The sequence below is a fragment of the Cornus florida genome, unplaced genomic scaffold, assembly GCF_030987335.1.
Source record: "Cornus florida cultivar Cherokee Brave unplaced genomic scaffold, ASM3098733v1 CherokeeBrave_3.0.0_Hap2_Chr11, whole genome shotgun sequence".
NCBI classification, from domain to species: Eukaryota; Viridiplantae; Streptophyta; class Magnoliopsida; order Cornales; family Cornaceae; genus Cornus; species Cornus florida.
In genome coordinates, this window is record NW_026775581.1 from 136,829,964 (window position 1) to 136,900,722 (window position 70,759).

A 70,759-nucleotide genomic window follows, 5' to 3' on the forward strand; every position below is an offset into this window, starting at 1 on the left:
GTAACAGATATTGCAGAAATATCACAGAAATAATTCAAAGCATACATATGATTAATTTGATGTATAACATACATGAATGATTTAGTTTTTAATTTCCTTAAAACCCTAGAGCATATCTAGGTGCACAGAACACGGCTCAAAGGGAAAGAGGAAGATAGAACTTGCCTGAATAGGTTTGCAAACAAACCCTTGTTGCCGTTGGTCTCAGTTTTTCCGACATCCACTGAAACTTGTCTAACCTCCTAGAACCTCTGCTCCTTCCTTCTCCTTGGTTAAACCTTGGAACCCCAGTCGAAATTCTCACAAACTGCTCTGTTCTCACCAAAACTCCCTCTGTAACTCTCTCTATTTGGTAGACTTTTCTGTGTAAAAGTTACGACAATATGTAATCCTAGGTTTAACATATACTGAGTTATTTATAATTGCAAGATTAAAACCCTAATCCACAGAGCCCTAACTTCGTCGGCCCACAAAGTAACCCAGTTTAGATACATATCAGATGCTTACGAGACGGCTCCAAAAACCCTAACTAAAACGTATCTAAAACCCTAGTTAATGGAAATTACATAATTACCCTGTTCAAAAATTAAATACTTAATAAACAATTAATTTAAACCCATTAATTAATTCAAATAAGGAAGCAACGAATCACTTAAAACACATAAAACAAATAAAACAAGTAATTAAAATAAACCAACAAATAAAGAATTACACCCTTAATTAAAATAAACAATAATAAATCAATTAAATCAAATTATCCAATTAAGTCAATTAATGCAAATAATGTTAAATAATTCAACTAAGACAATTAAACAAAAATAATAAACGCAAATAAATAATTAACAAATAAATCAATTAATACACACAAATAAACATTTATTCATAAAATTAATAAATAAAATAAAAATGCACATAAAATAACATTTAAATTCCAATTTTATCCCTTTTTAAAGTAGGGGTATTACACTAGGTGAGGGTTTTGGTTGCGGTTTAGGGTTTGAACTTAGGGGAAGGGAAGGCTGAGCAGTAGAGGGTGGAGTTGACAGTACTCGGACATCGTCAGAAAGCTTAAGAGACGGCGACATGGTTTTGAATCCAAAACTGTAAAGGCAAGTTCTTTTCTTCCTCATTCGTTGGCCTGTGTTCTGTGCACCTAGATATACTCTAGGGTTTTAATGGATCAATAATTGAATTAAGCATGTTTTTATATGTCAATTTAACCTTATCTTTGCCTTGAATAAATTCGGTGATGGGTTTTTGAAAGTTCATTACAGTAGTTGTTTTTCCTAAGCATGATTTGTCTGTGGAACTTGTAGTTTTTGTTTTTGATTTTAATTGTTGTAAACACTCCATGGGGATTATACTGGACATAGTTAGGATCCTTGGGAACAGTCTAAAACTAAATAGAACGGGTGGGAAGCGGCCGGCGTTGAAGAAGAAAGTCGCAGAAGTCACAGACAGACAGAAGGCTCTCAAGAGGGAGAGAGCCGGCTCTAGAAAGGAGAGAGCCGGCTCCCCTTCAGCAAGAGCCGGCTCCTAGGGAATTGGAGCCGGCTCCAATAGGGGAAGAGCCGGCTCTTCCATTCTAAGAACCGGCTCCAATTTGTTTTACGTCCAGAAGGTGTTTTCTAGGGCTCTGTTTGGTGTTTTGAGCACTGTTTGAGCTTTTGAGTGATTCTAATGAACTGTAGGGACTTAACAGAGGATCTAAGTAGTTAATTCTAAGTGTTATTAAACTTATTGTTGCATAGTTTAAGTCTCTAAGACAAAGGATGTAGTAGTGTAAAAATATACAACGGTGTATGCTACTAACAGAAGAAAGGAACTAAATGGCTTGATTAAATTTTAGAAATTTAATGAGACTTCACGGAGGGATTAAATAGTTAATTTTTGGGTGTTATTAAGACCCTAAATTGATTTAAGGTTAATTCTAAATTAACGGATCAAACTGTATAACACTTATGTACATTGTATACAGTTAGTGGATAGATGAAGTTTTAATTACTTAAGCTTATTTTTAGGCATTCCAGTGGGATTTAATATATTATAGGGTCATTGATGTGTTAGATGTGATCTATGCAGGCTCTGGATGTTAGTTGTTGATTTATTAAATCATCTCCTGCAACTATATGGTTAATTGTTTGGATTTAAATTGCTGAAACACTTAAAAATCTTCTGTAATTATTTGGATATTGGTTTTGGATTTTAAATTATTGTACTATTATTTATAGCCTGTAATTTACATGGTTTTGGATTTAAGTTATTGGAATACTAAATACTATTCTGCAATGATATGGATGGTTGGTTTTGGACTATAAGTTACGTGCTTATTATTTATGCCTTGTAATTTACCTGGAATTATGTATTGGAACATAATTGCTGAATTCTTATACTTAATTCGGTCAATTATTTAGAATCATATATTGGATTATAATTGCTGAATTCTTATATTAAATTTGGCCAATTATTTGGAATTATGTATTGGATTTTAATTGCTGAATTCTCACATTAAAATTCTGTCAATTATCTGGGTTTGGTTTTGCATTGTAAATTACTTGCTTATCATTTGAATGTTGTAATTTACATAGATATGGAGGATTGTATGCATCGATATGGGACGGTGGCATACTAGGTATGGTTTAGCTCAAAATGCTAATTCCTACCTTATGGATTTTAATTGGTGAACAGCTTTGTCTGTTCTATCAATTATATGAATTTTGTGGATTGTATGTACCGATATGAGACGGTGACATACTAGGGACAGACTGATTCAAAATACTCAGTCCTACCTATTTTGGGAAGAAGGGTACGAATTATAAAAACATAATTCTCCTTATATTTAAGTCTGTGCAGTTGAATAAACTGAACAACTTACTGGATCTCTTATATAAGTCTGTACAGCTGAATAAGCTGAACGATTTATTGGAGTTCCTATGGATGGATTTGAATGGACTTTAAATATATGGTTATGGTACCACGAGATGAGCTTGAGTCTCAGACTCGTTGGTTAGGACGCGTATATGCAGTGGATGCGTAGCTAGCTATAGTAGGTTGAGGTGTACCCAGTTAGGTTTAGGTACTCATGCCCACCTTTGGGTGCGTTTTCGCATGTTACCTTCTATTCAGGTTGAGACCCCTATTGTAGTTCAGTGAATGTCCCATAGTGTGGATATATATATGTATGGACTAGATAGATATGGTGAGGTATCTATGGTGTATCTGCGTATCGGGTCACTGTATGGATTGTAGTTAGATTAGAACTTGCTTGTGGGCCTGACCCACTCTTCTATTATTCTTTACAGGTGTTCGTTAGTTCCAGGCTGCAGAGCTTGATCGTGCTGAGCAGATACAGTTGTTCACTCCACCGATGACATAGGAGTATATTTTGTGTGTAGACTTGGGTTTTGTTTCCCGTCTTTTGAGTTCAGTAGGTTATTTTAGGGGTCCACTAGATGGATTCCCGAGTTGTATTGGAGAACGATATGTGTTCGTGGTGAATCAGTTGTATCTGAAATATCTTATTTATCAATGGAGTTATTTTTCTGAGGTTTTCAAATATTGGATTACTCTTTTAGTTTTCATTTCAGCAAATTTTATTTATCTCTTTTGATATAATTATTCTGTATTCGATTATTGCTAATTGTTTTGATATCCTCGGGTAATCGGGCGTGGGCCTGGCCAACCCGCATCCGGAAATCTGGGGGTATCACACATAAGTTGTCCCTGTTGGGAAACGTGCTAGTTTTAAAATTTTTTCGAGGGATTTAAATTCATAGATCTTGATTCAAGACATAGAGACAAGTTTTATGCAAAAATAAAACATGATGTATCATTCAATTGAAAGATTGAATACTTACATCAAGGTTTGAGTAAACCTTAGATCTCTCCTCTAAAGTGAATGTTCTCACTTATTGTAGATCCCTTTTGCTAGACACATTTTCCATGGATCTCCATCTTCTTGGTAATGGTCTTACCTTTAGGAATCACTCATAAGCCTCCATGAATGACATTGGAAAACTAGACTTGTGGGAGCCTCCATTAGATGAGAACACTAACCCTAATTTTCTAGAGAGAGAAAATTTATTCCTTTTTCCTTCTTCCAAAAATCACCCCCAATAATATACATAAACCATATGTATTTATAGGTAACAAAAAGATAAAGAAAAGGAAATAACAAATCCTTCTCAATCTCTAATTCACATGACTCAAATCTAATATGATTCCAATATCAAGTTGGGCTATGAGTGAGAATCCATTGGGCCTATTATTTTATTGGATATAATGAATTAATAATTGGCCCGGTCCATGGACCCAATTCAATTAATTCATAAATTAATTTCTACTTCACTAAAAGAAATTAATTGAACTCCAATTAAATAATAAATAACCTCTAAGTCAATATCGCACTTTGACCCCTCTTTGCATAATTAGTTATCGGATAAATAAAGCTATCAATCCGACTACTTAATTAACATATTTATTTTGATACCTTTGATTATTTCTGACTCGATCACTATAAAACATTTGTTTGACAAAAATAATAATTTAAATAAATAAATATATAATAAATCATTTTGTCTAAAAACACACGAAGGCCTTCGAATTTACTTTGTGATCAACCATAATCAATACAAAATAAATACAAGTAGCAATGATGCAAATATTAAAAATATAACCCTCTAACTATTAATCACATAACTACTCAAAGTGTCGGTCTAAGGATCCCGAAGAATCCGCCGAACAAATCAAAGTAATTATTAATTAATAAAAGAGTCTATAATTTTCTCATACTTAAGAGTCAAATGCCATGACGATGATAGGGAGCAATTGCATACGACGACTCTCGTAATATATCTCAACCTGACGCGGATTCAGTTCAAGTCTTAATTAATTATGAGTCCATCCATAATTACCGACTATGAACAATTTATAATTACTATTTATATATCATGCATTGATTACCATCACTTACATATATATGAATATTTCTTGTAATCACAGGGACACTATCAATTTCATAGTGAATCGAAACATAATACATTGAATTCACCAATTATATAAATCATAAATATTTCAGATATGTCAGGAACATATGTCATTATAATTCAGAGATAATCCAGCTTTGATGCTTCAATTTGATCAGCAGTTTCAGAGAAAGGATGTCAAGAAAATGACTAAAGTCTACTTTACAGCTACACTATATTTTTTATGGTGAGAGAGGAATAATAGATTACATGACAAGAGTGTTAAAGAGGCTAAGGATTTAGCTAAGTGTATTCTTTGGGAAGTGTTGGATGTGTTGGGGGTTAATCTTCAAGACATTTGTAATTCGTTTTGATTACTATTTGTTTTATGTGTACTATAATCCAGATAGGAATTTGTTATGTTAGGGCATATAAATGAATTAGTGACATATGTTCCTGACATATCTGAAATATTTATGATTTATATAATTGGTGAATTCAATGTATTATGTTTCGATTCACTATGAAATTGATAGTGTCCCTGTGATTACAAGAAATATTTATATATATATGTAAGTGATGGCAATTAATGCATGATATATAAATAGTAATTATAAATTGTTCATAGTCGGTAATTATGGATGGACTCATAATTAATTAAGACTTGAACTGGATCCGCGTTAGGTTGAGATATATTGCGAGAGCCGTCGTATGCAATTGCTCCCTATCATCATTATGGCATTTGACTCTTAAGTATGAGAAAATTATAGACTCTTTTATTAATTAATAATTACTTTGATTTGTTCGGCGAATTCTTCGGGATCCTTAAACCGACACTTTGAGTAGTTATGTGATTAATAGTTAGAGGGTTATATTTTCAATATTTGCATCATTGCTACTTGTATTTATTTTGTATTGATTATGGTTGATCACAAAGTAAATTCGAAGGCCTTCGTGTGTTTTTAGACAAAATGATTTATTATATATTTATTTATTTAAATTATTATTTTTGTCAAACAAATGTTTTATAGTGATCGAGTCAGAAATAATCAAAGGTATCAAAATAAATATATTAATTAAGTAGTCGGATTGATGGCTTTATTTATCCGATAACTAATTATGCAAAGAGGGGTCAAAGTGTAATATTGACTTAGAGGTTATTTATTATTTAATTGGAGTTCAATTAATTTCTTTTAGTGGAGTAGAAATTAATTTATGAATTAATTGAATTGGGTCCATGGATCGGGCCAATTATTAATTCATTATAGCCAATAAAATAATAGGCCCAATAAATTCTCACTCATAACCCAACTTGATATTGGAATCATACTAGATTTGAGACATGTGAATTAGAGATTGAGAAGGATTTGTTATTTCCTTTTCTTTATCTTTTTGTTGCCTATAAATATACATGGTTTATGTATATTATTGGGGGTGATTTTTGGAAGAAGGAAAAAGGAATAAATTCTCTCTCTAGAAAATTAGGGTTAGTGTTCTCATCTAATAGAGGCTCCCACAAGCCTAGTTTTCCAAGGTCATTCATGGAGGCTTATGAGTGATTCCTAAAGGCAAGACCATTACCAAGAAGATGGAGATCCATAGAAAAGGTGTCTAGGAAAAGAGATCTACAATAAGTGAGAACATTCACTTTAGAGAAGAGATCTAAGGTTTACTTAAACCTTGATGTAAGTATTCAATCTTTTAATTGAATGATACATCATGTTTTATTTTTGCATAAAACTTGTCTCTATGTGATGAATCAAGATCTATGAATTTAAATCCCTCGAAAAGTTTTTAAAACTAGCACGTTTCCCAACAGTGGTATCAGAGCATGGTTTGATTTATTACTAGAGATCATATTTTTATCAAAATTCATCATTCATGGATCCAATTTTGATATGCATATATATTTATATATCAATATATTAATTCATATATCAACATACATTAATAAATAAATATTTCAGATATGTCAGGAACATATGTCACTATAATTCAGATAGAAATTTGCTATACCAGGGCATATAAATCCCAACAGTCCTAAAATACCACGACAAGCTCCACCGGGTACTCTTTCATGATATTGGCCTGTGATTCATTCAATTTTAGTTTTTGTTACTTCTTCCAATGTCATCAATTATAGAAATAATTGCAACATTATTGCAATGTAGCAATAATAAGATCACCTGGACAATGAACCAAATGGGGACTAGAAGATACTCTACTGCAAGTAACAGGCCGCCGATGGACCAGTCCGATTGTAACGAGCTGCGAGGCCAGTGAAGTGATTTGGATGGCAATAGAGTCAATATGATGGGTGGGCCTTCATAGAGTGTCATTGCAAATGCACCTGATATTGATACTATGGTGCCCATGATTTTAGCCTGGCTGCTTGAGCTTCTCAAAGCCAGTTTTTCCATCCTTCATGGCCCAAAACAAATAATTTGTTAATTGGTGGTGGTGACATGATAGAAAATGGACTCATCATTGATATAGATTTAACAATATATATAAACTATTGCATTCAAGGAACGTACAATACAATTAAAGACTCAATCTTAGGAGAGAATCATTTTCGATCCAGACATATGTTGTGTGACATTGTACTATATATTGTAGTTAAGAATAAATATAAATTCTACTGCACTTAAATGTAGTCCAGTCAAGGTTAGGTGTTTTGAATTGAAAGTGACAAAGATAAAAGAGGAAAATTTAAATGATAACAATGGCAAAGAGAAAATAGGGCAAAACCTGAAAATTATAGCAAGCATAGAATATTTAGAAGATTTGATCGTAACCTTATATATAAATGCATCAAGTCATTCAATAGAATATTTACTATTCAAAACTATTTCAATTTTATCATGGTATCAGAGCATTAACGCTCTTGCTCATTCCAGCAATCTCCAGATCATTTCATGAATCTTATTCCACAGTTCTTGGTCAAATCTTGTTGATGGAGCCGATCCCTTCTGTCAATTAAGTTTGCTCTTTGGTGCTGCAAGAGCAACGACAAAGGGAAATTCTAAAAGTAATGAGGAGATACGAGATAATAAGAATTACAAAAGCACTGAGAAACTCGTAAGCCATCGAACCAACATGTGAACATTGTGGTAAGGTTGGTCACACAATAACCAAATCCTATCTTATTCATGGGTATCCATCAGGACATCATCTTCATAAAAGAGTCTCCTGGTGCAAGCGCCAATCAAGCATCCTATTCAACAACTGAAATGCAATAGCCTGGAACCAACTCTCTTCCATTCACTCAAGAGCAGAGTCGTCAGCTTCTTACTCTTACCACCAAGCCCGCCCACATTGCTAACCAAGTAGGTATAGCAAGGTCTCTATTTCAACTCTTTCAGATACTTCTTTAAGCCTTGCATCTATTGTTGATTCCACTTTATGTAATAACGACAAAAATTTCAATTTCAATCTTAAGGTGTCAATTAGGTGTTCCCAAACACAACACTAATGTAATAACTTTTGCAAAGAGAGATGCTTTGGCCACTTTACTCAGTCATGACTTAGATATCATAGTACATTTCTTTCTCCAAAGGATCTAAGCAAGCTAAGTTACCAGCTTTAGCTTGACTGGTAAAGAAGAGATTGAAGGTTGGATTTCCAATTTGCCGTAGATAATTAAAATAAAAATGCTTGTGAAAATCGAACCCATGATGTTCAATTTACGAATTCAGTACATCCAAATTTATACTTCTGGGCCACAAGACGTTTTATTCATTGGGTCGACCTGTGCAATTTTGACACTTGGTAATTTCTATTCAGACAGAAAAGAAGTAGAAGATTTATATTTAGCGTTTCAGTCTGTCCAACCGCATTGGTTTGTTCTACATTTCTTCATCATTGTGGCCTAGTTGGTTGGTTGAGCGCCAAGCTCCCCAAAGTGTGCCCATGTTCGAGTTCCCCTTAGTTTGCCAGGATTATATGTATTGCCTTGGAACAAAGCGGCATTTTGTGTTGATGGTGACTCCCAAACTCCCTACCCATCTCTTCTTTTGCTTCCCCCCACTAAACAACATAAAATCCCACTCATATTCTTATAGCTCATCCAACAATACTGCAAGGTCAGAACAAAAAACAAAATTGGTAAAACAACCTAAGCAAATAGTTGTTGCTACTTGTTAATTACCTAAAAAAGAAAAAGAAAAAGAAAAAAAGTTGTTGCTACTTGCTACTGGTTCTTTGGATTGATTCTTACAATCCAAAAGCAATGGGATATGAGATTTGTTTCATACGTACCTTCCAAGATAGAGACTGTCATAGAGGAAAATGACGCCCATGGCAGCTGCAATGGCAATGGACAATGGCTTAAACAACGCCATATAGATGTGGCCTTTCCAGCGCAGGCCCCATGTGTGAACCAACACTACCAAAATATGAACCAGAGAGTCCCAACCACAGAGAAGAGACTTAAAATTTGAAATTACCAATATCTTGCTCTTTCTTTATAATCACTACTCTCAAATGATTGTCCAATTATTAGGTCCATATCGAGTATACAATGGCGACCAATGCTATATCTGCTCTTACTCTCCAAGCAATTTGAGTTTGTTTCTGAAAATAAAAATTCATATTGAAATGCAAATCCTGACAGGTGCAGCTATATCACCTGCTGGGAATGCTTCCTCAGTGTTAAAAATGGAAGTAGCTAATTAAGGAGCTCATCATTAATTCAAATTTAGCCATCATTCAGTAGTGTATTTTTTCGGCAACTTTCACTTATATGGTGTTGCAATAGAGCCGTCGTTTGAGTAGAAGATTGGTCCAAGCTACCAACTCCAGAGCCCTCCATCATCTCTTCTTTTGCTTTTCCCCACATCACACCATAAAATCCAATAGATATTATTATTGCTCCAACAACACTACATGTCACAAGATAAAAAGAGAAAATGACTAAGCAAATTAATAATAATACTAATTCAACTCACTAAAGCAAATACTTTTTGTAGTTCTTTGGGGTCTACTCTATGTGTACAAGTGAACAAAAGACAATATGTATCTATACGTTTTTGGGTAAATGAAATAGTTAGAGAGAGAGAGAGAGAGAAATTTGGACCTTCCAAGATGTAGTGTGTCACCTAGGAACATGACACCCATAGCAGCTGCGATAGCAATTGACAATGGCTTGAACAATGAGACGTAAACTGGGCCCTTCAAACGCAAGGCCCATGTCTGTATAACAGTGCTGATAAATGACTCGAAGAGTCCCTATACACAAAGAAAAGCATTATTTAGACATTATCAGTGGCTTTATCAATAATTTTCATGCCAAACACTATGGTTTATTAGCTTCTTACTGAGTATACAATAGCAACCAGGGATATATCAGCTTTTAGTCTCCAAGCACTGGAGTTTGGTTCTGCAACTAAAGCTACTGCTGCACACATGACAGTTGTACATAAGCTGTACAAAAATACGACGACAAGATCTACCGGGTACTCTTTCATGATATTGGCCTGTGATTCAAGTGTTATACACAATTAAATTTTAGTTTCTGTTACTTAATTCTTCCAATGTCATCAATAATAGAATATCTCAACATTCTTGCAATGAACCAATTATAAGATCACCTGGATAATGAACCACACGGGGACCAGAAGATTCTCTGCTGCAAGTAACAGGCCACCGATTGACCAGTTCGATTGTAACAAACTGTGAGGCCAATGAAGTGATTTGGATGGCGATAGAGTCAATACAATGGGTGGGCCTTCATATAGCGTCATTGCAAATGCACCTGATATTGATACTATGGTACCCACGATTTTAGCCTGGCTGCTTGAGCTTCTCAAAACCAGCTTTTCCATACTTGAGGGGCCAAAACAAAGAATTTGCTAATTGGTGGTGACATTATAGACAATGGACTCATTGTTGATATATAGAAGTGTAACAATTTAAACTACTGCATTCAAGGAACAATACAATTAAAGACTCAATAATCCTCTTCACTATGGCTAATTCTGTTTACCGGGAAGGACTCTGGTTCTGTAGTAATTTCAAATTTCAAATGCATGAAATGCAATAAAATTCTTTCGTTCTAGGTCAGTCCAATTTATGCAACAAATACCCATATTCTCTCCGAAGAAAGTGTACCGAAAGAGGAAGCCAAACAAGGCTCACTTAAATGCATCCAAGGCATACATATCCGGTGGGACATTGCATTCAAGAATAAATATAAATTTTACTGCGCTTAAATGTAGCCCAGTCAAATTCTAGGTGTTCTTAATTAACTTTATTCATTTATGTATCTATTTATTTATTTATTTATTTTGATTAGTAATTCTATTCATTTATGTAATTGTGATTGTCATGGGAACCAACTGATCATACTGCTCTAGTAATCGATATGTTTCCATAACTAATGGAATTGAAAATGATGAAGATATAAAAAATTTAAATGATGGCTATAAATCCAAAAACACAAATCAAGAAAACAAAATAAACTATGAACAACATAATTTAGATAATTGGGCAGAACCTAAAAATTATAGCAAGAATGAAGGTAAAAGCTGGTGTGAGGTTGCTCAACGCTGAAGCTAGAGTTGGAGAACTGTAGTCCACACCAGCATATCCAAATATCTCAGTTAAAGACCTGTCCCCCAAACAATAAATAAACAATTTATACATGAGATACACACCGGTTTCCTCACTAAATCTCTTACTACTTGGATTTAGGATCGGAGGAAATTTAATTCAATTTGCACTAAATTAACTCCGATCCCAGAGCTGAAGCACCGGTGCTCAATTAATTTTCTGTTTTTTTAAAAAAGTAAAGTATAAGATTTTACCCAATAATCCCAAGGAGGCAGATTTTACAAAAAAGAGAGAAGCTGAATGGAGGAAGCGTGGCAGATCTGTATAAAAGTAGAGTATATAAAGCAAATTAAATTGATGGAGTAAAATTTAGTAGACGGCCTTAAATGAATAATATATGGTGTGATCAATTGGGGATATTATATAAGTATAAAGGAAAGAACATAATATATATATATATATATATATATACCTGTGGAAGAAGAGCGAGGAAGGTAGGAGAAGTAAAGTTGCAAGCAAATAAGAGTAGACAATGAAAACGTAGCTGCTCATCCCTTTGCGTGTGGCTGCTTTGAATAATATGTTTAAGCCTACATTGATGGATTCCACTACAACCATACCTGTAAATGCCACCATATCTTTGTAACAATACCAGCCATATGCCATCTCTCTCTACCCTGCAATCGTCTTGTCGGTCTGCTTTTACTAATAAGTACAGTCGGTGGTACAGACTACTCACATTAATTTTGGAAGTAAAATTATAAAATCATACTAATGAAGGGTTTATGCATAGTGGACCCATTGACAGAGTTGTGATCCCTGTCAACTTTTTTTCTTTTTTGAAGGTTAAAACTTTAAAAAAAGATTCGGACAAAACTACTATTAATTACTCAATAAATTAGTTTTTTACATTTATTAATTAATTTTTTCCTGCATTTACTCATTTTTCTAGTTGAGTATATTTAATTTATTATTCCCTTCACATTTCTTTTTAAATTTATAGAGAAAAAACTTGTGTAGCCTTGCAATTGTGTCAATGGTGTGGCGTAACAAAAAATACTTTTTATTTTTATTTTATTAATAATGAAAGAAAAGAACTATTTTTTCTGTTCCAAAATAATTAGATAAACAGTTTTTAAAGTATTCAAATATTTTGAAACCCATAAACGTGAACAAATAAATCAACCATGGCCAGTCACTTTTTTTAGTCCGAGTTGAGTGCTGTTTGATACCTTAAAACTCTAAAAACTATTACATAATTCGATAACACTTATACTATTTTAGCCAACAATTTAACTCCTATTTACATGTAAATTACTCGGTATATGACAATTCTCATTTGAGATAGATCACCCTCTACACGTTTCTGGTGTAAAAGAGGGTGGGAAATATAAAATAAATCCATAAATAGTGAGCCGACTGAAATTAGTCAATAATTTTAGGGTCTTGGGTCCAATCGCCGAATTTTCGGTATGAAATATCTCGCAGACTCAGATTAGTCTCCTCGTCGCCGCCTTTAGAGCCACAAGTGTCAAACACGCGGAGAGAGAGGAGAAGAGAGGGATAGGTGGGTTTCTTCTCGTCATTCGGCAGAGGTGCATTTCTTCTTGTAATTGTGATACATCTGTTGGCGAGACATCAAATCTCTCAATTGTATGGAAAAGATGGGAGCGACTAATTCCGAACTGGAAGAATTGTTTGAAGGGAAGAAGCGCGTAAAGAACCCTTTCGTCCCCATTGGTATATCATCAACAGCTTTTTTCTTTACACACACACACACATATATATATGAATTGTGAGGTTCATGTCGTTTTGTTTATCGTTTGGATCCATTTGGTAATTGCGATTTAGTCATTTGTTGAATATGATGCGAATTGGTTTCAAAATTTGTTTCATTATATTTTTTGCGACCTAGATTTTCCATTCTTACGCATATTGTATCGAATTCGATACTCCTACCCCATAAAATACAAGCCTTTGATTAGAATCAGCTAGAGCAAAAGAAATGAGTGAGGACTTGTTTTGCGGGATAGAAAATTGTTACCTTGTTATTGAAATGTTTGGGGTTGGGGGGAGGATATGAATATTTTGCTGCAATTCTACGCCCAAGCGATGTCTAAATGCAAACCCAAGCCACATTGCCAATGTCTGTTAATTTTTTCTTCCTCAACCCGTAGACCCGTATTCCGTTTCGGTTGCTTTTTGGCCCTTAAGGGGTTCAGCTACAAACCTTTTGTTCTTGTTCATTTATAATGGTGGATTACTGGCCTTTGTTCTTCACATAAACTTTTTCAGCGAGCTTTCTGTCCTTTCCGTGATTATGTTACATCTGGTTTCTCAGGAATGTATTTATCCTAATTTCATTTTTGATCGTCCTTCCATTCATCTAATTGAAAGGACATCAATCTATTTTGGTTTCCCTTGCAATTACTGTGTATCACGCCAATGGATCATTTAGCATGGAGTTGCTGCCCAGGTAGACTAATTTTAGGGGTTTTGTCTTCCAAGTGTGTCTAGGTGTTGGACCTCCATGAATGACGTGGATGCATACCATATATTTTAAAGACACCATATTTTATATTGTTGTAAGGTATGATGTTACTCGTAAAAAATCCTTATGTATGATATTAATATTATTTGAAGATGCAATTTGAATGAAATTTAAATTAAATGGGATGTACTGGTGAAAGTGATGTAATGAAGAAAGTAGTTTATATCTATCTCTTCATGCACCAAGTAGAAAACCCTTCTTTTCTTACTGAGGATATTTTTAATGGTGAAACACATGTCTAAGGGTAGAGTAAATAATCCCAGAATGCAGTCCTTGGATAATGTTTGGGATGTCCCTCATACAGGTCGACCCATGGTAATATGCTAAAGACAAGTGGATCTCAGAATTACCACCTTCCTGGAGAAATGAAGGATGAATTTCACAAAGATCTTGTGTAACATATTAAGTATTGTTGAAACATCACATGGTTTTCTGGTGAAAATTTGAGGAAAAATTACCACTGTTGAGAATTGAGACGTGTGACAAGAATTCATAACAATACTCCGCAAACCGAAGAATCTATTTATTTAAAACCAATGCCCTTTTCATTTGGAAAAAATGCAGCCCTTGTAAGAACCCTTGGTGGTGATGGGTGTGAGAGTGAGACAGAGAGAGCGAGATCAATACACACAGAGACTAAGGCTTTTGGACTGCAAGTGGGTTTTCATAGGTGGCAGTTCTGGTTTTTACCCTTCTTCCATTTGAGCCTCTTATTCCAGGATTGGTACCATGTATGTTGATTAATTAGTCCACCTAGGCACCCAAACAAATAGTACAGCATTTTGTACTCTGATTAGTGCTGCCTAACATGGGTTAGGCGTTACTCGTTCAAAATAGTCCTATCCCATTAATCCTGTTCGGCACTCAAATGTGGCCTTATTGTATTACACACATTCGAGTGCATGGGTCATGTCAGAAATAGATACTTTGAACTCATCAGGAGCTTTCAAAATTTTGAACTTGACTGCATCAGGAGTGCTCTGGAAGTGCCCATTGGATTGTTTTTGACAAATCAAAGGTGATCATTTTGCTAACCGGGGGCCTTGACACAGTACTCAACTATTGGTTTACACCTTGCCAATGACAATTTCTGTATTATAAAGGAACTTAAAAAACACTTTTTGGGTTGCACACCTGCCCAAAAACTTTTCCTGGTTAAAGCATGAGCTTTATATGTACTTGGTGACTTCTTAGGTTCCATATTACACACGTTATTATATTACCTAAGGCACATGTTTCTAATGCTGACTATATGCGGCTACCCTTCTGTCGTGCTTTATTTATCACAGTTCTTATATAAAATTCAGTTCTGATTTTGAGAAACTATTTTTGAGTTTTATATTCGGTTCCTCAAGTTTAATTAAATAAGAACTTAATAAGCTTAACAGAATTGACAAGGTGAAGGCACATTATTATATGTTCAAAAATTGAAATGGCTTTGACAACCAAACAATGATAGATCATAATTGTAGTGTCTTTCTCTAGCCTCATGAGTTTTGTGTAATCCAAGTATTTCACTTCACTTTGCTTTTTCCCAACTGGTTATCTTCTCATGTTCAACGTGATGTTTATTTTCACATCTTTTGATGGTCAAGTTAGTGGTTATTCAGGGAACCACCACCATGTTTAGGTATGGGAATCTTACATGAGAGGAAATTGTAATTATTAGAATGTTAGTATTCATGACGTCTCTCCGTTCTGATAGGATGCTTCTATCAATTGTTGGATGCCTCATATCATTTATGTGAATCCTAGAATCATATAGCCTAACAACTTTGCAATAATTGCACTCTTCCAACATTACAAATGCATTCATTTCTATAACATAGTTTTCCTTCAAACAAATTGAGAACTAATCAATGGGTCAACTTTACAAGTCCTATTTTCTTTTATAACCTATGCCTTTACCTGAGGCCATATCTTGTTTTCTTTCTTTCTTTCCTTCTTCTTCTTTCTTTCTTTCTTCTTCTTTTTCTTTTATATATATATATATCCCGGAAAGAAACTCACACGCCCACATGCTCCTATGCAGACTTGAACCCTTGACCTTCTACCTTGGAAGGTGAGGAAGTACCATTGGGCTACAACCGTATGTAATTTTGTGTTGGATAGCAATCCTGGATGATAAGCTTGATCTTGCAAAATCCAGCCTATGATTCTGCTAGATCCCATGATAAGCTTTAGGATTCCAAAAATGTCCAATTGTCTCAATAACACATCTTTATTTTTAATAAACTTTTTTTTTTTTCTTAGTTGTTTACTCACACACACATGCCTCCACAGGCTTGAACCCCTGACCCCCCTTTGGGAAGCAAGGGTCTGATACCGCTAGGCCGCAAGCCCGTTGGTATTTTTTTTTTTTAATAAACTTGTTTATGTCACAAAGTGCATTCTATTAAGGACACAACCTGTTATGGCACAATCGACAAAGTTTATGTCTTAGACTTTTATCACTGATGATCTAGAGGGTAGATGGAGCTTCCAATCGACAATCCAAGTCAGGTTAACGTTATTGGTTGCACTGGTGTGGTTGTGGTGGCAGAAGTGTGCAGGTTTGTGTGGTGGCAGTCTGTTGGAAGTAGGTTAGGTATGGGCCATATGGTATTAGTGATATTGTGTGGTGCAGTTGAGGTGGTTATAGTGGTAAAGGTAGTGGTGTGTCTTATAGAATTCATATTTCCTCTTGGTGAAGATTGATGATATTAACTTTGCCATTTAAGATTCTGAATCATGCATTTGGGCTCATTTTCCTTCACTTAATTAATCTCTCTCTCTCTCTCTCTCTCTCTCTCGCGGGGTAGGTAAGCAATACAGTAATACACGCATACACTACTTAGTACTTACACACCCCACATTGCGTGGGGCTTGAATTGCCCACCTCCCATTTGGGGAGGAGAGCTCATACCACCTAGGGCAATGGCCCGGTGGTAGATGTTTCTTGTTTTGAATTCAAAGGAAAGGGACTATGCATTCCCATTAAAACTTAAGTTTATAATCTGTATTCATGTGCCACTGAGAAGACTTCTTCTTCTTCTTGTGTTGTGTTTTTTTTGTTTTTTTTGGCAAGCACAACAGAGAATACCTTGCAACCACTTTAGAATTAACAGCTGCTTATGATGGAGCTAAATCAATAAGATCACCATTATCAAAAACATGGTATAACATATATTGTTTTCCGGAATGAATTCATATTTCATTCTCCATGAGCAATATAACTGATATATATATATATATATATATATATATATATATTCTTGTTCTTCAGGTGCGCTTCTCACTGCAGGAGTGCTCACAGCAGGGCTAATTAGTTTCAGACAGGGGAATTCTCATTTGGGTCAGAAGCTGATGAGAGCTCGTGTGGTTGCCCAAGGAGCTACTGTTGCATTAATGGTTGGCACTGCTTATTACTATGGGGAAAAACTTTAATCCTGCCGGAGTTTGACTGCCACTTGGCATTTTGTCTTGCCTCTTAGTTCCTCAACAAGGCACTTCTTTGAAGTTGAGGATAATAGTATTACAATTCCATGTTAAGCATTATTTCCTGTTGCAAATCCAGTCCATGGGTTTTTTTTTTTTTATATCCATAAGTTTTCTGGAGCCAATGATGCTCTTAAAGAACCAAAAACATGAGAATTATGTGGTTCAAGAAGTTGATATAATTGATTGAATAACCATTTGCTGCATGTGCTGTTTTATATGCCATTGTGCGACGATGAAATTCAGCATAGATGCTTAGAATTTGAAGGTTCACTATCAACCCTTCGGAAAACCAAATTGGCGAGTAGTTTGTGAATATTTTATGCTCAACAATGGCTTCTACACATTGGTTTCATCTCTGTGCTTGTAGGAAATTAAAACACTGTTTCTATTTGCAATATGTGCTTGCTTCTCAAGAGGTTTGCAAAGTTTTCCTTTCCCTTTTTGGTTGTTCTGCACAGCTTGTTTTCTTCCCAATTCTAATATCAATTTGTTGTTGGCATGTTAGAAGGTGTTGTTGATCTTAACTAGATGCATGGGCAAATGATGCAAATGGTTCAGGTTTCTAAATTGCTAATGTGATGGCAATAATAAGGCAAATAAAATCCTGTGGGGGCAATTTTTCTTCCTGTCGGGACATGAAATTTTAACATAATGAATTTCCCCCCACGGGATTTTATCAAAATTACTAAAGAAGACATGAAGATAAATTATCAAAGGGCTTGTGCCCAGTAATTTTGGGACGTATGAAATTTTAGAACAGTGTTACACAATCTCGAATTAAAATTTGAAATGTGATTTGAATTTGATGTTATGATAGTTAAAAAGACACTGTCATTCTCTAATTTAATATATATCACACTATAATCTTTTTATGACTTTGTGTTTCTTATTTTAGCAAATTGAACTAAATGAATTGTGTCAATTGAAGGAAAATGAAAGAACAAATAATTACAATAGGGTTTTCTCTCTCTATTGTTAATTTGTTTTCCTCTTTACTAATCTTTTTCAATACATATACAAGTGTGTGTAATATGTATATATATATAATTTTATGCACTCTTTATGTTTTTCAACAACTCTATCTATACCTTTGTTAGGTATGTCTTTAAAATTTAATTGTAATTAAAAAATATCAAATCAAAATATAATTATAAAAGACTTTTAAGTTAATTATGTAAATTAAAGTTCTTATCATCACTCATCCATGGTAAAAATTTGTAACTAAGTAAAGATAAAATACAAAATAAAATTTGTGACGTATAGTATTTTTCGAAATTTTAGAAGACCCAAATATACTTGGATTGCGAAGTTAAAAGTAAGATAAAAAAAATTGAGCAGAACTTCTCGTGTGTTCTATAAATTATTAAATTATAATCTTTAAAATATTTAATACGGTAAACTTCTATTATTCCTCAGTAATTGAAGGTGAACATATGTGTGTGTATATATTGTTCTTGTAATCAAATTAATAAATTGATGGATGGGATTTAAAACTTTAGCATAACGAATCCAAATTACCTTTTGAACATGACAGCACAGATACGTAGGTCCTTGATCGAGAAATTATGATCGAAGATCAGTGTTTGATTTAGAAATCGCAAATCTCAAAATAGTTGTCCAAATACCGTAACTCACTACAATTACTATTTTATAACTAATAATTTCTCAATAATAAAAATAAAATACTCCGTAACATTACAAGCCACGTGTCACCCACAGACTTTGCACGTGCCTCTGGAAACTTGTCCACTATTACTCTGTATAAATATTTTCGCCAGCGTCTCTGCCCACCTTCTGTTTCAATCTTCTTCTTTATTCTCCGATCACTTCTTTGGATCCACATCATACAAAAGAAACTGTATTTATTCTTCACCGATCATCCAACGGATCTTGGGTTAGTTCTTTTATTTATTTAATTATTTAATTAAATCTTTAATTTATAATGCTTTCGATGGGGGTTTTTGAACATCTCGGGTTAGTTCATTTGTCTTAAGCAGATTTGTTTTCTATTTTTCTTTTGAATTGGAAAGACTGTTACTACATATAGTTTGAGATTAAATCATATCTGAAATATTTGATGACATTGATGTTACTGTAACGAGGATTGCGACAAATGTAATCTTATGTTTCTCGATGATTGTTTTATGTTGGATGATATTTTTATTTTCTTGCTTTTGAATCGAGAATATACCTAGTTTGCAACAGAATTTGTGAAAGTAAATATGATCTAGTACGATTATTTTTGTTTGGTGGGTTTTCAGTTGTCAGTCCTTTGTGAAGCCATATGTTAGCATTTCCCAAAAGTTTTCCATTTTGATTTTCCAGCAAAGCATATGATTATCCACATATGTTGCTAGTTTATTTGGTGTTTGTTTGCATTTATTTTAATATTATTAATGATTTCCTTATTTCAAGTTTCTCATATGTCTTTGGTTACTGTTCTCAGTGCAGTTCCTTTTTTAATTTCTGCTTCACATACTGGTTTGGTTGTTTGATATTTTGAATGCTTTCACTTTCTCTTTCTAATTAATTTGGTGATCTTCCAAGTGCCTGATTCTTCTAACATTGTGTTCATTCTTTTGATGAATGATATGTAGAAAGGTTAATGAATTGAACATAAATTTATTGCAAAGACCAATGACACACAAAGTCATTTGATAGGGAAAGAGGAAATAATACAGTGCAAAATTTTGGAGATTAGTTAAAATCAGAGCGTCTATGGATGTCGACAATCCAATAGGTTCAAAAAAAATATAAAAATTTAATAAGAAGTAATGCTTTAGTTACAATCTTGAATTGTCCTTTTAGATACGCAAATTCCTGGATTTCATTATGATGATTTTCCACCTTGTCAAAATGACCCAAGATAGTGGGATTTGGGATTTTATCTATCCCCACAGAAGGAAAAGTTTTCCCACAACATGTCTATTAAATATAACCATTTTGGTATTGTGCTTTTATCCCCACAGAAGGAAAAAAATTCCCACTGTTTCTGGAACATGTCTTTTCCATCCATTGCAACCTCACCAGGTTGCTACAAGTCATTTTTCAATCAGTTTTTCCCATGCCATTTTGAACTCCTAAATCGGTTTGGAAACTTAACTTTGGTATTGTTTTTTTTTTTTTTTTTTATAAGGAAAATTGTATAAAAGCACTCCAAAGGGGAGTGGATCTCAAGAGAAATACACAAGGCCACAAAGGACTTCTAAGCCTTCAGAGAGGCCAAAAAATCGACAATCTCCTCTAAAGATCTATAATCTCTCCTTGAAATCCAACAAAAAATAGTGGAAAGAATAGAGAATTTAAGAATGAAGATCGACATCTCCTCCCATCAAAATATCTTCTACCCTTCTCAAGCCAATTACACCACCACACACAAAGAGGCGTAGCCCTCCAAACATCCTAAATGTGAGCCCCCACAAAGCAACCTCTCCAAGCCTTAATCAACCCTCTAACGGATCTAGGCATAACCCAGAGAAACTCAAACAAGCCCATCATCAAATCCCAGCATTCTCTAGCCATGGTGCACTGAAGGAGAAGGTGATCCACTGTTTTCTCGTCACGAAGACACATATAGCAACGATTGACCACCACCTGATTTCTCCTTCTTAAGTTATCCTGGGTTAAGATCTTTCCTAAAACAGAGGTCCACGCAAAGAAGGCCACCTTAAGAGGAGCCTTTGAGTGCCAAACAGACTTCTAAGGAAAGCGAACTCTAGGTTCATCCGAGAGACACCTGAAAAAGGACCTAACCTCGAAACGCCCCTGAGAGTTGGCAACCTAAGTCCAATTATCAGAATCCCCAACCACAATCCTCTGGCGATACAACAACTCCAAGAAACGAATTGCCTCCTCAATCTCCCAGTCCTGAATCGAACGCCCCTGGTATTGTTGCAACCTGACAACAACAACAATCAAGTGTTTTTTCCATCTTCTTGGGGTCGGCTACATGAATCCTATGTTTCCATTGCTGGTATTGTTGCAACTTGCAAGATAATATTTGCTGGTGCTCTCTCTCTCTCTCTCATTTTAGTTATTAAATTTTGTCAAAGATTTTATGTTAAAAAGGATAAAATTGGGATGAACAAATGGTTGAAGTACCAATTGGAAATAAAATGAGATGAAATTGATTAATTAAAATGGTTTGGTTATGCGCAGCAAATATCAATAATTGCACTAGTGAGGAAGAGTGACATGGTTTGTAACTTGAGAGGATAATGTTAGGGAAGGGGATGACCAAAATTATTACTAATTTTTAATTTTTTTTTTTTTTTTTTTTGAGAAAGTAAAGAAAGATATCACAACATGTCAATTGCTGGGAATGTAAATACATGATAACTGCTCTCAGTTGGGAGAAGAATTTATTGAGTTGAATTGAGAAGCTATCTAGGATATTTCAGTCGGTTAATTTTACAAAAAGATGGTGTTGGTGATGGATTATTATGAATCAAGATTTTAGGTGAACATCATATTAATAAGCTCTAAGGAATTGACTTTCTTGTAACGGACCATTAATCTTGGCCTGACGCTTTCCAGATATGCACGCACATTCCCTTAGTCTGTTGGAGTTGAAAATTTCGGATTTGAGATACTTATAATGTTTTTTTCTCTGTCAAGTTATTGCACGACACCTTCTATACTTTTTGTTGACATGCTTTAATTTTTGCTCTCATGTTTGATATGAACTTTTTATGAATTTAAGAAAATGCAGCACTTAAAGTGGTTGGCATCTCCTCTTTTGTTATTTGGCAGGTTGGTGACTAGGTAATCTTTACAAATTAGAAAATGTCTTTTCCAAGCAAGAGGAGAGATATAGACGTCATGAAATTGTAAGGATTTTTAAAGCGATTCTTAATTATTATTTTTTTACTTATTGCGTTCTGATTATATTTTACTGACATGAGCTTCTATGCTGTCTCTTTCTGTTTCATTTGTCTAAAATTCTGCAGTTATTGCTACCATAAAATATTTTGGGTTGTCAAACTCTTTGGTTTTTCAGTTCGCATTACATTTTGTAGTCAGGGATCTTCTTAATGAATTTTTATTGTGCAATTTCTCATATTGGAATTACATTTTGTAGTCAGGGATCTTCTTAATATTATTATTTACCTATTGTCTTCTCATTGTAGGATGATGAGTGACTACATTGTGGAGCCAATAAATGATGGAATTAGTGAATTTAATGTGGAATTCCATGGTCCAAAAGAAAGTAATATTTCTGCCCTATGCATGCTACTACCATTGAAAATAGTACGTTGGCGATTATTACAATGGATGCTTCTCTCTCTATCTATCTCGTTGTTTTTCCTTTTTCCTTTTTTTATCTGAAACTTGAACAGTGATGCATTCTGTTGAAGAGTGTGGTTGTTATTCTTTTAGTGCAAAGTTTATGCTGTCTGATTCAAGCTATTCATTCAACTTAAAATATGTTCTTTGCTGATTGTTAACTTTGTCCATTGCCACTGGAGCGAATTTATGTACATCCTCAGCATGATACAAGCGAAATCATAGCTTTGGGTGTTTGTGGCTAGGACTATAGACTGTTGGCTTTCAACGATTTCAGATTTACATTTTAAGGTATGTTTCGTAGCTTTTGAAGACACTTTAAGGGCCCCATTTTTCTCCTTTATCTTGTTAAAGCTAACCACAAGATCCCTGTTTCCTGGTTGATTCTAGACATCAGGTCCTCTTTTTGTGTATAACATAAATTTTCAATTGCTACCACTTTTATTTCATAAAAGGGATGGATGAATAATCTGTTCATCCGTGTTCCACAATAACCTGCAAGGGCATAAAACTGGTATTTGATTGCTGAATACAATTTTTGGCTGTGAAAATGAAATTAATTGTCAAACAAAATCTACCATTGCCATTCTGTAATTAATTAGTTAATATTTTTATCTGATTTTTAAATCTTGTGGATGGAATGTATAGAGAAAAACTCTGGACGAGCTTATGTAGAAACAGTCTGTCTTTTGCTTTCCCAATGCTGCTATTCTCTTCCACAATATAGGTGTAAAATTCATTGGATGTCTGTTGGATACTTTATTCGGTGCAAATCATCTTGGAATGATTTTCTTCTTGTTTTCTGGTTCTAATTTTCCTTGCTTTATTTTGTTCCTTTTTTGTTTATTTTTTAATTTTCAATATTAAGTTTGTCTAAGATCACTTTGTAGACCCTAATAGGCTTTTTGAGAAATCTGGGTTTATTGATCATCGTTGGATGTACCTAGTTCTGATTCCACATGTTGTGCCTGCTAGAATTGCACCCACCATGAGATCTAATAATATAATTAATTAACACAGACTACGACATACACACAAGGACTTGATATTTTGCAAAAGTTTGCGCATGCCTAGAGATGAAAAGAGTTCTCTCTACTATATACGTTTTGCAAGAATATAAGACAGCTTAAACTAACACTGATTTCTGGGTAGTGAAATAATCCCTGTTTTCCCAACTCAAGGGATTCCTCTATCAATGGTAGGATTTTTTTTGTAGTTTTTTTTTTGTAATTTCAGGGGGGGCAATATGAAAATTTAATAGGTATGTAACTCAAAATAAGGAAATTTACTACTATTAATACTATAAAAAAAATTAAGATAAAAATTCAGCTGACTACACTATAGGTCCATCCCTTCACATAGAAACTTATTTGTAGAATCATAACCTGATTAACATAACAACTGAAACGATATTTAACGAGTCATGTTTGGGCATTCCATTCTTAATTTTCTACTTATTGATACCTATATTCTTTTTAAATTTATTACACGACCAGATGACTGGTGTCAGTGGCCATTACTTCATGAAATATTATTTTTCTACATGAGGGAAATTATTTTTTGCTCAAGCTTCTGGAGAGATCTGGTTACCCTTTGCCTCTCCTCTTTTTCAGTTGGAGGTTTGTGTTGAGTTTTTGTCTAGGGTTAATACACTCACGTTAGTCAGCAATTTGTCTTGTCACGATAATGTAGTCAATTTCCTTTTCTAAATTTCCCTTTTGCACCTAAGATGTGTCTGCCTAATGTCTTATGTTTTAACCTTTTTATGTTGTGAAGGTACTTACATTTGTGGCTTTTATCTCTTGTTATGTCTTATTGATGCATTTTGCTGTTGCAGGCCTGTATGAAGGTGGTGTCTGGAAAATCCGTGTGGAGCTGCCTGACGCTTACCCTTACAAGTCTCCATCCATTGGATTTCTGAATAAAATATTCCACCCAAATGTCGATGAACTGTGAGCCTACTTGCACATTCATATAGATGTTCATTTCGGCTGGTGCATTACACCAGAAATTATTGCTCGTGTAATGTTGATTAATGAAATGTGAAACAATTGATAATAAAACATTATGTTTCTTGTTATTAGAAAATTAAGTTGTGGTGACAAACCTTTTAAGTGTTCTTTCATGAGAAGAAAAGAATATGTGGCTGTTTTACATGGATTCTTCTGTTTACACCAAGGTACCCTTGTCAACCCGACAATGCATGAATACGCATATGTGAAATGCGTTTGACACACATACCCAAATCAAGTACCGATGCCCTTAGTGTGATGATGGAAGAGGATGAAGGAAAACCTTAAATTTGATAGTGGAGAAACCTTCATACCTTAATTTAGAGAGAAGGATAAGAGGACCTTTTTCTCCATAACATGCTGTTAAATTTAAATGTATCAAGTAAATCCTTAAGTAACAAATAGTCAAATACATCATAATATTGTTTACCACATAATGTTATTAAAATATAAGGATGTATCTACGTACTTGTACCCAATTATTGGGCATATTCCTAGCCTCTTAAGTTATCGTATTCTGGAATTTGGGTTGTAGGGAGATCAGGTTCCTAGACAAGCACCAAACCTGATACAAGTGCCCAAGTTAGGGTAACAAAGAAGTGTAGATGCCTTTTTCTTTCATTTTGTTATATTGCTTTGCTGATGTATCTTTAAAATTGGAGAGCTGAGCACGTATCTAGAGTCTGCTGAAGTATTATTGTTAATAAAGTTGCTATATGCTCACTTGATATTTCTTGGTCCACCGCAGGTCTGGTTCTGTATGCTTGGATGTTATTAATCAATCATGGACTCCAATGTTTGGTAAACTTTTTTAAAGACCATATGCCAAGTTCTTGTAATATATTTTTATGTGTGCAAGCAGAAACTTCCCACTCCCCCTCCTCACCCGTCCAAAAAGAAAACACAAAGTGATTTGTGCAAGAAAATTTTCCAAGAGCTCTTCACCAGTTGGCAACTTGACTCTAGTCTATTAGGAGGGAAAAACGGTCTGGGGGTTACAGATAAACATGCTTATGCATGATATTCTTACAGTTGTATGGACCAACTTGCATCGGGTCTTCACACCCAAGGAATAGGTTTTCAAGTGTCATCAATGGGAACAATTACACCACAGTTTCTGTAGCATAAAACTCATCATAATAGGGTCCAACATTAGGAGATTCAAGGGTTTCAAATCATAGACCAGCTCTTCTTTAAAGAAGAGGGAAACAAGGATAATATTAGATGAGTAAAATGATCAAACTGTTCCTCAACAGATTATGACATTACGTTGTATTGGACCCAAATATTGTTGCGTCCTTGTCTCTTACAAACAATGCCTACAAGAAATATTGACTAGTTTAAAGTGTATGTGTCTGTTTTTCGTATACTTGGTCTTCACTAGGGTGGATGAATTTCTTACCATGGCTATTCTGAGTTGCAGATCTTCTCAATGTGTTTGAGGTTTTTCTTCCACAGCTTTTGCTTTACCCAAATCCTTCAGACCCATTAAATAGTGAAGCGGCATCACTGATGCTGAAGGATCAGAAGCAATATGAACAGAAAGTGAGAGGTAAATCTTTCTTTAAAATTAAAGAGACATGCTTTTAACTAATACTGTGCAGTGAGTGAAATGCGAATGCAAATTCAAACTTTAATCTAATATTTAAATTTACTTTTTTTAGTTTTAAAACTTCAGTTGCTTAAAATTTTCTGTACCACTAATTCAACACTAAAATTTTAGTTCCTAATTTTTGTTTTAAGACTCTTCGTGTAGTATCATTTAAGGAGCGAGCGGGTCATTTCTTTTCTCCCCTAATTTACGGCCTTGAATTCAGCATTTTGCAGCTCATATTATATTTTTTGGCAAATCTTCTGCAGCTTATATTTTGTGGCCTTATCTTATGATATTGCTATGTAATTGAAACGTACATTGGAAAAGAGCCACACATAACCAATTTGGTGTTTGTCAACATCTTCATAATATCTTTTTTTCCCTTTGTGGTGCTTTGATTTGATTCTTTTTTCTTTTTATATGGAGCCTTTAGAGAATGGATTCCTGTTAGGCTTCTAGCCTGAAGTAGAAGCAGTAAGCTTTTAATAGTGACAAATGCATTTCTGAATCCCCCACACATGATGACAGAGTACTGTGAGCAATACGCGAAGAAGGAGAATATTACCGGTGCGCTGACAGAAGATAGCGAGGAGGAGATCAGTGATGATGGCATTAGTAATGGAAGTGTGTCAAGTGATGATGATGTTGCTGGACATGCAGACGCGTAAGGAAACCAATGAAATTGGGGCTTAAACATGATCATATTAATATTTTCATTCATGTGCTTCATTACTTGTACAATTATGGAAGGGGTATCTACATACTGGATACATGATAAATTTATATGTACTGAGTCTATAGTTTATGTTGCACATTGAATTAAATGAATAGAAATGATGTTAGGGACTATATGCAGGTTTATGCAATGCAGTGATTAAGGTATTCTTCATGCATTTTGCTTAATGATGTTGACTCACAAGTGCTTAATGCAAGGTGAAGGAGTCAAATCTAACTTCTCCTCCCTAGTCAATGTGAAATGTCACAATCACCCCCTCTTAGGACTAACCGTCATCCTTGGCCTGGCCCTCGTGAGCTAATGTACGTTTTTTCATTTTTGACTGTCACGACCCGCCATCTTGTGTAGATATTATCCATCTTTCATGCTCTCCTATTGAGAAATGTAAACTATCAAGCCTAGCTCTTACCATACATGACCTTCACAGGCTTGGTCTAATCATGATCTCAAATCCGGAACAATACAGAATGGACCCGTTGAATTTTGTTGGTCTTATCAAGAGGGAGAGGCCCATGATGGCACGAGGAGATGAGATGTGGATATAAAAAGAGTGCACTAAAGTCGTGCACCAAATAATCAATCCACCAATAGTGAGGAAGAAATAAGAAGTCGTCATGCACTAACTCATGAATACGCACATTTGGTGGTATGTAGACCCCCATTGCAACAAGAGGCCATATTAATAGTCAAAGAAAAAAATTATGAAACTCTAGACCTAGTAGGTTGTTTTTCATTCTTGCTTTTTGCTGTCACTTTTAATCTTAGTCATAAAAAACTCCAATATGCGAATGTTAGGGACTTGTGTATCAAGTCTTCCGCAAAATGGAACTGCTAATAATAAATAAATTCAACTACTGTTGAGATTTGATTTATGCTACAAGGACCTGAATTCGAAATAATAAAAAGAATAAATAAGAATCACACCTCATGAAAAATAAGTTACTGATTTCTTGGTTCTATTTTATTAGCGATACTCTTCCGAACCCAGTGCTAATTCTGAAATGTATCTAACAAATGAAATGAAATGATTTCACATTACAAATTCAAATTGATGACATGACACTTAGCTCGCTTTATTGTATTATTTGTTGGACGATCCAAACCTACTAACATCTTTACCACCTTCCACTCAACCCCTTTTATCACCTTGAGAGGTCACGTTTGGTGCCTTTTAAGTTGCACTAACCATCTAAATTTTAATCAAGTGAAATCGAGAAATTTGACTCTTGTGTATCGTCTTTTTTCTTCTTTGAGTTATCATCTCAACTAACCCTAATAATGACCTCTGGTAAAAAACACTCATCTTAATGGGGAATGATTCTCTCTGTTCACAGCTATGCTTTTAAGCTTAAATAATTAAAGAAAGAAGAGACACACTAGCAGTAGTTGTGGTGGTTGGAATGTAGATCCAATTTTCAAATACCTAATGACATGTCATTACTTTTCTTATATACAATTAATATGTTATTGTCACCCAAAGTCCTCACCTAATTTGCCTTTAGCCTCAAACAGAATACATGTTTTTAATCCTTCAAAGGCACCTTCTAATAACCACTAAAGACATGTGACGTTAAACTAAAATAATGCAATTCAAACTGGATTGAGGATACAAGTTTAGCAAATAAATATAAAATAACTTCTTTTTTTTTTTTTTTTCTTCTTTTGCCCCGGCAAAAATCTCTTACACGCTCGTGTCCCTATGAGTAGGACCGGCTCGAGCCTTAGGCTACCCTCTTCATTCATTCCAATTTTATATTAGGCCTCAAATATTTATATCCTAAAATAACTCCTTTTCTTTTACTTTATTTTTCTTTTCTCCCTCCTCCCTCCTCCAAAGATTTACATCATTATATGGCTTTTTTTCCTTCCCTTTTTCTATTTCTATTCATGTTTTACAATAAATCCTAACCAATATAGAAATTTAATATTAGGCCCAAAATTTTGTATCATAAATATTTTGTTTCCCTCTTTCTTTCTCTCTCATTCACGTTTTTTATACTAGCACTAAAAATATTTTTGGGTAAGTTAAACCAATAATAAAATATTAAATATACGTTGTTTGGAAAAATGGCGAAAACTTTCCATATATATATATATATATTTATTATCTTCTTCTTTTCAACAATTACAAGTTTATAATTGTTATGAACGTATTTGTTTTCTAAATCAGGTTTAAAGGTTCTTTTTCTTTAATTATTTTTAATTTTATTTTTATAAAATTAGGTTCAATGATTATTTTTCTTAAATTATTTTTTAATTTTATTAACTTTTGTTATTATAAATTTGTGTGCATAGTTTGTATATTTTATTTTTGAGTTGTGATTAATTTTATTTATATGATTAAAAATGTCACTTTTTATTTTTTGCCTAAAATTTCAAATTAGATTGGGCCGCCTTGTCCATGAGAACTTGAACTTGAAAGACAAAATAATACGACTTTGGACATGGCTAAATTGGTTGCTACAGTTTGGAGAGCCACCAAAGTGGCACATTCAATCACCATGTTATCGCCAAAACATTAGGAGGACTTTTGTAAAGAAGGATGAGATAACACTAGAAAGAAAAAGAAAAAGAAAAAGAAAAAAAAAGAAGGGCCTGTTAGGTTTAATTTATTTAAATTCTCAAGAAACTTGAAAACAAAATTTGTACTTAAAGTTACTATAAATGATTATTCTCTAGAAAACAAATCCTCTTATTTTAGGAAAATAAGATTTGAAAAATTGTCAAACAAATAAAATTTTTGTACTTCAAAAATAAAAATAAAAAACAATCATTAATATGAAATTTTAAAATAATAACGACAAAGACTTTCATCTCAAATTGTGAAAGTGGAGAGTTCGAATCTCTTCGAGGTTTCTCTAGGGGTAACAATTTGTGTTCGCGGGGTCGTAATCATGTCATGTCGATATAAGAGTATTTTACTAAATAGCTAAACCCGAATACGACCCGTTTAATAATCGCATTAGTAACTTTTAACACTAACTCGACCTGTTTAGTAAACGGGTTACACGTGTAACCCGTTTAATGACCTGTTTAATAAAATCAAATATTTTATTATTTAAATTATTAATAATATTCGATCAAACATTAAATACTAGAAAAATATAAGTTTCAATCCAATCAAATTATTAAATAATCTCTAATCTACAAAAAATAACTTATAAGATGCAAGTCTAGATAGTTATTTTTGAACTTAAATATAAATTTGTTTATGACACGTATAGTTAAATGGGTTACATAAGTTGAACCCTCAACCCAAACACGACACGATTAACTAAATGGGTTAATCGTGTCAATCTGTTTACGACCTGAACCTGTTTAAGGTCAATCTAAACTCGTTTTAATTCGTATTATGTTCGAGTCGTATTGACAAGTCTTATCAAAATTTGTCACCCATAAGTTCTTCTAACCTCACCACGATCAAATGAAATAAAATAAAATAAAATAGTGAATATGAAAATATCTAAGACAAATTCAAGACATGTCACTCTTTCATATATAATATAGAAATATACAGTAGTAGGAAATATTCAAAATATAAATGAGAGATATTGACATTTTTGTTTTATCATATTTTCCTTTTTGTTTGGTCTTAAAGATTGGTTGTGTGAAAGGCTTTGGTCTCACATGGAGTCCCTTAGACTTTCTGGGCAATCTATGGGATAAGGCATTTTGTCCCTAATGGTTGACCATGATTTCCACGCGCTTCTCTTGGGCGCGTGACTAATTCCGAGTTGTTTCTTTTTGGCATCCTTTACCTTGCACTTTGGGAACTCCTCCTGACCGGTGTCAGGCCCCACTCTTTGGCTTCTACAGTTCTACCAGTCTAGAGAGAGAGAAAACAGAGAGGAGAGAATCTCTTTCAACATTTTCACTTCCCCCCTCTCTCGTACACACACATACAGTATACATACATACATACTACAATTAGGCATAAGTAACATATATAGAGAGATCCCCATTTTACTTTCCTCTTTTCTCTTATATTATTAGGGTTTTGGTGCTGCAAGAAGAGGGTCCAAATCAGGAGCTTTTATTAAAAACATTGATGGTGGATTCTTCAGTATCAAAGGTAGGTAAACCCTAAACCTTAACTTTCCTAAGCCATCTGACTCATCTTGTGTTATTATTGCTCAATCAGTGATTTGGGTTTTCATCTAAAAGCAATATATAATAGTATTGTTTATCAAAATCTGAAAGTTGTGAGGATTTCATCCATACCCTAGATGCTTTTACGGTTTTGTATCAATGAGAGACTAAAAAGTGTTTGCGTTTGGTTTGTTCGTCATAAAAATGAGTTGGGTCTAATCTACGAGCAAGAAGGGCATGGTTTTTGAGTGTATACAAATGATCTGTTCTTTGTCAGAAGTCAGAGAGAAACGATGGTTTTCTGAGCACACCCACTTGAAAATGTCTTGGATTCAACATCAAATCAGGGAGAGAGATGGTGTTTTGACATACCCACCTCCTATTTCTCCTTCCTTCTCATCTCCATATGGTCCTACTTTTCATAAAGAATCAACCCCTTCATCATCATCTGGCACTAGAATTAGTCCTGCTGTTCTTTTTATTATAGTGATTTTAGCTGTTCTATTTTTCATAGCTGGCCTTCTCCACCTTCTTGTTAGATTTCTCATCAAACACCCATCTTCTTCACCATCCTCCCAATCTAATAGATACCCTGATGTCTCTAGCTCAGAGGCTCTTCAGAGACAACTACAACAACTATTCCATCTTCATGACTCTGGTCTGGATCAAGCTTTTATAGATGCTTTACCTGTTTTTATGTACAAAGAGATTGTGGGTCGTAAAGATCCGTTCGAATGTGCTGTTTGTCTGTGTGAATTTTCCGAGTCAGACAAGCTGAGATTGCTTCCAATGTGTAGTCATGCCTTTCATATCAATTGTATAGATACTTGGCTACTATCAAACTCAACATGTCCTCTTTGTAGAGGGACCCTCTTCACTCCTGGGTATTCTGTTGAAAATCCAATTTTTGATTTTGATGATCCAAGAGAAGACGACGGTTTTCATGGTAGTAGAGAAAATGGGTTCATCGCGAGTCAGAAGACGGTAGAGATTGAGGAAACTGTTGTGGACAAGGGGGTTTTCCCTGTGAGGCTTGGTAAGTTCAGGAAATTGAATAATGGGGCAGGGGAGACAGGAGGAGAAGAGACCAGTAGCAGTAATTTAGATGCAAGAAGGTGTTACTCAATGGGTTCATATCAGTATGTTGTTGGTGGTACAAACCTCAGGGTGGCCTTGAATATTGGTGATGTAAATCTTGTGAAAGGGGCTGGACACAATGAAAATCCTTTAGTTGATGGAGACGCGGAGGGGAAGAAGATTAATATCGGATCAAAAACTGATAGCTATTCTGTTTCCAAGATATGGCTCTGGTCTAAGAAGGGAAAATTTGCTAGTTCTTCAAACAACCAAATGAATAATCTTTCTCTTGATGCGGACCTGCCATGGATGGCAAAAACACAAGGTGTCTAGAGGTATTTTGTTTTTGTTTTCTTAAATGATTATTAATCAATTAACAAATCTTGTTAGTATTCGAAATCACTTCTTCTTCTTCTTTTCTTTCAATTTTTGGGATGCTGATTCAGGAATTGTGATGATATTTTCTGCCATATTAGATGTGTACTTTATATTCCTATTCAAACTTTCATTCTCAGTCTTTTCCTTAAATTCTTTCCTCTTTTTGTTCATAAGCATTTTCTTGATCCAGGGACAAACTTCTATATTATATTGGCTACTCTGGCGCATCCTATCACTCGCGGCCACCAGATTACTCAAAATATGTATTAGGGATAAATTTGAAGACTTGTTTGTTTTAGGGGTCGCACTAAGCAAAACAAGGGGGCCGAATTAGAGGTGCCAGGCTTGTATTTCATGAAACACAAAATGGGTTGAAAAGTAGTGTCTAAAGCCCTAGCAAGTGTCTTGGACATGTTTTCTTCAAACACAAAATATTAGTATATATAAATCCCTGCAATTTCATCTACACTGAATGTGTTAGCATAGACAAACAAACTTCCCTACTGATTTGAAGCAATAATGTCAACATACTTGTGAGAACCCTGTTCCTTATTGATTATGTCACATCTCCTTTTTCTCTGAAAGAGTTCTGGGGTCCAAATATTTGAATATATTGTGCAATTTGTTTCCATTTATATTCTTGGGATTTGTTTGTGTTTGTGTATATATGCATATAACATGTTTACAGTCGAAGCCCAACTTCTTTTGCTTTTATTTTTGTACTTTTTTGTAAACCTTTTGTTTAATCTTTTTGGGGTAGTGTGAGAATAATATTTTGGGTTGGGACAGTGTGGTGATGGGATCCATGAAAGTAGTGTGATGAACTTTTCTTTCTTATAATGAGAGTTCTTTGATTCAAAACTTGGCCCTAATGGTGCTGGTGTGGGTCATGGTTTGTCCTTTTCATGTGATTTTGTCGAAAATTCAAAATCAACACCTATTAAGCTATTATCATTATTTCTTTTTAAAAAAATTAATAAATAGCGATGAACTTATGGCCACTAGTTGTGCAAGATCAGTATCATGTTTGAATTAAGCCAAGTTTCAATTGAGTTGGTATGGCTTTGGAAAAGCCAGATAACATAAAAGGGTTTTCCGATTTCCATGAACTTGAGCTCGTTCGAACGCAGTCATTCTCTCCCTATGTATTCTAAAGGATACATTGAATGCCTTAATGCATCCTCTGTGCGGTCATTCTCTCCCTATGTATTCTAAAGGATACATTGAATGCCTAAATGCATCCTCTGTTTGTCCATGCAATGTTGATTAGGCCTATGTATTCTAAAGGATACATTGAATGCCTAAATGCATCCTCTGTTTGTCCATGCAATGTTGATTAGGGGATAAGTTTGTAACTGAAATTTTGAAAATTCTCGACATTGTTAGCACAATTGATGAGTTACCAAAGCCGTAAAATCTTCCTTTCTGGAGTTGCGCATGCCAAGATAGTTTCGTTTAGATTTCATCAACAGCTAATAAGCTGTTTCTAGTGTTACCCCTTTTTTCTCCTTTTCTTTTATGAGAGCTTTTTCTTAAGTATTTGGCTTTACCTCTAATTTCAACTTAATTTTGCTGTCTCTGTTTCATAAAGGACATTGCCAAGTTCTGATTGAGTAGGTACCGAAATGATTTTAAACTTTTTTGTAGAGGCTGTTGCAAGTAAATGTAGCAGTTTCTTCTTTTTTTTGAAAGATAAAGCAAACACATACACACACTTTTATTGCCCACGTCGAGGCTCGAATCCCTCCCCCTCTTCTTTGAAGATGGAGAGGTTATATCATTAGGCCAAAGGCCCTTTTGGTAGCAGTTTCTTCTTTTTCAATGGTTTTTACCAACAAATATGAGTTTGAGAGTTCCAGCTCTCTCTTTTATGTGCAATATTTGCTCAAACTTTGAAAAGAAAATTTTTTTTTTTTTTTTTTGGTCGAAATAGCATTGATTAGTATTTGTAATATGAGAAATTGTTTTGACTATAAAGGCACCGACAAATATAGGGTAATGGGTTGTCTTTGGAATAAGAAATCCTATCAATGAAAGATCTAACAAGGAACACCATGAGAAATGATAAGATCTGATCGCATTATAAAAATAAGAAAATGAGAAAATGTCTTGGATACTAATTAAGGAGAATGTATATATATATATATGTAAGTCTTGCAGCACATGTGATTACAATGGGCCACATACGATAGCAGTTTAAAAGGGGTCCACATCACAGCTAATTGACTGCTAAACTACCTTCGTTGATAGAAATGTATGAAGTACATTTGTCTCTTGTACATGGTTCACGATTTGGGGGCGCGTGTGTCGGTTAAATGGGTCAATCATGTCCAAATTGATGTAATTAAATAAACTGAATTCATAATTAAATAGCAGGTGTTGGAGGGGTTGTTGAATTGCTACGAGAGTCTGTATTCCATAAGCTTTGCTTTAACTTAAAAAAATAAAATAAATAAAGCTCTGAAAAAAAACTAAAAAAAAAAAAAAAACTCTTTAGCCTGTGAAGACGTTCACAGTTAAACTTCAGCACTTAAAATATACCTTTTAATATTTTTAAGCACCGAGTAGTTAATTTTTAGTTGAGTCGTGTTACACATTTTGAATTAAAATTTTAGAAAAATAAAATAACAACAATTATACTATAACAATTACACTATATTTCTCTCTCTATCTTTAATTTGTTTTTTTCTGCTAATATTTTTCATTATGTATACAAGTGTGTATATATATATATATATATATATATATATATATATATATATATATATATATATTATTTTATGCACTCTCTATACTCTTCAACTATTCTATATCTTTGTTGAGTATATCATTAAAATTTAAAATAATAAAAAAAAAATTAATTAAAATATAATTATAAAAAGCTTTAAGTAAATTATGGTCTTATTCACAAAAAAGAGATCAATCATTTATGATAAAATTTCAGATTTTATTTCAAATTATTTGAAGATTTAATATAAAGAGTCTCCACGGTTCAAATGATTAAGTTATATTAGGATTTTCTCTTTTTCTATATTAATTTTTTTTGTTAATTTTTTTTATTTTGTTGGTACTCAAACCCACATGTCTTCATGAAAGTTCGAACTCTTAACCACTCCTTAAGAGGTAGGACTTGGTACCTTTTGTTTTTTCTTCATTTTGTTAACTAAAATAGAAACATAGAATAGGAAAATGGTATAGTATGGTTTAATCATTACGATTACTTTTATATATATATATATATATATAATATTAGCTTGGTTTAATCATTTTGCTATTATTATATAATGGAGAAAAAGGTTTTTTCTAAAGGTAGGAAAAAAACAAAAACAAAAAACAAAATATGCTCCCTCTTGGTCGGGTTCGACGCCCTTTCACTGTTGAGAGGAAGATATATAGTGGGAATAATATGGTCCCTCCGTTCCTTTTCCTTTTCCTTTTCCTTTTCCTTTCGACTTTTCTTTTTTGTTCCTTTCTTTCCTTTTTATTCCCCCAACAACAAGTACAAGAAAATTAATCCCGAGTGCTTCGTTGTTGGCTTCCTTCGAACTCTCGTTTCGAAGAGTGAGATTGGGTGTGGGTTTCTTACCTTATAGGGAATTTTAAATAGTACGGGTTAATTTGAAAGATAATTTAAAAAAAAAAAAAAAAAAAAATAGACTTTTCTCAAAATATCTCTCTATCTTGTGTTCTTCGTTACTTGGTAAATGTTGACACTATTTTTGATAAATTTTGTATTAATGACATGGCAACTAATTTGGATAAAAATTGACACGTGAAAAAGGTTAAAGAAGCTACCTTCAGTGACAAAGGAGATTGAAACATTTGAATTATTTAATGGATAGGGATTATAATTTTAGTATTTATCTTTTAATTGATGTAAGTTAAATATTTATATTTATCTTTAGGATTAGTTTATTTTATACTTATAGTTAGTTGGGTTATGATAGGATTATATTTTATTTGAAATTAGTAATTAATTATTTGATAGAGTTTGATGCAAGTAAAATACTTGCATCCAGGAGTTTGTTTTATGTAATTTTCTATAAATAATGCTATAGGCATGCTTTGTAAGAGGTCCAGCACCCTCATAATCAATTTATTATTTTGTTTGCTTTCTCAAGCACTTTCCTCAAATAGCATCATTGTTAAATCTATCTCTCTCCTTCTCCATTTCAGTCTCGTTCTATTTCTTTCCCTATATCTCCTTCTCCATTTCAGTCTCGTTCTATATCTTTCCCTATCTCTTTCTCCCTATCTCTTCTCTTTATCATTTTCTATATCTATTTCTCTCCCCTTTCTATTCTCTCATTATTTACTATAAATTATTCACTATAAAGTCCTTTTAACTAAGGCATTATTGAATTCAAAAGAGGAGATTTTTTGTTCCCTTTTTTCCTCACAATCGCCTGAAAGTCAACTTACTCAAAAGGACTAAAGTTGACAATTTACACTTGAACCATCTAGTTGGTTCTGGCACGCCCGCATTACATCAATTTAAGATCGGATCTTGGGAGTCGATTTTAGCGTCAACATTTTTGACACGCCCGGTGGAACCCCAGTAGGTGAGTGATTTATAGTAAAAAATATGCAGTCGGCTTCTCAGCCGATGTACCAATATTCTAATCAGTCATACCAATTGCTAGATAATTATCGGCATGTTCCAACAACAGTCGATTATCAGCATATTCTAACAGTCGCCGATTATCGGCAGACGTCAACAGTTGCTGATTATCGGCATGTTCTAGCAACTGATTATCGGTATGTTCCAACAGTTGATTATCAGCATTTTCCAGCAGTCGATTATCGGCAGACGCCAACAGTTGCTGATTATCGACATGTTCCAGCAACTGATTATCGGCATATTCCAACAGTTGATTATCAGCATGTTTCAGTAGTCGATTATTAGCAAACGCCAAAAGCAGCCGATTATCGGCATATTTTAGCAGCCGATTATCAACATGTTCCAGCAGCTGATTATCGGTAAATGGTAAATCAACAAGTGGGAGAAATAAGATACCAACTAAATCTCCAAATGGGAGAATTTAAAGAGGCACTTGCCGGTTATCGGCAGGTGATAAATCAACAAATGGGAGAATTTAAAAAGGCACTTGCCGATTATCGGCAGGTGGTAAATCAACAAATGGGAGAATTTAATGAGGTATTTGACGATTATCGACAGAAGAATTAGGAGATTAAAGCAATGATGGCTCAGGTTTTAGCCCTAATCCAGGCCGAGGTAGTTCAGCAAGGTCCACCAGCACTACCAGCGGCTACTGGGGGGCATGTAATTGCAAACCCCCAACAAAAGTTAGTTGATTCATACCCTCTACTTCAGCCTACCGATTATAGTGAGGTCATGCTTACTGATCAATGGACTTTTGGGCATGATGTAGTCTTACCGATTGAGCTGAATGCAAAATCGACTGTAATAAAATCGGCTGTAATGAAATCGGCTGAAAAGAAATCAGTTAAGAAAACTCCTTCTTGGCACAATGTCATAGAGATAATAGGTAGGTCGGCAAGAATGACACTTCACAATAATTTAATCCCTGTCGATCATGATCATGATTTGCTAATGGAGTTAGAAAATGCATGGGGGGCAAGTCCTTCCTGGGTTTATGGGCAGGCGATATCGGTAAACTTTACGAGAATCTAGGATGAAGTTTAAATCGGCAGATTTGGCTAAATAAAGATCATCTTAGGGGTGATTCAAAAGAAATAAAACTTCGGAGCTCGTTAATTTGTAATCTTATTCCAAGTGATTAGCGCAGCCTTTGTTCAAAATTTCCTTCCTTCCAATGTACCTTAAATTTCAAATAACTTATCGGCTTGGGCGGCCGACAGCCGATAAAACATTTGAAATTGGGGGGCATTGTTGACACCATTTTTGGTAAATTTTGTATTAATGACATGGCAACCAATTTGGGTAAGAATTGACACGTGGAAAAGGTTAAAGAAACTACATTCAGAGGCAAATGAGCAAAGGAGATTGAAGCATTTGAATTATTTAATGGATAGGAATTATAATTTTAGTATTTATCTTTTAATTGATGTAAGTTAAATATTTATATTTATCTTTAGGATTAGTTTATTTTATACTTATAGTTAGTTGGGTTATCAATAGGATTAGATTTTATTTGAAATTAGTAATTAGTTATTTGATAGAGTTTGATGCAAGTAAAATACTTGCATATAGGAGTTTGTTTTATGTAGTTTTCTATAAATAATGCTATAGGCATGCTTTGTAAGAGGTCTAGCACCCTCAGAATCAATTTATTATTTTGTTTGCTTTCTCAAGCACTTTCCTCAAATAGCATCATTGCTATATCTATCTTTCTCCTTCTCCATTTCGTTTTATTTCTCTCTCTCTCTCTCTGTATCTCTTTCTCCTTATCTCTTCTCCCTATCACTTTCTATATCTATTTCTCTCCCCTTTCTATTCTCTCATTATTTACAATAAATTATTCACTATAAAGTCCTTTTAACTAAGGCATTATTGAACTCAAAAGAGGAGTTTTTCTGTTCCCTTTTTTCCTCGCAATCACCTGAAAGTCAACTTACTCAAAGGGACTAAAGTTGATAATTTACACTTGAATCATATAGTTGGTTCTGGCACACCCGCATTACATCAATTTAAGATCGGATCTTAGGAGCCGATTTTAGCGTCAACAGTAAGATGAAACGGCAGAGGGAAGATAGGAAGTAAGAAATTAATTTTCTTTATTTAGTAGAGATGAGACAAAATGGGAATTGAAAAAAGAATGAATGAGTCATTCTTTCTATTTAACAAATTTTTATTCCTCCAATAAGAGTAGTGATACTCACACCGAACACTTGCAGTGAATTGTCTGACTGAAATTTTTTTAATTGGTTATTTATACCAAATACAACGAAGTGGAAGGCTCCACTTCCTTATTTGTTGTAAGATTCTTGCACCGAATAGTTGCAGTGAATTATTAGACTTACTCTTTTAATTGGCCAATTATGCAATAAATAAGGAAGTTGAGCCTTTCACTTTATTGTATTTGGTATAAATAGCCAATTAAAAATTATTCAGAAGCCAGTAGTCCATTACCTCAACGCTAACTTGCCAATAGGTTTAGAAGGCTAGGCAGGCAAGTAAATAGAAAGAACCTACTCCCTGGCTTGCGCTCTCAACAAAGAGAAGTTCAAGCGCAAGTGAGAATGAAAAAAAGGAGCAAAACGGCGATCTTCGATCGAGAAGGTCAACCCATTCAATCGAACATCCATTCTATGTAATAAATATGGACGCAAAAGAAACAAGACCTTTATGAAAATTTTAAATTATAATATTCACCTTCAAAGTTATTAGATTTATCCATAGAGATGGAGCTCTCTCTTCCTTTCATTCCTAACAAAGTAAGAGGGAAGGACTACCCGTTCCATAGGATGGATGATCCATTCATTCTTCTCTACCTTGTATCAAATTTTCTTCCCTTTTTATCAGACGATGATAGCTTATGAAATGAAATTACACTGAAAATAACCTTAACAATTTAAAGAACAAAATTTAAAACAGAAAATATAAAAGACATTTGGATCCCATTAGGATATGATAGTATATTGCTATTTTTTTTTTTTTTTTTTCCTAATTATCCAAACGAGCCCTAAACGTCTCATGACCTTGAGCAAGGAAATCATGAAAACTATTCTGGCCCAACCAAAAACCCATCCATATTTCACTATTTGAGGACCCACAATCTCTTTAGCATCTTCGATCAATGGCACCCACAAAAAGAAATGGACATCTGGTGCATAAGTACTGGGGACAAACCCTAGTGAAAGTGATGTTCCATTTCATTTCCCACAGCTGAAACAAAGAGGTGATATCATATCAATATGGGTTCCCCGTCAGACCAACCTACCACAAGGAAAAACTCATATTATTATTATGTGCTGGAGTATTTACTAGTGGTGTTTGGATGCCCTACCAAAAAAAAAAGAAAAGGAGAAGACAACACATTAAAAGAGCACTCATAACACAAATGGGATTCTCTATATCTCCAACAGTGTAACAGATTATTCTATTACTGTATACACATATACATTTATATATATATTCTATTCCTGTCAAAATATCTTTTGAGTTTTTCCTTTGCATGGAAGAACATTCCACACTTGCTAATGCCTATCACGTCCCTAGCCCAAAAAAAAGAAAGGTCTCGGGCATGAACTTCATGACTAAAATTAAAGTGGAAAACATAATGACAAAGCATGCATTAAATTTGAGAAAAGAAAAATATTAGAAAAGAAGAATATTTAAGTTTGAAAGATGTTGATGTATCTGTATGAAATCATGTAATAGTTTATCCTTTATGAAAATACCGTAGTGCATATTAGTCTGCCCAAAATTTAACCAAGTTTGAATGAGTGGAGAGGCACAAACCCAATTTCCCATTAACGAAGTTTCTGAATTGGGCCGACAATTGTGGCCCATAAACGTAGGGTGGAAGGCTTCAATTTTAGAAAAGAACATTCCACACTTGCTAATGCCTATCATGTCCCTAGCCCAAAAAAAACGAAAGGTCTCGGGCATGAACTTCATGACTAAAATTAAAGTGGAAAACATAATGACAAAGTATGCATTAAATTTGAGAAAAGAAAAATATTAGAAAAGGAATATTTAAGTTTGAAAGATGTTGATGTATACGTATGGAATCATGTAATAATTTATCCTTTATGAAAATACCTAAGTGCATATTGGTCTGTCCAAAATTTAACCAAGTTTGAATGAGTGGAGAGGCACAAACCCAATTTCCCATTAACGAAGTTTCTGAATTGGGCCGACAATTGTGGCCCATAAACGTAGGGTGGAAGGCTTCAATTATAGATAGGGGTGGCAATTCATGTTCATGGGTCGTAATTGTGTAATGTCGATCTAAGGATATTCTACTAAACAGCTCAATCTGAACACGACATGTTTAATAAATGTGTTAGGAACCCTCAACACTAACTTGACCTGTTTATTAAACAGGTTACACGTGTAACCCGTTTAATGACCAATTTAAAAAATTAAATATTTTATTATTCAAATTATTAATAATACTCGATCAAACATTAAATACTAAAAAAAATTAAGTTTCAATCCAACCAAATTACTAAATAATCTCTAATTTACCAAAGAATAAATTATAGGATACAAGTTTTAATAGTTATTTTGGAACTTAAATAGGAATTTACTTATGACACGTATAGTTAAACGAATTACACGGCTTGAACCCCTCAACCTAAACACGACACGATTAACTAAACGGGTTAATAATGTCAACCCGTTTATGATCCATATTTATTTATGTCAATCAAAACTCGTTTAACTTGTGTCGTATTTGAATCGTGTTGACCGTATCAAACTTTGCCACCCCTAATTTTAGAACAGGAAGGAGTAGATTTTTGCTTGGCCGTCTGACACAGTGTGGAGGGGTCAAGCCTGGTGAGGTATGATGATGGGGAGGCCTGATATGGAAATGCAGACCCTAGTGGAATTGGGCTCCCTCAATTTTTTTTCCCCAAACCAAGCTGGGGCAGAATTTCAATACTCGCATGGACCATGGTCAAGAGCTCATTAAATACATTGAGACAGGCATTTTCCAAAAGCTTTGATCTATCAAATTTACAATGATTCGAGTACATAATTTTAAATAATTACTATCTCCGTTCTATTTTAAATGGCACCTTCAAAACTGTGATTAACATCCGTCCCATTTTAAAATAGGACAAAAGAAGTACTAAAATTTAGGTTGAGTGTAAGAAATATTCTTATTAGATTCAAAAGGTGCAAAAAAACTCCTCATTATTATTTGTTTGGTGGACAAAACTTGCAAATTACCCCTTAATCATCCATTTTGGCCAATCTTTTTACGAAAATTCCAAAATTGCCCTCCTATATCTTGGCATCAGTGGCGATGGTGTAGGAGGCTCCATGACTGCAACAGGCCTGAATTCTCAAACCAACTATATTTCTCATTTTCTGTACTCGTGTTCTTGCATGTTTCTGTTCCTCCCAGTTTTGTCCAACCCAATTAAACGACGACGATATGTCTCCTTCGACGAGTCGTCTTTTTCTTATTCATATAATCCACAAAAACTCCGAAATCAAACTATTCGCATATCAAATCAGCTCCTCTTCCCCTTGCACCACTCACATTACCCTTCTGTCTGAATTCAAAGGCAAGTCTATTCTGTTCTATATGTAATGTGAGGTATAACACTCACAATCCAAGTATTAATTCCTACTTAATTTATAAATATTTCATTGATCGACTTAAATTAATTAATAGCTGCTGCTTTTAATTGTTAATTTCTTCTTTTATATAATTTGGGTTTTAATTGAATGGTAATTATTGAATATATAGGATGCATTTGCTGTTGGTGACTTTGGAATTCTTGAAGTAATAACATTTGCTCTTATTCACCCATCATCACGGGTGGCTTGTTTGTCTACACAATGTTGGCGGGTTGACAATGGCGCCGAGTTCGCACCACACAGAATGAGATTAATGAACTCAAGAAGCAAGTCAGGCCTGTTGCAGTCACGGAGCCTCCTACACCATCGCCACTGGATGCCAATTTATCTCACCAAAACAAACGGTAAGGGATTTTGTGCACATAAAAAAAAAAACCATAAATTTTTTTTTTTTATTATTATTATTTTTTACCTTTCGAATCTAAAAGGCTAAAGAGAAGCATTTATTACACTTTACTTGAAATATCTTACTACCTCTATTCTATCCAAGTGGCGTTTAATTTGTTACAGAAGTATAATTTAACGCTATATCAATTTGTGAACCGAAAACTTTTTACAATATCCCTAATTTGGCGCCCTTTATGCCACCCGTTACATTACATATTTACATCAGCCGAAGTCCACGCACTTTCTCCCGTTTCCCGCGAAAATCTCAACGGTCGAAAACCAAGCCCTAAACCAGAAGCCTTCCTTCCCTCTCACACCTCAACCTCCTCCCCTTCTGCAATTCTCTTTCTTCATCGAATCATCATCATGATTATCTTGTTTTTTCAGCCTTACATATCTTGTTTTTTCAGCCTTACTTTTTTTTTTTTTTTTTTGTATAATTAATCTGACCCACTTTTCTATCTCTCTCTACACTCTCTCTAAGCGGAATCCGATTAATCCATCGGAATCCGCCATGGAAGATGAATAGCATATTCACGAAGCCGTCGTCCCAATTCCGCCCCAGCTGGCGACCATCTTCGCAGCCCCAATCTATATCCTCTATCTTTCAATGGCGATACCAAATCCTCGACCCCAACGAAGACATCGTCACCAAATGGAACTACACCTTCCTCATTGCCTCCCTCATCGCTCTCTTCATAGACCCTCTCTACTTCTTCCTCCCATATGTAGGCGGAACAGCTTGCATGACCACTCACACCGGTCTCAGTGTCGGCATCACTTTTCTCCGAACCCTAACAGATCTCTTTTACCTGCTCCACATGATCATCAAGTTTCGCACCGCCTTCGTCGCCCCCAGTTCTAAAGTTTTTGGCAAGGGCGAGCTCGTCATGAATCCCCGTGAGATCGCCATCCGCTACTTGAAATCGGATTTCATCATCGATCTGGCTGCTACCCTTCCTTTGCCTCAGGCAACTTCTCTTCTCTTCTCTTATGTTCTACACAATTTTCCTTTATCAATTACTACTACTATTTACTTTCTCTGTTGGGAATTGATAAATTCAAAACCCTAAATTATATACCAAAAAATCGATGATACTTGAGAAAATTTGTAGTACATTGCAATGTTAATATGTACTACTAAAAAAAGATAATTGTGGACTTCTATTTTTCTATCTGGAAATCTAGGAGGCTTTTAAATGTTTAAAACGAATTTTTATCCTGATGAACTTTTTTTTTTTTTTTTCATTCCCTATAATTTTTGGACAATTTAGGATGTGATTGACTGAGGATAAGAATTTTTAAATTTAGGGAATTCTGCAAGTCAATTTTGTTGTTTTCTTTTGTGCACAAAATCAGCACCAAGGACTGTCCGCCATAAGTAAGGATTCTATCTCCTATATGACATGAGGGAATGGATTTAGCTTCATGTCGGTTTGGTAATTGATGAAATTGGGAATGCTTTGTTATTTGTGCAAACAGGGAATAAAATCAGTATGTAAATTACTTATGCATTGTCATTATATACTCAATGTTTTCATCATCTAGTATGTGATTGTGAATTATCAGGGAATAATAAGTTGAGTATGATGTTGCTTTTCAGTTTTCATCTTTGTTTGCTTCATGGTTCAGATTTCAACTTCTTCCATCCTCTTGTGCTGCAGATTGTCATTTGGGTTGTAATACCAGCAACTAAAGATTCCAGCTCTGATCATACCAACAACACTCTTGCTCTTATTGTTCTCATTCAATATGTCCCTAGATTATTTCTCATTTTCCCTCTAAATCAGCAGATTGTTAAGTCTACTGGTGTTGTTGCTAAGACCGCTTGGGCTGGAGCTGCATACAATCTCCTTCTCTACATGCTGGCCAGTCATGTAAAATATCCCTTCCACTATTTTATGGGTCACATGATTGCCTTTTTTTCTACTTTTAGTTGCATGATTGTGCAAAATTTGTAATATTGTGAATGGGGCACTTCTGAGCACCAGTTTTTTTTTTTTTTCATCATCTAATGTTGCTGCAGGTGCTAGGAGCTTCATGGTATCTCTCATCTATAGCACGGCAGCACTCTTGCTGGAGAATGGAGTGTGCAAAGGAGAAGACAAAGAACCCCCCCTGCATTCTGAGTTTTCTGGATTGCAGCAGTTTGACACAAAGTAAACGGGAAAATTGGCTGAAGTCCACAAAAGTAGTTGAGCACTGTGATGCCAAAAATGGTGATACTTTTAAGTTTGGAATGTTTGCAGATGCTTTTACTAGCGAAGTTGCTTCATCTCATTTCATTGAGAAGTATCTTTATTGCCTTTGGTGGGGTTTAAGAAATTTAAGGTAGGATTTCTCCCATTCTGGAATTTTTTTTTTTCCTAGTTGGTACTCACACACACTTGTCTCTTTTGAGACTTGAACCCCTTACCTCCCTTTGGGAGGTAAGAGGCTGATACTGCTAGGCCACTGGCCTGTTGGTGGGATTTCTCCCATTCTGGATTTTTTTTTCCCTTGTCTTAGTTCACAGTTACTCTATGTTAGGCCACAGCTCAGGCTATTACATGCAACATATTACCAGAGGGTCCCTTGTAGAAATATTGGTCTAGTTTCTAGGTTGGACTGTATCAGTTTTACTCTATTCTATGTGAAGATGTGCTATATTTTTATTCATATGTGGTAACACGGGCATATATGCTGTCCAAGTTAAATCTTTATAAGGCATTGTCAGAAGTACCTTGACAATGAAATGATGTCAATGACATAGTTTCCGTTATCAGTATAGTTATGGCTTTCATGGGACAGTTGGCCCTTGGGAAGTGCATAATTAATTATTTTTTGTTGAGTGTTCAGTTGATCTGCATTGGTCTGTTTTATCCTAAAGATCTGTAAAATGTCATACGCATAACAAATTGTGTTGCTTGCTATTTCGATGAAGAGCGATGTCCTTTGCAGTCCAAACTTGAGACTCAAAATGTTCTCCATCTGTTTCATTGTTATAGAATAGCTACATAAACTAAGATCACATGCTTTGACCATTTTAGATGCAGCCACACATTCCTTTTTAGTGTACTATAACATATGGGATAAAGGCTAGGATGATGATGATGATGATGGTATCATATTAGATGTATTATTCTCTTATCTATTGCTTATTGATGAATAATGTTGTTTGATAATTGGTGGTTATGTTCGAAATTCTTCATCTGGTATTCATGCTAAAAGAAACTTTATAACCTGTCTGGCAGTTCATATGGACAGAATATAAATACAAGCACTTATCTTGGAGAGACAGTATTTTGCATTTGCATATGCATTGTGGGTTTGATTCTATTCGCACAGTTGATAGGCCAGATGCAGGTAATATTTCCAGCCTCCATTTGAATTATCATCATCATTATCTGTTTAGGTTGATAGTGCTGGTGTGATAGTAGATATTTTGAAATGATATGCAACTGATAATTTTTTGCCTCTAGAACACTTCTCAATATGACATATATCCTTGCATGTCCACAGTCTGCCTATTTGGATACTAGCATTGTCTAAAAAGCCTGCCAGCAGTTGACCTTGAAAATTGTTATTAATCTAAAGTGAAACTGTGCGTAAAATTTGTGAGAAATCACTTTTTTTTTTTTTTTTTTCTGAATAATGGAAAGAACAAAAATTAGAAGGAAATTGTGAGTTTGATTTGCCATTTGATCTAGAAGTAAACTGATGTGGTAACTATGCTTAGCCAGAGAAGAAATAAAATATTGTGAAAGCGTAAAACTAAGACTGTGGGACCACACCGGTCAAGAAGACTTTATGTTTTAGAGGGAAGTGTTCATGATAGCTAACTGAGTTGTTTATTCTAAAGTAAAATGGTACTGCCACCAATTTGGAAAGCAACGTTGTTAAAGAGCAAGCACCAGCAATTGACCCTGAAAAAATTCATTTAGTTATGTGAAACTAGGTGCAAGTTTGTGAGAAATTACTTCCTTTCTGAAAAAAAAAAAAAAAAAAAAAAAGAGAGAGAGATTATAATATTACAAGAAAATTGAAAACTTTGAGCAAAAGTTAGAAGTGATTCAGTAGCTATTTTTCTTAGAGAATAAATATATATTATGGAAGCCTAAAAGTACCTACTCCACTCACAAACACTGAATGATCCAAAGGAAAGTGTCCATGATATATAATGAAAGTGTCAAAGATTTATTAGGTTAACTGATGCTATGGCCTTGGATAGAGTGGAATTGTAAAAGAAGATTCATGTAGGCAACTGGGAAAATGGCTTTCTTGAATTGAGTTAAGTTGTACTATGGTGAATGGAAAAACTTTGTGTCTTTTTTTGTTGTAGTCAACTAACATGATCAAATCTAAGAGATCTAATTACAGGTTCGAATATGGATGTAACTAGCTACATAAACAGTCAAGAATTATGTCTTTTGAGCATAAATAAAGACATGGTATTGCATTTTCTTTAGTTTGCTTTTGAAGATTTCATTTGATATTGCATGCGAGGATTTAGAAATTGATAATAACATTGTAATGGTCAATACATTATGACGTTAATTGATAAATGCGAAAGAACTCATTCATTGGAGGTTATTACTGTATCATACATTTCAATATATCTCTGATATATAAATAAAAGTATTAACAATGAATTCAACCAAAAAAGAGAATTTTTGCAAATAGTTAGCAAAGGATTCATTGATTATCTCTTTCAAATTTATGATGGGTTAGTACGTGACAACACTATTCATAGCCTTTGAAAATCTTATCAATAGTTTCAAATGCTGATACTGATTTTGCCCCCTTTCTATCTGAAGAAATATTTGCAATCTATGTCGTTGAGAATTGAACAATGGAGGATCAAGCGAAGAGACACCGAGGAATGGATGAAGCACCGTCAATTACCTCTGGAATTGCAAGAACGTGTTCGGCGTTTTGTTCAATATAAGTGGTTCGCCACAAGAGGAGTTGATGAAGAATCTATTTTGCAGTCCTTACCCTTGGATCTCCGTCGTGAAATTCAAAGGCATCTATGTCTAAAGCTTGTTCGCCGTGTACGTTTCTTTGGGTATACTTATGTTTGATATGCTTATAGATATACATTAAGGATATGCTTACGGCCTATAGAACTTAAATTTGAGTATATTTTTTGTGGTTTTACTTTTTAGTACTGTTAGTTGTGTGAAATGCAATTGGCAGACATGTACGTCTACTAAAATGATTAGACTTCCATGTAAATAAATTTATTGGACTACCAGAAACCTAATTTTGAGGTCTCCCTCCCCTCCCTTCTTAATTTCATGTTCTTTGTTTGCATTACCTTATGTTTCCTTTTACTTTTTGGACATTAGAATTTTAAGTTAGTATCAAGTGTTTTAAAGTAGTGATCTAAGTAAGTGTAACACTAATTTATTCTTTATCTGTGAGAATTATAGAGATGATCACCGCCTAGGGCTGTAGCCTAGTTGTATTTCCTCTACCTCCCAAAGTGGAAGGTGAGGGTTTCAAGTTCCCATTAGAGCAAATGGGTGCATGAGTTTCTTGCCAAGTCTAACAAAAAAGTGATGAATATGTTCTAGCTATACTTGGGGATATTTGTAGTTGGTTGATGAAAAAGCTCTCTGTTTTGCTCCTTTCAGTGTTGAATCTACCGAGGGCGTCACGTTATTAACTAATTATAGGATTCTGACAGGCATCTAGAATCAATAGTAGTATTATAATTATTCACGAAAATAAAAACTCAAATAAATTTTTAGAGAAATATCAAGAATCTATTGAGGATATGGAAGATATTTTACACAATAGTAAAATCTTTAATAAATAATAAATTACGTATCAGCCTCAGGTCCTTGTTGATCATCCGCGGGACAGCTGTTCTAAGATATATCTGAAAGTATCAGATTTGGACATATAGAGTTTTTCTTTTATTTTTGATTTTTTTTTTTTTTAGATGTTATGAAGCAGTTTTCTTTCTGCATTTTGAGTTGCACTTCATTCCTGTTTGTAGATGTCAGAAAACAGTTTTATTTTTTATTTCTCATTTGAAATTCATGTTCTCCCACTCTATAGGTCCCATTCTTCTCACAAATGGATGAACAGCTTCTTGATGCCATATGTGAACGCCTTGTCTCATCCTTGAGTACACAAGGCACCTACATTGTTCGAGAAGGTGATCCAGTAAATGAGATGCTGTTTATTATTAGGGGACAACTGGAAAGTTCCACAACCAATGGAGGAAGGTCTGGATTCTTCAATTCCATTATCCTCGAACCTGGTGACTTCTGTGGCGAGGAATTACTGACATGGGCCTTGATGCCTAATTCAAGTCTAAACCTGCCTTCTTCAACTCGAACTGTCAGAACGCTTTCTGAAGTTGAAGGTTTCGCCCTTCAAGCTGAAGACCTCAAATTTTTTGCGAATCAGTTTAAGCGTCTGCACAGCAAGAAGCTCCAGCATGCATTCAGGTACTATTCTCACCAGTGGAGGACATGGGGTGCTTGCTTTATTCAAGCTGCATGGAGAAGGTACAGAAAGAGAAAGCTGGTAAAGGAGTTGGCTCTACACGAGCATCCCTACATGCCAATCTCTGATGGGGAAAGTGACTACAGTGATGAGGCAACTGATGGAAATTACTATGATGGGAGTGGTGAGAGTTCATCGATGGATAATGCAACTCGTTTTCAGCATCTTGGAGCTACAATTTTGGCTTCAAAGTTCGCTGCAAATACAAGAAGAGGGTTAAAGCAGAAGTTTCACGGGGCTGATGCTGGTTCTTCCAGCCTAAAGTTGCCCAAGTTCTTTAAGCCGGATGAGCCCGATTTCTCTGTAGAAGGAGAAGATGTTTAATTTGTACAGGAGATAAACAATCAGAAAAAAAGGAAGAAAGGAGGCTAATGAAGGTGAGTTGGGACCTAATGAGAGGTGAGTGGGTCTCTCCTTGTATGAAAGTTTATGTAAATTTACTAGTAGAGTAAAAAATGATAATCAATGTGAATTCTTTTATCTCGTTTTAATGTTATTTTTGATAAATCAAATGTTGTTTTTCCCTTTTAATAATAATACCATACAACAGATCGCTGATAACATAAACTGTGGCATGACAGTTTATCATCTGTGGATGAACTCGGACCTCTCTTCTAGAAGATAGGATCCAAACATGTTCTTCTGACATTAGTGGTGGACCTGAGCAAGGGGAAGATATGACGATTATAGTGATTGGGTTGGTGCATTAATTTGGGTAGCATTGGATCATAAAAGGGGATTCTGGCATTGGGTTCTGATTTCTTTAAAGAATTAAATTAAGCAAGTGATTATTGATAGTATATTGTTCAGTTGCTTTGGGAAAAGAGAGACATTAAAACTGATTTTGATAGTGGGTCTTGGTGGGTTTGACGAATCAGACAAGTGGATAATCTTCAATTTCTTGTTTTGAACTTTTGGTAGCAGATTAGATCACAAATCTGTGGCTTTGAAATTGGGTTCTGAACAGGAGGTTTGTATTTATGAGTCGCCCTGATTGGTTGAAGAAATCGTCAACCAGCCAAAAAAAAAAAAAAAAAATTATGACAAAAGGAAAAAAAAAAAAAAAAATCATTACGTGTTGGGTGTCCTTAACCAATGGGGACGACTGTTAAGCTACAATTGTTAGTCCCATTATTATAATAATAATTATTATTTTCGGAAAGGTCAATACACATTATTAAAAGGGATTTTATAATTTATGTATTGGTTGGGTCTTTAAGGGTTTCGTTTTCGAATCGCACTTCTGATTTAAATGGTGTGTGTATTATGAAGTCGATACATGTACTTTTAAAAAAAATATTTTGTTGGTTGGTAAATTATCAAATACTCTAATAATTATTTAAATTTATATACTCAATAATTATTTTTGTAATCACTAGTAATTATTTTTGTAATCACTAGTCAAATTGTTTTCATTTTCACTACGTTTTTGGAGTCAAGTTTCTCATAATTTTTCACATGAAATTTTTTAAAATAGCATTACTAACTCAATTCATATCGAAATATGTAGTACTAACGAAAAAGTTACTCGTATTAATTAAGCACGTCTATAATTTTTGGTTTTCGAGTAATAAAAATATCAAGGATATATGTATATTATGGGCTATGACCAGCTCCATTGGTGCTGCTTTTAGCGTATTTGGCCCAAAATTTGGAGACCACTTGCTCTAATGGGCTATCGATTTTGTGGACCACAAAATTTGGGCCGCCAAGCAGGTCGCTAAAAAGGGCGACCCTGAAAGCGATTATGGCACACTTTCTGTGGGCTCACTTTTGTTTTCTTTTATTTTTTAAATTCAGGCCAACACGGTACCAATCCAGAACACTGTTCCTAAGGGCATATTTGGCTGAAATAATAGCTAAAATTTAGATTTTTGGCTTCTTTGGTCTCTCTTTTTTTTTTTTTTTTTTCCCTCAAAATAATTGAACCAAAGAGCCTTTAAGACACTGTTTGGCTGACACAAACAGTGCCTTAAAAGGCTTTTTTGGGCAAAAAAAAATAAAAATTTTTAAAATTTTTAAAAAAATTATTTTTTTTTCCTTTTTAAAATTTTCCATGTTCCTATTGACATTATAGTCGTTTTAGGTACTATTTGGCTGATCGAAACAGTGCCTTAACGGCTATATTGGCTAACCAAACAATTTTATTTTTATTTGTTTTCCCTAACAAATTAAAATTTATTTTAAAAATGATTTTTTAATTAAAAAAAAAAAATCAGTCTTTGTTTTCCGTATAAATTAATAAATCAAATGATATTAGATATTGTATTTTTTTTTTTTGTTAAAAATATTAGATATTGTATTGTTTACAAGATTTCATACATATTGGCTAAATAATTTAATCAACAAACAATTTAATTATTTGTTTCAAAATAAAATATTATACAATAAATATAGCCGTTAGGGAAAAGTTAAAAAATAAATTTTATTAAAAATTTTAAAAATATTTTAATATTAATATTTTTGGTGAATAAAAATGCACCATTAGAGTACATGCGATAACTAAACTTTGGAAACTCTAAAACGCTGACGTGTTATAGGAAATGCTGACGTGGCATGTAAAAAATACTGATGTGGCAAATTCGGAGAGCCTTTGGAGATGCTTTCAAATCATAAAACTCCTCTATTGTCTCCAAAAGCGACAAATAACCCCCTCAATTAACAAAAAACCTCATGAACTAATAAAAACTATCATATTGTCACTTTTTACTGACAAAACCGTTAACTTATTACAAATTGACAAAAATGACCTTTAGAGTATAATATTAATTTAAAATTTAAATGTGATTTTTTTAAATGACAATTATGTCCTACCACAAAAATCAAAATTTCCATTAATAGATTTTTTTTTCACACCTTTTCGTCCAAGTGATATAAAACTTATATATAATATATATATATATATATATATGGGAAAACTTATCCCTTGAGACATATATACCCATAAAATATAATACTATGTGGTTTATATAAGGGTTATTTGAGTCATTTAAATGATAGTATATATATATAAATATATAATCTCTTGTTTCTGCATCGTATAGCACCGCTACCATCCCCACCCTATTTCCACCACCACCTACAAAATTGAAGGCACAACCACCACGATCGGTGGTGCCAACACCTCCATAATTATGTATTTCAGATAATAAACCACCACCAACATGTACCGCTACCACCAACCACCACTAGTTTAAGACGGCAAACTAACGAAATCGGGGTAAAACGACAACCTTCATGTCGAAGATCTCGCCGTTGCCGGTGTTCTGGCTAAGTGACGCCTCTAGCAACACCGTCAACTCTGCCTCACAAATCATTCGGCCTTTTCTTTGCATAGGAAACAGCCATCGATGCCGACAAATCTCAAATTAGGGTTCTAATAGGCATGTTTAGAGAGATAGAAGAATATTTGAAGCATAGATATATCAGCCGTTGCTGGCATTGTTGTTCTCCATATTCTTTTTCCAGTACCTCTGCTGCCTTGTTAATTTTGCCTCCGACTATGACCGAATCCAGCGAAGTCAATCGGTTCTGCTATAGGGATTGTATGTGACTCGTGGTTGATGATTGATTTTGAATAAATAGGTAATTGGTGGTGGTAATGGTGGTGGAACCGTCACCATCAGTGTCTGAATTCCCATTCTACAATTGTGTCCACTCCAACAAATCATGAATCGTCAATTTCTCAGCATCTGAATCCAAACCCTCTCCTTCTCTATCTAATTTTTCTATTTTTGCTTTAAAATAATGATCAAACACTAGCATTTTTTTTGTCAATTATTGACCAAGCATTGTAGTTGTTTTGTGTTATGTGCCATGAGAGTGGGAAAAGGATGACGATGAAGAAGAATAAAGAAGGATTTGGTGGATGTTCAGTGCTGCAACATATTTGACTAAGACACGTGCAAACTAAAAGTGTTACTAGGGCAGTTTAGTCATTATGTAATTAAAAGGGCAATATGATCAGACTAGTATGCACGTGACTCTCACATGCTTTTCTCCAGTTAGTTTTAGATGGCCACTTAACATAATGGGGTGATGTGATAGTTTTTAAAAAAGATTAGGGGATAATGTGATATTTTCTTTAGTTGAGAGAATTAGTCAATAGATTTTGTAAGGGGGGTTTTATGATTTTAACTTGGAGTATAAGTTGAGCAGGTTAGCCCAGCCTAACCTGAAATTTTTTTGGTTGGGCTTGCATTTTTAAAAGTGTGGGTTGGGATTGGGTTGAAAATTCTCAACCTGGGCCCAATTTGGGTTGGTCTCGGGTTAGAACTGTTCTAACCCAATCTCAACCGGACACTCCCAAAAAAAAAAAAACCCACCACCACGTGCCGCTATTTTCCTCCTCCACCTCTGCTGCCGCTGTCTTCCTTCTCCACTTCTGCCTCCACTGCCATTGTTTATCTTCAATTTGGGTTGTTTGGCTGTGATGGTGTGGTTGGGAATGGGTGATGGAAAAAAAAATGTTGTAGACAAAGGGTGTTATTTGGTTGTGATATTTTTTTTAATAAATTGATTAATGGTGAAGAGTATTAAATGATGCAGATAAGTGGTTATGTTATTTGGCTTTAATTGTGTGTTTAGGGGGTGGTGGTGAAAATAATAATAATAATAATAATAATTTGGTCAATTATTTTTGAAACTCAAATTGAAGATTTCAAATCTTTTTATTTATTTTTTTATTTGGGAGAGAAGAAAGAGGGGCCGAATGTTTTTAGGGTTTGATGAGAACCTTTAGATGCAATACTGGACGGTTAAGATTAAGCTATATATATATTTTTTAAGTATCAATTGTGGTGAATATGTGTACTACAGGTAGGAGAAAGAGATTAAGCTACCGAATCTACAAAATATTTACTTTCGGGTTCGTGGGCAAAGCATGTTTTGAACCTTTTCTTTAAATTTTTTTTTTATTGTACTTATGTCATCTTATTATGTTTTTATTATATTTCAATGGTAAGTAATACACTCTACCTTTTCAATACTAAAAAATATCAGTACTGCATACATATTCTGCCTTTGCAATGATATTTAAAATTAAAAAAAAAAATCAAATATGGAAAAAGAGGAGGAAAAAATAAAGGGTTGACCTGTATACCCCACCCGTGAATATTCGGATTGGGTCTCACGTGTTGACACAGGCTTGGATTAAATCGGGTTGGCCCAACCCAACACAAAATCGGGTTGAGGTTGGGTTTGGATTGGGCTTGGCTGGGCAGGCCTTACACCCCTAATTTTAACCGATATATATTATACATTCAAGGGACATACAAGTATACAACGAAACACCATTGGAACGCTCTCTGATTCTCCTTCAGTGTTAGTATTATACTCTAATTTTCTTTTATTACAGCAGATATTGGTGTGTGCGCCTGCGTATATGTATATATATAGTCATCAATCATTCCTTTGTGGTTTGCACTAGCTAGGGTTTGGGTTTTGAAAACTTAGGGTGTAATAAGAGAGTAAAGTCGGTTAGGGTTTACTGTGGAGATTTATGTTTGTTCTCTCATTCTCTATAACGAAATGCATAGTTGATTGTTTAGTTGTTTGGTGATCAGTGCAGGTACCGTTGAGAGCTGGGAAGATGGAGAAGGAACCTAAGGTAGCCTCTGAAGATCCAAAGGTAGATTTATTCGAAGATGACGACGAGTTTGAAGAGTTTGAGATTAATGAAGGTATCTTTTTGGTCTCTCTTTCTTTGAGTTTGGGGATTTAATTTACTGAACATTGTGCTCTACGGTGGACATTATCATTGATTGAGGTCATATAGTTTTCCGGTGTTTATGCGTTAGTATCTATGTGGTTGATTCAATGTTTGTTCCGAATAAAGAAGCTAATTGTGTTATACTTGATGTTTTACTCTGACTTGTCAAAAAAAAAAAAAAAAATTACTTGATGTTTTACTCTGTCCTTTACAAGGAATTCATATGATTCTTACCTAATTGCTATCCGGAATAGTGATTTTGGGGTTTTCCCCTTTTAGCATTGAAGATTTATTGACAAAATATATCTGGTTGTGTGACTGCAAGACGTATATCCATGGACCTGTTCTGTATGAAATTAATTACCCTATCACTGATTTTCGTTCAATGAAATGTTTGGAACAATATGATATTTTTGCACTAGTGTGTTTGCCTTTTTTTTTTTTTTTTTTTTTTAACCTTGTGTGTTTGCCTGTTTTGGGGAGGAAGAGTGAGGTGTGGTGGAACAAGAAGGTTGAGACCAAATTTCAGGGAGCCATGAATCTTGATAATGACAATAACACATTCTTTTATGTAACTGGTTAATTTGTGGTATCGTATTTCTCTAGGCATTTTATAAGGGTCAAGTGCAAAAAACACCCCTATAGTATGCTTATAGTGCATATTGCACCCCTCCCGTGCAAAAAACACCCCTAAACTATGACATTTGTGCAAATAGGTTCTATTTATAAAAATTGGACTAAAATGCTCTTAGCAACACATTTTATAATATATATAAAAAATACATATTTTGTGAAATGACTAAAAAGGGTTTGGCCCTTCTTCTTCATCATCTTGGTGGTTGTCAAGACCCACTCCGGTGATGACGTGCCTAGTTCAAGTGTCCATTAAAACCGGCGAGCTACGACGGTGAGCTTCCATTTCATTGAGATATAGTCCGGTGAGCTATGAGACTGTTCCGGTGGGCTAGGAGAATTGTTGGCTCTAGTTCAGCTTCATACAGCAGCTTGGTCACTACCGTTGGGTAGTTGATGCTCAGTCTCTGAACAATGGCTTCCTGAGGACGGCGAGATCCATCTCCGGCTGGCTTCCTTCTATTCAGATTTCAGACCAACTTGCAGCGACGAACCAAGAGACCGAGAAGCTCAAGGCAGACCCAGTAGGCGTCATCATTGTGTGTGCTTTATCAAGCACCAAGCACTATCCTTCCAATATACAAAAACTAACCGCAAATTAATCAACTAACCTTCTCACAATAAAGTGTATATCTATGCATATATAATGGTAAGTGGGAAAAAAAAAAAAAAAAAAAACTTACAAAACGGTGGAACATATCCACAGCTTATTCAACAGTATTCATAGTCACGAATGCAAACCCACAACTCCGATCAGTTTCCCTATTGTAAATAACCTAGAAGAAAAAAAAAAAAAACATCACCACCACCACCACATACCCAAATATCAAAAATTCCTTCAAGTCCCAAAATCATCACAAAAAAAAAAAAAAAAAAAAAATCCCAAATATAAAAAATCCCTTCAAAACCCAAAAAGGACAAATTTTCACAATCAAATGCAAAGATCATTACCTCTGCAATCTCAACAACACCCACCTGATTGAAAATCTCAGCCAATTTCTCACCATCAACATCATATGGCAAGTTCCCAACAAAGACCTTACCTCTTTAGGTGGCTCCACAAACTCTTCTTCTCCGCCGCTCTCTGTGGCGTCCCCAACCGCCTCCACCACCGCCCCTGCTTCATCTTCGCTTCCGCCTTTCCCAATCGCCACTCTCACCCACATCACTGTTTTCCCAGCTGACCTCTGCTTCTTCTTCAATGACTGCTGTTTTGTCATCTTGAGCCCAGCCGGAGGTTTCGGCGACGAAGGCAACCACATTTGGGAACCGGGTCATCTGTACGAGAGAGAAAGATGAAGGTAGTGAAGGGGAGTGAGCGGAAGCAAGAGAAAACACACACAAGAAGAAGGAGGAGGAGGTTTGGTAGGGGTATTTTTGGAAGAGTAAAAGGGTAAAATGGGTATCATATTAATTGAGGGGTGTTTTCGCACAAATTGAAAAGAATAGGGGTGTTGTTTGCACACCTTTTTAAATAGGGGCTAAAAGTGCTATGAAATGTATAATTCAAGGGTGTTTTTTGCACTTACCCCCATTTTATAATTAGAGGCATTTCTTTCTTTTATGTGTTATTTGTACAAAGGATGAAAAAGTAGATGGAAAGATCCAGAGGAGGTGACACCTTTCATATTGTTTGGTAAGAGGTAAGAGGGAAGGGAAAGATATCTTTATATTTTTTTACTACTTTACCCTCGTTTTATAATTTTGCAAAAATGAGGAAAAGTAATGATGTCACTTTATATATAATATATACTTATCCGTCTCTTCCATCCTCTATTCCATTTAATTTTGGAGGGAGGGCTCATCCATCAATCTCTCCCTTCCTCTAACTCTCCTTTTTTACCAAACAGTGGAGACATGCTCCCTTCATCCGCTCCTGCCACCCACGACATTAGGAGAGGAAAGGAAGGGGATCGGAGTTTGAGTTGGGTTCAATAACATGTGATTTCACTTGTTGAACCAAATAATTGCCGAGTCAAAAGTGTAAGATCTTTACTTCACAAACAAACATTACTGACTTACCAATAAAATTACTGAATTCATTTGGGCTCTGTAAAGTTCTAGCTTTGCAAAAGAAACTAGAATGCCCTGCAATTAAAATTACTCCATAAATCAAATATCCTTCTTGGCATAGTTTTTTAAGTAATATTAAGTAGTGTGATTTGTGTTTCGTGTTTAGTAAATGATTTAGATTTGGATTCTTCTTTGCCTAATAAATACTGAGGCAAAAGTAAAACTCCTTTACTAGAGTGATAAGGCCATATTATTTGAGAAGTTTCTAGTTGAGGAACATTGTGGCAGTGTTTATTTTTCTGGCTTGTGAATTTTTCTGTTGGTTGGTGATTATACTGCATGGATAATTTGGATGTTAACTAAGATGCTTGTATGTCTGTGCATTTGTGGTTCTGACTTTGAGTGTGTGGGTGGATGGGTGTTTGTTGGGGTTGGAGGGCCACTTTACAAGTTTCATGGAGTAATGAAATTGTTTGGGGTTTTGCATGGAGGCTGTGAAAGGGATGCAGAATCATGTTTTCATGAAATTGTTTGGGGTTTTGCTTGAAAGGAATGACAAGCCTCGAAAATAAATAAATAAATACTAAGGGTTTATCGTGAAATAAAATGTGATGGTAAATATGCTGGCAGTTCTTGGGGGATGGATCTATTGCTTAGTATATAAAAAAAATACTCAAGCTGTTAAGCTAAAGAATGGAGGTTCATATCTCAGAGCAGTCACTTTCTACGCAATATTATAAATTAGGTCTGTATTACTATTGGGTAATTCCTTTTATTGGAGTAGTCCTTGGAGAAGCCTCACAAAAAGAGATGCTTTTCCGTTCGACTCAACTCAATATCGTGTTAAGTATTTGGAATCGGCCATTAAATCTGTTTCATCATGCTGTTTAGTCAAAAGGAATAACTTCGATTAGTTCACATGTAACTGTGACTTTCCTTACTATCTTGATGCACATTAATTTTGGCATAACCTTTCCCTTAGCATTATCATTCTCATCTTTTCTTTTGTACTTTGGTAGGTAAGTCGTACACACATACTCATTTGTTCCATTTAGGCGAACTCTCAACCTTCCATTTAGAAGGCGGATATCACTTGGGCTAAGCCCTTGGTCGTATTGCGCTTCCAATGTTTTTTGTTTTTTCCACAAGGGATTCCTTATTATTATTGCTCCTTGAAATGTAAGAAATTTGTTGTGCTGTCCTGTGACCTGATTAGTGCATTGACTATGGCAGAGTGGGATGAGATCGAGGGAAAAGAAATAACACAGCAATGGGAAGATGACTGGGATGATGATGATGTCACTGATGATTTCTCTCTGCAGCTGAAGAAGGAACTGGAGAACAACCAGAAGAGTTAAGTTCATGTACCATCATCTTCGTATATGTGGATTTCAGTGTCTCACTCTCTGTTGTGTTTTGTTTTTTTTTGGCAATGGGAATAGTACTAATGGTTGTAAACAAAGGCATGTCTTAATTAAGATATTTTAATTATCCGTGAATTTTGCAAGTATCCCACTGTTGCAATTTTATGGTTTTGGTAAAGAATTTTTTGTTGGACTTTATCTAATGAAATTAAATAACTACATGCTTTAATACAAGTGGAACTTGTCTGGAATTGCCGCAAAACCTTTAATAACCAAATTCAAACACATTATCACGTAACCAGTGTCATAATTGGTGTAGGAAGACAAATGTGTCATAATTTATTGTAAAACGTAATTCAGGCATGTTATAAGGGCACTTCAGGAGGAGACAGCACCCTCCTCAATCTTATAAGTTACAACATCAATCTTATATTTATTACATGTAATTAAAAAAAATAAAAAATTAGGCAGTCGTACAGAATTCTTTTAAGTATTGTACCAAAAATGAATATAGGGATTAAATCACAAAACATCTTGTAATATTAATTTTTGTCATTTTACCCCGGGAGTACCCCAACTTACCAAACAAATCGTAAACCGCCAAAGGGTGAGGAACCGTTTGTTGCATGATAAATTGACGAAAGTGTCCTTCCATCTATATTTAAAATCGAAAAATATCCGGAGCTATGGATAAATGGACGAAAGTGTCCTTCCATTGTGAAGTTATATTTAAATAGGAAAATCTCCTCAACCATCAAACATCACCCTCACCTTGTCCTTTGCTGTAATGTTTTAAAATCCTTACAGTTGGTTCTTCTTAAAAACTTAAAATTTTGAAACGTGGAACTCTTAAAAGTCTTACAAATTTTTGAAATGTTTTAAAAGTCTTACAGTTGGAGGACATCGTATATTGTCCTCCAAAAAATGTTGTCCTGATAGACCCCGAATGCGTGCTATAATTTTTTTTTTTTTTTTTTTTTTCATTTTCTTTAAATTATTACATCCAAATAAAATATGACAACAGAAAATTTGGACTATGATATATAAACAAATGGGAACTCTGCATTAGTGAAAATAAAAAATAGATGGAATTACATAATACGATACGAATTGATTATGCCTTAACTAGTTAGTTAAAAAGCCTTCCAAGTTTATACTGCACGCAATATAACTGTCAGTAATCATTTACAATAATGCGTGGTTGGTTAATTCCTACAAAGAATGTGTGTTTTTTTTTTTTTTATTATTATTATAACTGTCCAAGTTCAGGATTCATCTTTACTGTCAAAACCCTAAGCTACAGTTTGTGTTTGAAAACGTAATCTGATCACAAACACAAATGGAGCTATCTCCAAATAAAATGCATCGAAGTGACCAGGAAAGAGCCAGAGAAGCACCATACAGCTAAATCTACCAAATTGAACATGCAAAAAGGGATGAATAAATCCATTTTTATACTAACAATATCTATATATTTATTCCAGTTATAGACATGATGATGAGTAACAGTAATTACTGAGATTTAGACTTCAAAAGCAGCCTCTCACACAGCTGGTTCCTCTACAGAAACATGTGAAGGAGTGGCATTCAAACTCAACTGAGCTCCAACTGAAGCCGTTTGGTTTTCATTTAGTTCAACTCCAGAATCACTCAAGTGGGTGTTTTCTGTCGTTTGGCTCTCTCTCAACTCAATCCCAACATCACTCAAGCGGGTGTTTTCTGTTGTTTGGCCGTCTCTCAACTCAATTCCACTATCACTGAAACGGCTACTTCCCTCGCCCCAAGCTGAGCCATCACCCTTCCAAGAATCAGCACTCGCACGACAAATCGGACAAATGGGTGTCATCAGAAGCCATGAATCCACACACTGAGCATGGAAGCTGTGGTTGCAGGTAGGCAGTAATCTGCACTTGTCACCAATTTTAAAGTTGTCCAAGCAAACAGCACAACAATCCACAGGACTACTACTACCCTTTTCTTTTGGTTTGAAATCAAAGCAAGGAAGCTTTTCTAAATCTTCCTGGGACATGCTTGTGCTTCCAAAGCTGCCCCTTTCAGCCCTAGTATTGTTGCCAAATCCGCTCCTGAGTGCACTCCCAACAATACACACATGAATTAACACCAAAACTCCAATACCCACAAACAACAATATCACAGATATCACAATTGCCATTACCATAACCTGTGTGGCCAAACCCAAAGCTTGACTATTCATTACAAATCTTTCTCAATAAACCTCCTCCTCCTCCTCATCCCAAACCCGCCCAAAACTGCCGTCTTGTCTTCTTCAAGAAACCCAAAACATTGCCCAATTCACTCCACAGTAAGGAAACCAGAATCTTAAAAAATGAAAAATGAAACAACCTTGAGAAAATATTAACTTATATGTGAAATCTGGAGCAGTAGGAGTTAAGCGAGCGAGCATTTTTAGTTAGGAGCAAGTGATGGGTGGTGTTATAAAGACGTAGTAATCCCTGATAGCATAAGCAGACCAGTAATACTGCTTGTTGTGGGTTGAAATATATATATATTTTAATGTTTAGTGGGTGAATAGGCTGGCTCTCTTGTGGAGTGGGTGAGAAACAAACAAATTAACAGAAAGTGACTGGACGTCGTACGAAGATTAAGAATTCAAACCTTTATCTTCTCCCCAACTATCATTTTCTCACAGGGCAGTCCATGTCTGTAATAAAATATATATATATAAACACACACACACGTTAAGAACACTCTTCCATTATTTTTATTTGTTTTATTGTTTTTTATTTTTTTCTGGAAGGTTTACACACCCACAATTGTTCTAATGTATACCTCTACTTTTTGAAAGGAATAGAAAACCTAAGCAGACCAAATACAGCTGTCAAAATAATTATATTTAAGGGAATCCGAACCTCAAAATTCTTAATCAACATGTAATGAATTTGAAATCTCTTTTGATTGGTCCATTCAGAAGAACTCTGGGGCATCCACCTTTTCCTGACGGTTGAGAGTGGACATCTACCAAGTTCAAATAAATGTTCATTAAAAATATACGAAAGAATAGTAAAATTATTATTAAAAAATCCCAACAATGAATCAAGTCATTGGACTATCCATCTACTTTAAGTTGAAAAAAGTAAGGGAATTTTTTTTTTCAAAAATGAAAATATCACAGATGTAGTTATAGATTGTTGGTAGTGGTTCGGGATGATACGAGGATTATATTCCACGTGAGTTGGGAGTGTTGAGATCAGTATTCAAGTGGGGACCCAAGCAACACAAAGGATTCCCTAGAACTCAGGGATTGAGAAAGGGAAGGCAATGTACGATGATACCTAGTAGGTTCGAGCTCGATGGTAATTGGTAGTTGGAATTCTCTTAACTCTGCCTTTAAGGCTAATTAACTTTTCTTATTTATAATGCCTCCGAACGGTCAATATCCGTCGGTTACAGAGGTGAGTTCCCTCTTGTCGAGGGATCGAGGACCCCTTCCTCTGACAGATGGGACATTGCTCATCAGGTGGAGATACCTCCCCCCTTTAGTCCAAAGAGGAAGAGCCGCTTTGCCCCCCAGTCTAAAGGGAAAATGGTGCTTCCTCATTAATGCTAGTCATGTCGGCTGTCTTTTATAATTAATAACCTCTTTTAACCCCATCTAGAGCTCGGCCATGGGTATCGGTATCCTTTCCCCCTTGTGTTGACCTTTGAGAGGCGAACCCTTGGATCCCAGCCACCTGTCCACATTTTCTCAGACTCCCGATTTTGAAGGTAAAGAACGGATCTTCTCAAGGTATTGCCTTCTTGACCTTGCAAGATCTAGTTCGAATCATGGCCCCCCGAGACTCACGCCAGTTCAGAGTGAGGGGAGCTCGGGGTAACAGACCTTGGTCCTTGAATTCCCTTCAGATCCCAGGTCGGGAATTCGAGGTGGCCAGACTTCGAGGTCCCCTCGTGTTCATGGCGAGGGGAGCTCGAGGTGACAGAGGTAATCACGCGCCCGAGGTTCGTCTGCAGGTAGGGACCTCGAGCGATGGATAATGCAATGGGGAGGGACCCATCCGAATGGAGAGGGGTACGTCCTTAAAGGAGTGAAGGGTAGTAACCCCTTCTTCGCCAGTATTTCCAGTCATGGGACGAGCAGCCCAGGATTACTTGTCCCCTTGATGACATGCCAGATAGATTCTGGCCAGGTGTGCCTATTGAGACAGGTGGGATCACATAAGCAAGTGATACGAAGCATCTGTTCGAGGAGGTGCCACATAGACAGGTGATGTGGCGAGTTCATCAACATTTTGCCCCCCTGCTCGAGGTTGCGGGTAAGACGAGCTCGAGCAAGCCAAGACGTCTTTTCGTAATCATTAGTAATTTTTATTGAGTGGTCGTGTCGTTCTGGCTCCCTTGGTCATCGTGTCAGCTTTTTATTAGTGTATTAAATGCTTGGACGCTTCGAGCTTCGCGTCGCGTCTTTTCGTATGTCAGGGGTGTGATGCCTCGGGAACCATACCCTTACTATTTAAACCACACTTGTCTATATTTTGTAAAACAGAACATACTCTCTTCCCGTTAGACCCTTGCTCGCATAAGTAGCTTTCTTTGCACTTGTTTGAATTTAATCGTAGACCATGTCCCAATCAATTCGAGACGATGTCCCCAGTGTCCCTCCTCTAACTGAATGGCGAGTCGCGCCCTATTTTGGCTCGAGTAATACTTTTTGGCTTAGTGGCGACGCGTTGAGCGATGTGGACGAAGTCCAAGAGGGATCATTTCTCTTTGAGGGTGAACCCTACGCGCGAGAGGGCGTCCCCATCCCCCCGAGTTCCATACTCAGATTCCGAGTGAAGCGAGGCGACTTTTCTCACTCACCCCTTATCTTTACGAGCCAGACTGGTCACGGTCAAGGGTGGGACTTATGGACGGACGCTATCTTAAGTGACGCCGAGTTTACCAGAATCTTGAAGAGTTCGAAAATAACGGACGCCATTCGCAACACACGCAAACTGTCAATTGGTCGAGATTGCTCAGGCCTCGCGCTTTTGTTATCTCGATGGAGCAAGGACACCCATACTTTTATTACCGCTTGGGGGGAGTTTACCCCTACCCTCGAGGATGTGGTACAGCTCATGTGCCTGAACTTGTTTGGGGAGACCGATCCAAGCACTTAGGTCCTTTCTGAGATCGAGGTCAAGAGAATCATCGAGCTTCGAAGTGCCGTTACTTTGGCTGGCAAGCTCGCCACGCGCTATCAAAAGAGCGGTGTTCAGGAAAACTTTCCTAAAACAGGAAACAAGTGTACCTTTGTTTCTCTCCTACGCTACTATTTCTGGGATTTCCCACCTCGGGAAATGGAGGGCGAGAAGGCCTTCAACGGCCTAAAGTGCCTGGACCAGCTTCATCTTGCTGGCTTCTTATTGACTTGGCTCTCTCGTTTTATCTTCCCAGGTCCTCCTGAAGATGGGCCCAGCCCTGACCTTGCTCTTCTAGCCATTAAACTTTCTAAGGGTCATAGTCTTCCCTTAGCTGCAATGTTCTTGGGGTCCTTCTATCATGAGCTCGACCTCGTCCATGTCCACATTGAGCGTTCTGTTGGCCGAATGAGTGTGGTGTCTCCAATCAACACCATCTTTCTTCAGATGTTCCTTTACGAGCACTTCCCAGGGTATGCCTCTCGGCCCACTGCGCTTCCTTATGACAGCGGCTCGAAGAGGTCCTATCAATGGCACAAGCACAATCCAAAAAAGAAACTCGCCGAGTATATTGATAGGGAGAAGTGCTTCGTAGCTCGTCCCTACAGCCAAGGTCCTCGCGTGGATCATTGGGCCCCAAAGGATGGCAAGGTCATCTCGAGTAAAGCTTTAAAGCGCAATCCTGCCTTAACCATTCTTGCCATGTCCTTAGGAGGCTATCTCCCCGTTCTCCTTCCTCTAAGCTCGGGAGTGGGTAAGGTCTATAACCCCTATCGGGTGGCTCGTCAATTCGGTTGAGATCAAGGATTTGCTCGAGGCTATGGTTACAGTGCTCGTCAGGATCATATTACTTACAGGTTGGGCTTCACTCGCTTCCTAGATTCGGGGGGGGGGGGGGGGGGGGAGCTCGTAGGGGCTCGACGTATTCTTTGCGTCTCTCCTCCCTCGCGAGTGGGGCGATGGGGTGCGAAGACGAGGGCTTATTGGAAGGAGATAGTTAGTGCCTTCAATCGATTTGTTTGTAGCGAGCCAGTGCCCGTCCATGCTTCTCCTTTGCTAAGAGGAGATGCTTCCTTTCGTGCGTACAAGAAGGGTCCAAACAAGACATGTAATACAGCTAACTTTCGTCCCTTAGTCCTGATGGATACTCGTGCACCGGTTATAGCCCTTCGAGTTACAAAGTCTTATCGTACCAAACGTAAGGTTGACCAGGATGTTGGCACCTTCGTGCCTACTATTACTCCATTTTCTTCTTCCAAGCGAGCTAAGGTAAGCTACCTCGACATGGTTTGATCTAAATTCTCTGCTGACCGATCTTAACACTACTTTCTTCTTATCTTCAGGGCTCTTCTCGTGATGCCGTTGTTGCCAAGGCCTCGATTCCTGAAGGGCTCCCTCGCCCACCGGCTCGAGCTGGGGCATCTTCTGGTACGAGGTCCCGCTCTTTACCTCCTGAGGATGACCCTGGTAGGGGCGCTCAAGTCAGTGGCAGTGTCTATACTTCTTCTGTGACTCCCGGTTTAGACGTGCCTCAAGATTCTCTTCACACTCTCGCTAGTGTTCTTGAAAACCTCGATCAGGCCGCGAGGGACGTACTTTCCTCTGACCTAAACCCCCCCACTCACTCACGGCATGGGGTGGGGAAAGAACTTATTCCCCTAGCTCGAGGCCTAAGGAGGTTTGACGAGGAAACCGGTAGAGTAAATACTGCCGCGGACCCTGCCATGGGTGTGATCGAGATCGAGCAGAGCTCTAGTCACTCGCCCTCAGATAAAGGTAACCTCCTCGCGTTAAGGCTTTATTAAATATATATAAATTTGCAATTCTAATAACGGCCTCTTGCAGATACAGAAACGATTGATGTTCGAGAGACTGGGGGCGAGGTTATGAGTCGCCGCGAGGGTCATGCTAGCGAGGGTAGTGACGAGGATGGTTTAAACACGGTGGTTCAAAAGCTTCCTCATGAGCCATTCGAGGAGTTAAGGGACATGGTTGAGAAGGCAATCGAAGCTCTTCCTACTCCTGAGGAAAGCAACTCAGTAGGGACAGAGAGCTCAGGTTCTATGGGATCGTTCGGGGGTGAATCCTCTAGACGAAGTGATTCCAAGGATGACAATGAGCAAGTCGAGGGGGAGGAGGAAACGTCCCAAGACCAAACTATCACAGCGATTGAGGATACTGGGGTTGGCTCAACTTGTCTCACGAGAACAGTTGAATGGGGAGCTGCCGCGACATGATCGAGGCAAGAATCCATCGTTACCCCTTTGGGGCGAGGGGAGGCTGTCCCTCCAAGCATCCATTGGGAGGGGGCCGCCTCTACCCATTTAGTGCAGACCTCCATTGCCACTAAAATCCAATTCTTCTTTCTTGAGTGCGGGGAAATTGGGCCTATTAGGTCCATCGCCTTGGTGTGGAAGGGCCAGGGAGGGCTCAGGGGGTGTAACTCGACCGCGGGCGCATTGATTACATGATTGTGAAATTGACATTCTCGGCACCTCTACACATACCGTCTGCTATCCTCCTGCATGGTAGGCCAATAGTAGCCTGTCTGGATAATCCGGTTATACAATTTTCTCCATCCCTGGTGCTCATCTCCGTGAGTTTGCTTAAGTGCTTCCTGTACATCGGAGGTACTGATACAGCGCTTGGCATTCCCGTCGAAGCCTCGCCTCATCAATTCTCCGCTGCTGATGAAGAAACGACGTGCGTCCTTTTTTAATGTGGCAGCGTCCTCGCGGTCCTATGGGAGCAGGTGTCGCTCAATATAATCCAAATATTTTTGCCTCCAATCCTCGCTCACACAGGCGACACTCTGTGGTCTGTCGAGATCCTCTCTACACCTCTGGCATTCTCTCTGGATGGTGCTCGCCTCTTTTGCCATGGATGGCCAGAAATACCCCTGCCTCTGTATTCTCCTGTATAAACTCAACGAATCGTTGCCACAAGTTTGCTCGTGAATGGTGTGCAGGACGCGTGCAGCCTTTTCAATTCCAACACACCTTGCCAGGATGCCCCCGGGCGCTCTATAGTATAATGTCCCCAAGTAAAGTGTATAATCTCTTAACTCGGACAACGGGATTTTTCCTTTGCCGTCCCTCAGGTGTGATTCAAAAGCATCTCTCCAATCTTCTTCCTTTCTGTCACTGGTGAATTCGTCATTGTGCAAGCAAGATGCTTCTTTCTTCTGAATTCTTATGTCTACTGATTCCCCACTATTGCAACTTTAAAAGCTAAGGTGGCTAAGGCGTCTGGATGTCGGTTGGCCGTGCGGGGCGTGTGAGTCACGCGCAGCTCATCAAAGTGGCCGCTAAGTTTCTGTACGATGGTTCTGTAAGCTGCCAATGACGGCTCCTTAATAGCGTACGAGCCATCCAACTGATTTACCACTAGGTTGGAATCTCCTTGCACGTGTAGGCGTTTGACCTTTGCTTCTCGGGCTGCTAGTAATCCCAGGACTAAGGCTTCATATTCCGCCGTATTGTTAGAACACCCGAAGGTTAACTTGTACGAAAAGTTTTGAGCCTCTCCCTTTTCTGGGGTTAGCACTATTCCGGTGCCTCCTCCCCGTGCCGTCGACGATCCGTCAAACGACAGCGTCCAAATTGCATCCTTGACAGCGCAACATGCGCCTTAAGGTCCTCGTGGGGTAGGTCAGTTTTCACGGGTTCGTATTCTCCAGACGGGAACTGGGCCATCAGATCTGCTAATGCTTGGCTCAGTATAGCGCGGGGCGCAAAGCATTGTATGTCGAACTCGGCAAAAGTCAGCAGCCACCGCGCCACTCGTCCCGACATGACAGGCCGCGAGAGCAGGTACCTCAGGGGATCGCACCTCGTGATAAGGTGGATAGTATGAGCGAGAAAGTAGTGACGAAAATTCTTTACTGTAAAAGCTAAGGACAAACAGTGGCACTCGATCGGCGAGTAACGCGCTTCTGCGCCTTCAATGACTCGGCTAATATAATAGACAGGACATTCTCGCCCTTCTTTCTTTTGGGCGAGCAGCGCCCCGATGGAATGATCAGTGGAGGTGATGTACAACCTGAGTGGGATACCCTGCTGAGGGGCAACCATAGTGATTGGTGAAGATAGCAGATTTTTAACTCTTATGAAGGCATGTTGATGCTCCTCGCCCCACCTGAACTCGGGACTTCCTTTCAGCAATGAGCCAAAGGCGTGTGTTACTTCAGCCAGGGCTGGGATGAAGCGCTGGAGATAAGAAATCCGGCCTATTAAACTCTTAAGCTGCTTCAGAGTGCGATGGGGGGGGGGGCATTTCCTGTATAACCCGTACCTTATCGAGATCGACATTGATGCCCTGTCGATGTACAACAAAACCCAGGAACCGGCCGGCCTCAACTCCGAAGGCACACTTCAAAGGATTCATCTTCAGCTTGTACTTGCGGCAACGCTCAAAAACTCTCCTCAAGTCTGCCAGATGTTCCTCATTCCTTCGGGATTTTACTACCAGGTCATCCACATAGTCTTCTACATTCCTGTGCAGTATGTCGTGGAAAATAGCTGTCATAGCCCGTTGGTAAGTGACCCCAGCATTCTTCAAGCCAAATGGCATGACGGTATAGTGAAAATTCCCCAATGGGGTTCGAAAGGCCGTCTTTTCTGCATCACATGGCGTCATCTTGATCTGATTATACCTACTATATCCATCCATGAACGAGAACATTTCGTGCCCAGAAGTCGAGTCAACCAGACTGTCGATTATAGGTAAGGGGAAGTCATCCTTGGGGCACGCCTTGTTCAGATCTCTAAAGTCGACGCAGACCCGTATTTTTTCGTTCTTTTTCTTCACAGGAACAATGTTTGCCAACCAGGTAGGGTGCTGAATGGGCTTGATGAAACCAGCTTGCAAGAGCCGTTGGACCTCTTCCTTGATCTGTAATTTGAGTTCTGGGCGGAAGTTCCTCTGTGCTTGTTTGACTAGTCTCGTTCCCTGCCGTATGTTGAGGTGGTGAGCAACAATCTGGGGGTCTAGCACGAGCATCTCATCGTATGTCCATGCGAATACATCACTGAATTCCTTTAGCACTTCTATCAATGCTGTCTTCTCCTCCGCTGGCAACCCTTTGTTCACGTAAGTTTTACGAGGCCGGTCATCTGTAGCTAAATCAACTTCCTTGAGCTCTTCCTGGTCAGACCGACCCAATCCGGCCGGCTCTTGTTCGACTTTTTCGTCATAATCCCCGTCATGTGCTTCACATGCTTGTTCGCGGGGGCGCGAAATCGCCCGAGGCCGTGCCCCCCCACACCATCATAAACGGTAAGCGATTCTTCCGTCGGATAGGCGCACTCTCTTACACACGGCTTTCCAACGGTGGTCAATTCCAGCCTTTGGTTTTTCTTTTTGTGTCGGGATTCCCTCTTGTAGTAGTCGATCGAGCTCATCCCATCTTGGCAGAGGGGCAGCCATCAAGGGACGGGGCTCGTCTAAGTCCTCAAATTCTTCGAAGAAACCAGCCTCCACCATATGAGACTCTCTCCTGGCAAATGGACGCTCGGAACAGCGGACTGTGACTTGTTTTCTGTTCCAGAATCCCTTCATGCACTGGTGATACGAGGAGGGTACTATTCCGAACTTGTGTATCCAATTTCGGCCCATGAGGAGGTGGTAGGAAGTATCGGAATCAATAACGTGGAATTTAGTAGAGCTTCTGAACTTCCCGATGACCAACTCGGCCGTCACGTGTCCTTCTGTTCTCCGGATGTCACTATCGAATCCCGCAATTTCGGTCGGCTTTCTAACGAGCTTTTCAGATGGTAACCCGCTCCGACGGAAGACCTCCAGGGGCATTATGTTGAGAGAGGAACCATTATCCAAAAACGCCCGTTTGAGCTCTATTCCGTTGAGTGAGGCCGTGACATACAGAGGTCGATTGTGAGGAGTGGGCACGCACTTGTCTTCCTCGGTGAAAACTATGGCCGCTCCGGGTGACCCCTGGCTCATTGGAACTGGTGCAATCAGCGCTGCCTCTTTTAGCCCCTCTCTTGC

At 36.5% G+C, this 70,759-nt stretch overlaps 7 protein-coding genes and 1 long non-coding RNA gene across 11 annotated transcripts; 5 read left to right on the top strand and 3 right to left on the bottom strand.

Annotated features, from left to right (window-relative positions):
• Nucleotides 1–6,893: 6,893 nt before the first annotated feature.
• On the bottom strand, nt 6,894–12,254 carry LOC132286617 (WAT1-related protein At4g15540-like). 3 transcript variants are annotated; one of them, XM_059788979.1, is made up of 8 exons: nt 11,989–12,254; nt 11,771–11,836; nt 11,461–11,574; nt 10,556–10,790; nt 10,283–10,441; nt 10,042–10,193; nt 7,151–7,385; nt 6,894–7,052 (listed from the first exon to the last, which is right to left on the bottom strand). In XM_059788979.1, the coding sequence occupies exons 1-8, from the start codon at nt 12,180–12,182 to the stop codon at nt 7,005–7,007; spliced, it is 1,203 nt and encodes a 400-aa protein (XP_059644962.1). In that variant the 5' UTR covers nt 12,183–12,254; the 3' UTR covers nt 6,894–7,004. The 3 variants fall into 3 exon arrangements, with proteins under 3 accessions (XP_059644962.1, XP_059644961.1, XP_059644963.1); XM_059788978.1 differs by having other exon boundaries at nt 6,962–7,385; XM_059788980.1 differs by lacking the exons at nt 6,894–7,052; nt 7,151–7,385 and adding an exon at nt 9,409–9,847 and having other exon boundaries at nt 11,989–12,248.
• Nucleotides 12,255–12,933: 679 nt separating this feature from the next.
• LOC132286620 (uncharacterized) lies at nt 12,934–17,396 on the top strand. The gene is made up of 3 exons (XR_009472822.1): nt 12,934–13,256; nt 17,135–17,223; nt 17,333–17,396. It is a non-coding gene; the product is annotated as an uncharacterized LOC132286620 (long non-coding RNA).
• Nucleotides 17,397–19,333: 1,937 nt separating this feature from the next.
• LOC132286619 (ubiquitin-conjugating enzyme E2-23 kDa-like) lies at nt 19,334–27,332 on the top strand. Its single transcript, XM_059788983.1, has 7 exons — nt 19,334–19,441; nt 22,300–22,376; nt 22,677–22,756; nt 24,671–24,785; nt 25,594–25,646; nt 26,269–26,397; nt 26,968–27,332. Exons 2-7 carry the CDS (start codon nt 22,333–22,335, stop codon nt 27,105–27,107), a joined length of 561 nt encoding a protein of 186 aa, XP_059644966.1. The 5' UTR covers nt 19,334–19,441; nt 22,300–22,332; the 3' UTR covers nt 27,108–27,332.
• Nucleotides 27,333–30,929: 3,597 nt separating this feature from the next.
• On the top strand, nt 30,930–33,354 carry LOC132286618 (RING-H2 finger protein ATL46-like). Its single transcript, XM_059788981.1, has 2 exons — nt 30,930–32,676; nt 32,910–33,354. The coding sequence occupies exon 1, from the start codon at nt 31,502–31,504 to the stop codon at nt 32,672–32,674; it is 1,173 nt and encodes a 390-aa protein (XP_059644964.1). The 5' UTR covers nt 30,930–31,501; the 3' UTR covers nt 32,675–32,676; nt 32,910–33,354.
• A 10,185-nt stretch (nt 33,355–43,539) lies between these two features.
• Nucleotides 43,540–50,352, top strand: LOC132285996 (cyclic nucleotide-gated ion channel 18-like). The gene is made up of 6 exons (XM_059788248.1): nt 43,540–44,341; nt 45,035–45,247; nt 45,397–45,701; nt 46,604–46,715; nt 48,167–48,403; nt 49,419–50,352. Exons 1-6 carry the CDS (start codon nt 43,892–43,894, stop codon nt 50,193–50,195), a joined length of 2,094 nt encoding a protein of 697 aa, XP_059644231.1. The 5' UTR covers nt 43,540–43,891; the 3' UTR covers nt 50,196–50,352.
• A 4,766-nt stretch (nt 50,353–55,118) lies between these two features.
• LOC132284168 (protein DSS1 HOMOLOG ON CHROMOSOME V-like) lies at nt 55,119–59,737 on the top strand. 2 transcript variants are annotated; one of them, XM_059786244.1, is made up of 3 exons: nt 55,119–55,193; nt 55,436–55,552; nt 59,461–59,737. In XM_059786244.1, the coding sequence occupies exons 2-3, from the start codon at nt 55,462–55,464 to the stop codon at nt 59,583–59,585; spliced, it is 216 nt and encodes a 71-aa protein (XP_059642227.1). In that variant the 5' UTR covers nt 55,119–55,193; nt 55,436–55,461; the 3' UTR covers nt 59,586–59,737. The 2 variants fall into 2 exon arrangements, with proteins under 2 accessions (XP_059642227.1, XP_059642228.1); XM_059786245.1 differs by having other exon boundaries at nt 55,126–55,193; nt 55,441–55,552.
• LOC132284167 (uncharacterized) lies at nt 56,817–57,684 on the bottom strand. The gene is made up of 2 exons (XM_059786243.1): nt 57,166–57,684; nt 56,817–56,990 (listed from the first exon to the last, which is right to left on the bottom strand). The coding sequence occupies exons 1-2, from the start codon at nt 57,474–57,476 to the stop codon at nt 56,942–56,944; spliced, it is 360 nt and encodes a 119-aa protein (XP_059642226.1). The 5' UTR covers nt 57,477–57,684; the 3' UTR covers nt 56,817–56,941.
• Nucleotides 59,738–60,729: 992 nt separating the features above from the next.
• LOC132284166 (RING-H2 finger protein ATL74-like) lies at nt 60,730–62,169 on the bottom strand. The gene has a single exon (XM_059786242.1). It carries the CDS (start codon nt 61,804–61,806, stop codon nt 61,135–61,137), a length of 672 nt encoding a protein of 223 aa, XP_059642225.1. The 5' UTR covers nt 61,807–62,169; the 3' UTR covers nt 60,730–61,134.
• Between the last annotated feature and the right edge of the window lie 8,590 nt (nt 62,170–70,759).

Excerpts from the sequence above, each read along its gene's own strand:
- LOC132286617 (XM_059788978.1), bottom strand. The coding sequence starts at position 12,182 with ATGGCATATGGCTGGTATTGTTACAAAGATATGGTGGCATTTACAGGT. Across the intron at positions 11,837-11,988 it reads TCCTCGCTCTTCTTCCACAG|ATCTGCCACGCTTCCTCCAT; the intron begins GTATATATATAT and ends ACTTTTATACAG. Across the intron at positions 11,575-11,770 it reads TGCCTCCTTGGGATTATTGG|GTCTTTAACTGAGATATTTG; the intron begins GTAAAATCTTAT and ends TTTGGGGGACAG.
- LOC132286619 (XM_059788983.1), top strand. The coding sequence starts at position 22,333 with ATGTCTTTTCCAAGCAAGAGGAGAGATATAGACGTCATGAAATT. Across the intron at positions 24,786-25,593 it reads CACCCAAATGTCGATGAACT|GTCTGGTTCTGTATGCTTGG; the intron begins GTGAGCCTACTT and ends GGTCCACCGCAG. Across the intron at positions 25,647-26,268 it reads ATCATGGACTCCAATGTTTG|ATCTTCTCAATGTGTTTGAG; the intron begins GTAAACTTTTTT and ends TCTGAGTTGCAG.
- LOC132286618 (XM_059788981.1), top strand. The coding sequence starts at position 31,502 with ATGGTTTTTGAGTGTATACAAATGATCTGTTCTTTGTCAGAAGTCAGA.
- LOC132285996 (XM_059788248.1), top strand. The coding sequence starts at position 43,892 with ATGAATAGCATATTCACGAAGCCGTCGTCCCAATTCCGCCCCAGCTGG. Across the intron at positions 45,702-46,603 it reads TGGGGTTTAAGAAATTTAAG|TTCATATGGACAGAATATAA; the intron begins GTAGGATTTCTC and ends CCTGTCTGGCAG. Across the intron at positions 48,404-49,418 it reads GTCTAAAGCTTGTTCGCCGT|GTCCCATTCTTCTCACAAAT; the intron begins GTACGTTTCTTT and ends CCCACTCTATAG.
- LOC132284168 (XM_059786244.1), top strand. The coding sequence starts at position 55,462 with ATGGAGAAGGAACCTAAGGTAGCCTCTGAAGATCCAAAGGTAGATTTA. Across the intron at positions 55,553-59,460 it reads AGAGTTTGAGATTAATGAAG|AGTGGGATGAGATCGAGGGA; the intron begins GTATCTTTTTGG and ends TGACTATGGCAG.
- LOC132284167 (XM_059786243.1), bottom strand. The coding sequence starts at position 57,476 with ATGTGGTTGCCTTCGTCGCCGAAACCTCCGGCTGGGCTCAAGATGACA. Across the intron at positions 56,991-57,165 it reads GTGTTGTTGAGATTGCAGAG|GTTATTTACAATAGGGAAAC; the intron begins GTAATGATCTTT and ends TTTTTCTTCTAG.
- LOC132284166 (XM_059786242.1), bottom strand. The coding sequence starts at position 61,806 with ATGAATAGTCAAGCTTTGGGTTTGGCCACACAGGTTATGGTAATGGCA.